Source organism: Carica papaya, chromosome 6 (assembly GCF_054855325.1).
Source record: "Carica papaya isolate Zhongbai chromosome 6, ASM5485532v1, whole genome shotgun sequence".
Taxonomy (NCBI): domain Eukaryota; kingdom Viridiplantae; phylum Streptophyta; class Magnoliopsida; order Brassicales; family Caricaceae; genus Carica; species Carica papaya.
The window spans coordinates 32,642,396-32,714,484 of record NC_142314.1 but is presented as its reverse complement, the minus strand read 5'-3'; the positions used below and the strand labels follow the sequence as shown (position 1 = coordinate 32,714,484).

Here is a 72,089-nt window from a genome sequence, read left to right as displayed (position 1 = left end):
AGCACAACCAAAAACAAAATTGTTTCTCCTCAGATCACAAGATTGAATCAACAGTAATGAACAACATAACCCAATTTCAAAATACTAGATATTCATCATGTTTTAATAAGATTAAACCATGGAAAGAATTTGCACGGATAATAATACTAGACTTATCAGCAATGACTATTTTCCTTACCAGTCATACCAAAAACAGATACCCTTGTCATTTTTAATCTTCAAGTGGATCATTTTTTTTTTTTTTGAGAGATATCACATATATCTAACATATCTTCTAAAAAGATAGATCATTCACTAGATTAAGGAGAGCACGCTATTTATTCAAAAATGATAATACTAATAAATTCTGCATGAAAAAAGTATGTTTAATTTAATATTTTTATTAATTAAATGCTTTTTAGTTCCTTTATAGTACATTGTCAATTCCAAAAGTATTGAATTCAAAAGAATGAAAAAGGAAATCATTAACGATGGACCAGTACAGACTCCATATCTAAGAAACCATTCTACAAACTAGATACATAAATGTGTTAGATCACATATCCAGGTTGCTTTTTCTTTTTTTTTTTTTTGGGTGGAACCCTAGGTTGCTTATAGAAGCAGAAGGTTGCAAATAGATTGTTGTTCTTGACAATGAAGAGCGGCACAAAAACAAAACAAATCAAAACACAGTGGAGCTAGCTCTTTGGAATATTCTTCCCAACAATCTTTGCAGGGGCTATGCGCAGCAGATTTCCCGGCTTACCAGGGACAGCACCCTTTATCATTACAACACGAAGATCATTGTCAATTTTCACAATCTTGAGTTTTCGTGTCTTTCTTTTTGTTCCTCCCATCCTACCCGGCATTTTCTTCCCCTTGTATACACGCCCTGGTGTTGTTCCAGCACCAATGGAACCCAAAGCTCTGTGACTCTTGGAACCATGGGTCATTGCTCCCCTCTTGAAATTATGCCGCTTAATTCCACCTGTCCAATTGGCAAGATAAAACTTGGATCAAGCTTAGCCAACTATGGATTTGACGGTATACTTCTCAAATACAAGGCTAAGATATTTAGAAATATTGAACTGGATATATTAGAGCGAAGTGAAGCATTTATTTAGTTATTATAGACAGGAACCCAAACAATACAAGTACTAGAACAATTCCAATGGACTAACAGATTGTCATGACCTTAGTCCATAAAAAGGCCACAAACCAAGAAACTTATATTATTTGAAAACAAGGAAAGCAGGAGAGGAGGCAATAAGGGTATGTAAAATTTGCATGCTTTCACAATGAAAGATATGATTCAGCATTCCCACACAATCTGCATGCTCAAGAGCTCTTGCAAAGAGAATGTACATATACCGATATTTCCACTCATCAGAAAGTAATTCCAGGCACCAATTACAAACTTCAGCATGAGCAATTATGACAAACACGCTATATGACTTCTCATTTTCAAATTGTACAAACAAAAGATAGCTATCAAACAACAGCACTGATATTCACAAAATTTCTCAAAGAGAACACGTAAGAATAGATATACACTTCTATTTTGGAGGGGGAAGAGTGAGGTGGGATGTAAAACTTGCAAGTTCAGCAAAAAGACTCTTGTAAAAATCAAACTTCTGCTGACCCAGAGTCAACCAAGCAGATGTAGAAGGCAACCCATACAGTGAGCAAGAAGGCTTTCCACAACTACAACTAAAAAATGTCAAATGGGTTTTAAAACTTCACTCATGCAGGAAAGCTTCGAATGCACCTCATTTTGTTGGCACTAATTGCCCCTCCGCCTACACCTTTGATGTTGGCATATGAGTGGAACCACTAGCACTTTCTGGCAGCTGGCAGTATTCCCTCCTGGGGCAATGTGGGTCATGCAAGGACCTAGATGCCTAAGTCTTAGTAGTCATAAAGGATGCTGCAGAATGAGGAATACAACTGCGGAGGACTGGTCTTGGATCTGTGTCTTAAAATTGCACACCTCTTTTTCTAAAATAAGACATAGAACACAAAGGATGCTGCAGAACATGAACTCTTTTGGCACAAACAATTGCAACAAGGGCTTTAACAGGACAACTGCTCTACCCACCATGTCCTAATGACCTCAATAACTAAACCTCTTTCACAATGAAAAGCTTTGCATCTCTTAGGATAACTACAATGTAATCCAAAGGAGAGTTGGTTCCAATTAGCAAATTAAAAATGGAAATAAAGTTATCAGAGGCCATTTACAACAAAAAGAATAATAATGCACATCTGACAAGATATTGCAGATCCAGTAACATGCCCTGATCTTACACAGTTGTAGACAAGCCTTGAACTAGAACCTCCGAAAGCTAAAGTATGAAACTTGAATATAACACGCCTAAAACCAGTAGAATTTCATCGAAACCGCAATCATTTATACAGAAATTAAGCATACGCGAGCAGGAAAGAAAATAGAATCTCAGCATAGTCCACAGTGAAAAACACAAGTAACGGGTCCATCATCCTTGGAATGTAAAGAGAATAAGTGATTATGGACTCTTGGTTACGGCATGTTGGGTACCTAACTAGGTGATGACTGGTTCGCTGCGAGAGGAAATTTGGGCATGGAAAGGGATTGGATATGGTTCGGTGAGAGAGGAAATTTGGGCGTGGAAAGGGATTGGAGATGAGAGCAGACATGTGAACCTTATTCTCCTTGCTACTTTTTCGGTGGTGTGAAAGAAAAGGAACAGGGGAGCTTTGAGGACATTGATATGTAAATACCTTTGTATATGGGTTTGCATTGGTGTGTGTGAATCAACACTTACAACCTACTTAGGTAAAAAAATAATAATAATAAGTAAAGGAGAGACATTTACGGACTCAGAAACACCGCCACAAACCTTGAAATCCCTTGCCAATTGTAGTCCCAGACACATCAACAAGATCCCCCTCCTTGAAAATCTCCTCAAACAGCAACCTCTGGTTAGGTTCAAACCCTTCAACGCTCTGCAACCTGAACTCTTGCAAGTGACGCAAAGGAATAACCCCAGCCTTCTCCAAATGACCCATTTCAGGCTTAGTCAATTTCTTATCCCTAACCCTCCTGTACCCAACCTGAACAGCATCATACCCATCAGTAGCAACAGTCTTGACCTGGGTCACAATATTTCCTTCTCGAAATCCCACGACCGTTACAGGCACCACAGTACCATCAGCCTCGAAGTAACTCATCATACCCAGTTTGGTACCCATCACACCAATTCCGGCCTCCATGCTCATTGCCACTATGTGGGTTTTACATCTTTTACTGGTTTTGGAAAAAAGAAGAGGAGTTTTGGCGGTGTTGCAGAGAAGGGGGTTGTTCTTGGTAGAGAAAAAAGTAGTGCATTTTAGTGAGGATAGAGGGGGAGTATGCCCTAACGAAGAGAGGGCAGCAATGGACATGGCTTCTGGGTTCTGGTATCTGGTTAGAGAGGGCTGTGTTTGAAATGGATAAGTTTTCTTCTTATCTAAGCAGAAGGGAAGCTCTCTTAAACTGGGTAAATTTATATTTTTACGAGTACCATTTTTCTTTTCTCAAATTGATTTCAATAAGCAAAAATTATAAATAAAAAAAAAAAACTATTACAAATTTATATTTTTTATTAAATAATATTACACTATATCTTTGGCAAAATACACAAAATACAGAATTTTGTAATTAAGAAATTATTAATAAAAGTTAAATAATTTAAAGTACATTATTAAAAATTTAAATCAGATTGATTATAAGTTCCTAATTTCTAATTGTATTTTTAATTTAAAATCTGTTAAAGCAAAATTATGTTAACAGAACAACAATATACAAATCAATGTAATTAAAAATCATATATAAAAAAGAAAAAAAAAATTGAAGAACTTGGTGGATTAATTATTGATTTTTCGAAAAAGATGAAAGTGAATTGGAACCAAAAGTAGAATAGAGAGAAATGATATGATAATAATTTCATCTTTTGTTCATTTAAGTTGTAAAAGCAATGAAACCAAACTCAATTAGAATTTCTAATCAAAGACTTCATATTCGAATGTAGAGATTTGATGATTGTATCAAATCAAAAAATATATATATTTTTTATAAATTTATATTTCATTACTTGGTACCACATAGCATTCTGAGTAATTCACAGAAAATATTTGAAGCCAAAAATTTTGAAGTCTGACAGCTGAAAAACTATAACATAAACCTTCCTGGAATAGAATTCTGCTTGTTGGATTAATTACATTTTTTATTTAACTTGTAGTGACTACTTTGCGATACGACGACGAACATAAATTTCGGCATCACAAATAAATTATCGGATAATAACTTCAGTAGAACCATCTTCAGAAGATGCTCTGAATCTTCATGGCTCTTAAGGAAGAAAATATGTAATACAAAATTACATTGCAACAATGAATCATGAAATTACATGTAAATATCTTCAAAGATGGATTGAATTCCTACAAGTCAAGAACAAGTGGTAGTAATTCAAACATAAACAAAATAAATTGTGTTTTAATCATATATATTAAAACTAAAAAATGAGAATTTGAATTATATATTGAATAAAAAATGAACAAAATAAAAGTAGAGATCACCCACCTCAATAATATATATACAAAGTTCAAAGCTGAACATGCTTGCAGTGTCAGAATATTTTAACATATTAACTTTTCTTTTTACTGAAACAGCTAGGAGTTAATATCTTACTTACCACCTTCTTCTGTCAATGAACATGAACTGTTGCATACATGAATCAGTCAAATAAACAAATTTTAGCTGAATAGTCATACAAAAGCTGGGTTTTTAATTAGGCATAAAATGAAGCAGGGTAGTGGTATTCTAAACTCAAGCTCACAACATTAATTGTGAGAACTGGCTTTGGAATCATAATCTTAAAGATTGTTCCCACAGGTATTAATATATAATGGTCATAAAATCATCATCAATATTTTAAAAATTAAGGAGGCACAAGATTCAAAATCAAGACAATACCACTGTGAAAATCCCATCCCCTTATATAGTTGTAAGTGGTTTTCTCTAAAAAAAAAAACAAGTTGTATTGAAGGAACTATTCCTAAAGCCAGTAAGTCAATAGAGATTCAGTTAATGCATTTTTCTAATCAAGCAATGAACACAACTTCTTCCTAGAGCATCAACCAGAGTGAAAATACTAAAATGGTTGATTCTTTAAATAGACAATAAAATGGTTGATTCTTTAAATAGACAGGTAAATTTCAGGATTCTAATGACTAGAATTGCAGGTTCAGACTTAACAATTTCACAAAAACACAGAACTTTTGGCTTTTAACTTCTGAACTTGGTCAACCACTTAACAACAGGGGGCTAAGGTTCCCACGCATCCCATCTTCTTAAGTAGCTTTATATCTCTGTCTCTCTTTCTCTCTCTCTCTCTCTCTAACCCCTCCTCCCTACCTCTCTCTCCATCTTGCTACATAAATCCCTCTCTCTCTCTCCCCCCTATGCCTTCCGTCCTCTTAAGTGCCTCCTCTATATATACAGTTAACTTGATACACATTTGTGATAATTGAAATCTATTGTGCATAAAGTAAATCCATATGTATAAAGAAAAATCATTACATATATCTGATGTGCCTATCTCTCTCTCTCTCTCTGTCTTCCCCTCTCACTGTTGTCATTTTGTATGACTTGTTATGATGCAGATAAATAAAGGGTCGAGGGAAAAATCTCCAGGAGAAAATCTTTGAGCACTTTGCATCATTCCAAAAAGTGTTACAAATAGATTAATTTGAAGTGAGGAGAGCAGGCAATATCAATCAGATGTATCCCTCTCTTGCAACCATTCAATTCTGTCGTATAGGAAAAGTTGATCTGATTGACAGATAGTGGTAGAGCTAAAGCACAAAACTGCTGAAAGATGTCAAAAAGCATAACTGAATATTATAACTACATAAATTAATCTGTGTTTTAGTCTCACATAAAGGAAAAAACATCCACAAATACAACAAAATTTTGATGTTCTAACTTAGAATTAACACAACCACCATAATGAACCTATAGTTGATTATTCATTGCAGAAGCAAAAAGAATGTCATGTTTTTGCAATTGAGAAGACTCGCACGCTTCGAAAGATATGTAGTTGAGGACAAGAATCTTCAACTTCTTCAAGGTAAAATGACCAAGATGACATTGAATTAGTAATGATAAAAGTTAGGCCTAACAAGCAGTCTGAATAAGGCAATGGGATCAAAATAGTAGAGACCATTAAACTCACATCCTTTCCCCATATCTTCAATTTCATTGATGGTACAACAAAGGGGCAAAGTTACTGAAAAATTAAGTGTTTTAGTTAATTTATTAACAGACGTGAAGTTCAAAGAAAAAAGAAAAAATTTTGAACAGAAATGACCAGAGAAAAAGGATCTACCTTTCCCTGTTCTTCTACTATTAAGAACTACTACAGCTATTCATCAGTATCGTTTGGATAAAATCTCCAAAGTGTATAATGTCTAATTACCCATGAGATGATTTTTAACAAATGTGGGAAAATAGGGTCGAATGGGAGAAAAAGAGGGAAAGATTAGAGTGCAGGAAATTACTTATTTTTCCTCTATTCCAATTAATATTATTACTATTTTGTTGTGATTATCAAAATCCTCAATCTCTTCAGTTCCTTTTCTCTCTTCTTCCGCCCAACCAAACAAGGTTAGCTGCTATCTAATAGACATGTACTCTTAACAAAGAAAAACCACAAAATTGGTGAGAAAACAGTTTATTTATGCCCAAAACTTCATACCCATTTCCCAATCTAAGAACAAATACAAAGAACATACATTCTGCCATGGAAACCCCTGCCGCACAGCTAATAGTTTGCAAAAAGAACTTCCTGCAACTCGACACCAAAAAAATAAAAGTTCCCCTAATTCGGAAGGATTCAGCATTACCCGTCTTATTGCTCCTTTCCCTCAATCATCTTCTCCTCGAGTTCCTCCCCTCCGACAATCCCCAAACGTTTCTGCTCCAGCAAAAAACTCTTCGTTATCATGTTACAAAACAGATACACAAACTGGACAGAGTCATTAGCCGGAACAGGGTAAGTAATCCTCTTATACAACTCCCACGGCATACTCGAATCAACGAGTGCAACAACAGGAATCTGCATGTGATCAGCCTCAAACACTACCGAAGACTTCCTCTCAGTGTCCAACACGACAACGCAGTCAGGTAACGAAGTCGGTCCGAAGCAGATCTTCTTGTTCCGAGATCGAAACTTCTTAGGGCTAAAACTATTTGTGAGAAAACCGCCCATGCGCCAGAGCTTGGCGTGGTCGGGTTTGTAGATGCCGATCTTGCGGGACATCTGCTCGATGATCTCGTCGAAGAGTGGATTAGTGTTGACGAAGAGGAGATTGGCTTTCTGGCGAGCGAGGAGGGAGATGAAGTGGCAGGCGTTTCTCAGGCATATGAGTGTCTTGTCAGAGTCAATGATGGTCTGGCCGTTGCGGAGGCCATAAGTGAAGACCTTGAAATGGTGCTCGGCCACGCGCCGACCCAGGTGGGCGTTCGTGCTGAGGAGCTTCTGGATCACGGCCGAGTGGATTGTCATGGCTGTGTTTGTGGGGTTTGTTTTCGGGTTGTTCTTCAGGGTTTAAGGAAGAATCGAAGGGGACAAATTGTGGGTCGGGTCGGATATCCGAATGAATATTTATAAATCAACATTCCAACTTCTATAATAATTTATAGTTATAAAAGTATTGATTAAATAATTTCATAAAATTATACTATATTGATATATTCAAAATTTAAAAATTTTTATTATAAACAATATATATTCTGACAAGTAACATCACATAAGCATAAGAGACATTTATTTAATTTTTAAAAAAATAAAAAAGTAAATTGCATATTAACCAGTAAAACGAGAATAATACTCATGTATAAAAAATTTATTTAATAGAGCGTTATAAACTCATACTCTCTAGCCTTTATACTTTTTTTGTTCAAACAAATATATTGAATTTTTAATCTGTTGTGATTATTTTAATTAATAGAATTTAACCGATATTTTATTTGGACTGAAACATAATAAATATATTAAAATTTAGTTCAATTTAATCACTGCAGTTCTACCAATACATTAATAAGTTAAATTTTTGATATTACTAAATCGAATACAATAATCAGCTATGATCAATTTATAATACTCTATCATCTGTATTTATTAAAATAAGTACTATAAACCAGCTACTGTTAGTATATAATAGTCTGGTATTTATATTTGTTAAAACTAAAGAAAATAATATTTATAATTACTCAATAAATATATTCTTTAATTTTAGTTTGAAGATTAAATTTGTCTTTATTACTAGGAAAGCAAAGATATTTAAATATTTGATATTAAAAATACAAACATCACAAGAAGGCTAACTTCAAGTCATTGTTTTTTCCTTAGTTTTAACTTGGTTTCTTAAGAGTTTTAAGAAGCAAACCACAATCTTCAAATCTAGTATTAGGCTAAGTACTGTGTGGTGATTTGAAGTAATTTCTGATATTTGCTTACTCTGAAATACATTACATGAAGTATATTATCATTAAGATGGATTCTTATATCTTATAGTATGATAATTTAGCACTATTTATATGGTCTTTAATCCAGTTTAACATGCTGACTTTATGCATAAATCAAGCTTGACATTCATTTTGTTTGAGGAATAGTTAAATTGGTGTTTTAGTGGTTTGGTATGTTATTTCTACTTCCTGCTAAGATCAGGTGGGCAATATTTCCATTGAAGGGTAAAAGAGATAAACATTCGAAGCTATTTAATTAGGGTAAAAGAGATAAACATACAAAGCTATTTAATTAGGGTAAAAAACTGTTTGTTAGTCTTAGTATTTTGCTTTCTAAAAGACAAACTCCAAATCTTTTATGTTCTTTCAATGAAGATAAAGTTGTAGATATCACCTATCAAGATGGCCTCAAAATCTTTCGGACTGAACCACAATTTCCACCATTGCACCATATCTTTGTGACTTTCAAGAATTGGTAGTTCATAAAAGAACATATACAACGATTGACATCATCAACAAAAATCACCCTGTATGAGGTCAGACTGATATTGCATGGCTTAGTCACAATCATTCTCGAGATACAAATAGTGGGTAGATACTCAATCGAATACTATTGCACGGTTCAGAGCCAGTAAATATATTTTGCATCAATATATAACCCGTGTGAATCTCAAACATATCCATGAGAAATATGTAGCTAATACAAATAGCTAACACTTCACTATCTTGAACAAAAAAGTTACCACTCATTTAGGGCCATCAGAAACATGATCAGGCTGAATCTCCTCAGGAGCAGATGCTTTTCGATTTATTCTTCCCAATTGGATTCCAACAGTTGAGCTACTGTGGGAACTTGCAGGGGTGGCATCCTCGCTGGCTGCTTTTAACCCTTTCTTTCTCTTCACTTTCTGAACCCAATCAACAAGTCCTGCCTGCACATGCTCATCGAATATGGCCTTCTTAAAGAAAGTTCCCATCTGCATCCATTTCAGATAAATGCATAAGAATTACACAATTTACAGAAAGAGAAGTAGAGTTCACATTTACCAGGTACTCTACCCTACCTGTGTGACAATAGCATAAAGTGGCAGCGTGCTGTAACTGCAAAGTATCTGAATGAAGGCCCTAATTGAAAAATAAGATGAAAAAGAGTTGGCCATGTAAAGAAAGTAATTTTAAAGAAAAAAAAATCTGGATATCCCAGCAAGAATCTTGTATACAAGATCTGACAACGTGTATAGTTGTCTCATACCCGATGATAAGCCTTGGAACAATATAACGAACTTGTCCCATTATGCACGAGTCAAACCCATATTGGACCTATAGATGTTTAGAAATGTTACCTCCATTGTGATAATCACATCTTAATTTACTCTCTTATCCATGCAATATGAATGCTTGAAAAATCAGCTTACCCATATCCAGAAGAAAAATGCAATTTCAAACGCATTTTGGAAGAGGATAAAATGGATCAAGAAGAGGACAATACGGGGCCGGTTGAACCAAAAATGATCATCTGAAGGCTGAACAATCAACTCCCCTTCTATGGCCACATGTTTCTCAGCAACTTCATGAGCCAACTGGATAATTACATGCTCAAGCTTGGTCCCCACAGCAAGAAGCAGCTGAGCAAAACTACATATGTTAGATAAAGTAACATATTATTCAGAAAAGAAAAGACTAACATCATTCTTTTAAGGTACTTGGAATTGTTGTATTTTATTGGTAGTTTAACCTGAGAACACATCATGCTTCAAAAAATTACTACTTCCTGATTGGGGGATTTCATTTACCAGACATGTCAAATAAGAAGTCGAGTCAATAACACAAGGGATGTAGAAACTAGCTATATGGATAACAAATTGAAATCATGTTACAAGCACCATTTTTTTTTTGTTGAAAACAATGCGAATGTGCAGTTTAGCAAACTAGAAGAGGCAAAGGCATATTGAAAGTACCCACAATGAAAGGAATGAATGCGATCCAAAAGTATGTGTGCCAACCTGCATATGACAATGAAAGGCATCAACATTAGGAGGCCAATGGCAGTGTTCCTACTGCTAAACCAAAATGAAGATTTAAGAGATTACATCAAGGTAATACAATGACTATTAGCTTTCAACAGGTCCTTTTACTCTTGATACCAAGTACAGGTCTGCTTTCACCCTCTGCCATTAACTACTTAGAAAAACTGTAATTTAAGCATGAGCTACTTGTGTGATTATCATAATGTAACAAAACCAGAGAAGATAAATACTTAATTCGCCATGTACTATCTAATTTTGTTCAAATTAATTATATAGTATTTCTGTATTCAAATTGAAAACAAACTTTGAAAACCGCTCATATAAGTCCTTTTCCCTCACTGCCTTTGAAAACCAGTTATATCCATGTCATGTGGCTGCTAATATGGTCATATGGCTTAACATTTTGTTTTAAAAAAGCGCACTGCTCTTGCTAGGGGGCCATCATGCAAGCTCCATTGCAGAAACTATTCTTACTAACAATATAATTAATATATTAATTAGTAAAATAATTTTTATATTAAAAAATATTTAAAAATGTTTAACAATATCATTTTTTAGACTAATTATTCTTATCTTCTCTCCTTTGTCATACGCTATTGAAGGAGCTTCATAACTCCTACATTTTCTCCTTGCCTTGGACATGATAGCTTTGAAGCAAAAAAGTATACATATCCCATTTCTCCATACGGCACACCAGCTTCACCTTAATTACCTTTGAGATTGCTGTCTCCCTCAACTTGTTTCTATCAAAGACTCCCCAACTCAGAACCAACTGAAAGCTTCCTCCCTTAAATCATTGTTCATCTTTGAGAGAAGTCATCCTTTTTCAGCTGTCGACATCTTGTCATTGCTGTGTACAACCAAGCAACATAGTCTTTTCGTGGTAAAGAAGCAACTCCACCTCTATCTCCACCCTCCTTCCAGCACACAGATATAACTTGCAACAATTTTGCCTCCCTAAGGCAGCAAAATAGGTAATTTTAACTTTTTTTTTTGGAAATCAGGTCTCGGTTTGCTAGTTTGTACTCTGGCCACTTGAGCTCCACATCTTTGAGCTTCATCATGCCACTTTCTTAGCTTTTCATTGCATGCACAGTAAGCTGTCTCTTCAGCAACAGCCTCTCTCCAGCCACACAGTCTGTGTGTTTTCTTCTCCTTTGAGGTTTCTCATGTACTCTGCAGTGTCAGGCTCTTGACCTGCTACAGTCCTTGTCTTTTCTTCTTTCTTATCTTGATCTTTGGGACCTAATAGAGTCTCTTGTGTTCCTAATGTAGAATACTCTCTCTCGGATAAAGATCGAGAATGACATCCGCTGTAAATACCTAAAGAACTTGACCTGCTTTAGATAGTCAGTGCGTTATGATTGATTTGATCTTCTTCAATAACCCTCCTTCTCCGATTTAATGTTTTCCTTTGTTGAAATTTCCGCTGCTAGAATCTGATATGGGTTTGGGAGATAAAATTTCAAGATGACTAAGCTGAAGAAAGAAGGTTGTGGCAAAAAGAAACAGAAAGGTCATTGCTACTGTGTGTGCTCTTAGTGTTTGGTAAGGAGCAGAGTAAGAGAAAATGAGAGAAAAGTTTGGGAGAATAAAGAAATTAGAGTTTTATTTTTATTTAATGATTTAAATATTATTTTATAACAAATAAAAGAAGAAATTGCATATTTCATGTCATAGCAGCCATGCAAGCGTATTTAAAACAAAAAATTGAATCACGTGACCAATCAACGTCCATGTGGCATTAACATAAACGACATTTAATGGTAGTAGTAGGAGGTTTATTTAAACGGTTTTTTGAGTGTGTGGATTCAATTTAAACACAAAAGTACTACTAGGGACCAATTTGAACAAAACTAGATAGTAAAGGAGAGAATCAGATATTTATACCAAAAACTAAAGATGCTACAAATATTTGCCATAAAGTATGTGATAGAATCTTCTTTTGAGAAATTAGCATCAGCACTGATTTTTTTTATCATAAACAATAATGGAAAACCAAACCACTAAACCAAGACCTTTTCTCCGGCTATAATGTAGATAATGATCTTAGATATTCTATTATATTTAAAGCAATTTTTTCAGCAACGACAGATTCATTTGCCAGAAGTTGTACATACCCCGAAAGCAGTAACAAGATCCATAGTTTAGAACGAGGGCAAGAGCAATTATCAAGCAGGCATAAGCACAATAGAATTGGATATCAAGAAAAGAATTTTTTTGGAATAAGGATAAGAAGAAAATAATATATATAAGAACAGAAAATGTAAGCCTTAATCTAAATTGTAATTTGTTTCGCCACTAAAACTATTATGATTTTCTTTAATTGCATCTTAAGACTAGAAATAAGAATTATTTTGGCCTCAAACTAACTAAAATCTTTTTGAGCAAAGAACCATTTGAGACTCCAACCAAAAACTTCAGTGGGATATCATGCAAAACCATGACAAGAAAATACTTTGTGTCAACATGTTGTCCTCTATTATTTTAACCAAGCCACAACATACCGTTCACATTTAGTAACAAGAAGATGACCACGAAAACCCAGAGATACCAACTGCAAGGAAAAATTTATATTGCTGAGTATGGGATAATCAGCACTTGGAAAGAAATAGAGTCATGGGTGCAAGCATAATGCTTTACGCATCAACAAAGGTATAAATTACGACTTGCCTTATACCAACAACTTGCTTAAAATCATCCTCTAGGGCACGTATCATGTATTTGTGAAAATTAAACTTCGGATTTGCCTTGCAGTGGGTCTACAGTCAAATAATAAATATTTAGACAAATTCCTGTCTATATTTAGGCAATAAAATGTACCAGAAATAGTGGCAATCTCGCATTGGACATCTTACCATAATAAAACCAAGACGTAATGTCAAGTAATCTGATTCTGTCACTGATGCATAGAATTGCTTAAAAAATGAATGCTGCAGGAATAAGAAAGGAGAAAAAGATTTAGAACAAAAATAGTGGTTGATTTGCAGTTGCACTCTGCAAAAGTCCATTTCTGACCTCCTTTCTGGGTCAGCAAAAAGTGTAGTCATACTTATACAAATTAAGTACCCTAGTAGTTTATCTGAATTTCCAGGAACGGAAGTAAACAGCAGAAGGCCCATAAACCTAACAGCACATAGAGGCTTTAATTTGTACTTTCTTTTTGATGGAAAACTTGTCCCTCCTGAAACACCAATTTATTTAACTGCACCATTGATCCTCTCTCGCCTTACAATATGTAGGTATACTTTCACTTCCCATCCGGCAGTTCCTCTGGTTTGTCTTGTTATGTATGAGAAACATTAAGTTGTAGATGAATTCCCTGTTTTGTTTAATAAATATTTTCAACTGCTCGTATGATGAGAAGTTACCAACTATTCCTCAAAAGAAACAACTAGACTGATGGAAAAAAGTTCTCAGTCCACCAAATTAAAAACCTTGGCCTGCCAACTCAGGTGTGCTTGGGCGCCAGGACAAGACAAAACACCCAACAGAGATAAAGACTGATATTCAAGGTTTGGTGGCTTGTTGATTTGAGGTCTCGAAAACAGAAATATTTTCATGTAATGCTCAAATGCAACAGTTAAAAGGTAAAAGATAGTTAATACATGATTTAAGCTCAAATGTAACTGTAATATTTTCATGTTGTTGAAGATTCTTGAGTCACAACATCTGAAATCGGGCAGTGATCAAGCTGTCTAGAGATGGGAGAAGAGAGGGGAATTTTCTGTATCCCCTTATTACAGATTTCTAGGCACTTGGGATTGAGACAACAGCTCCAATTTCCCGGCTATGCAAATTGGTAAACCAATACTCCTCCGCATATTGCTTTTTTTGCTTGGGAGGCATGTTTGGAGAAGATTTTAACTATTGAAAAACTCAGAGTTAGAGGACAGTTTTAGTAAATGGATGCTGCGGTTGTCTTCAGGTAGAGGAGACGTGTAATCATTTACTGTCATGGTGTCCTATGGTTTACAATCTTTGGTGTATGGTGTATGGTGTATGGTCTCATGAGGATTGAGTGGGTGATGGCATGGACGGTTTTGTATGGAAATTTGGGCTTCAGATGGTTTATATGTAAAGGGCAAAATATTGCTAGTCTAATTCCACTTACTGTTTTTTGGATTATTTGGAAAGAAAGAAACTCCAAGGCTTTTGAGGATGTTGAAAGTAGTGTGTACAAAATAAGGATAGTTGAATTCACTATTTTGATTCTATTTTGTTAGGTGATGATATTATTAGTGATGAGCATGTCATAGATACACTAATACTGTTGTAAAGTCTATGTACATGGATTGTACTCCCTTTCTGGTACCATGTTAGTATGTCCTTCATACTTTTTATCTAAAAAAAAAAAGTTTATCAGTCTAAACCTTCCGTCAAAATGCAGTTGATACAATTTAATATGAAAGAAATCATAACATACCAACCATCCCAAGATAGCTGAATCTTTACCAACACCCAGAAAATGCTCTTTGATAAAAGCATGTTGACGAACATGGGTCACCTTTTTCTTCAAAACTGCATCAGCATAACTCATAAAAATTAGAAGAACAAATGAAGTGATTAGATTAGCTACTTTCTGAAACTTTGAATAGGAAAGGATTGACTTTGTAAGAACTAAAATCACCATTTCCCAGCAAGTAAGGAAGCATGGGAATAGGGTCTATCATAATCAACTCAGCTATTCTAGGTACTATTCTATTAGTCATAAACACTTTTACAAATGAAAACATATACATTCCAGACAACAAGTCAAGAAGCATGGGAATAGGATCCCTCATTCACCCATTTTATCAAATTGTCATGTCTCTCATTCAAAGGCCTCTTAAGAAAGAAGAATTGAGAGATGTCACATAACTGTCTTATTGCATTTTTTTTATCAGTTCTGAAAAAGTTTGGATAAAAATAAGCATAGAACATTTCTCTAGTTAATGAAAAAGATAAAGCAAAAACATCAAATGTCCAAGTATCTGACATTACCATGCTCTAGATCATAATTATCCTTTTGAATGGAATCTTCCCAGCGTTTCCATTGATGTATCTGCATAATATCAAGTAAACCATTGAGAAATGATGACCTAGGTAATTATTATAGAACAAAAAATAGCAAGCAAACAAGAATTTTAGATGCTCACCCTTGCTCCACCAAAAAGAACAGTTAAAACACAGAAAGTCACATGAACGATCGCCAGGACAAAGATAAAGATATGCAGGTGATGCATTGCTTCAACTGATAACAATGGTACCTTATGCTGAAGAAAGATGGCAAAAAACAAAAAGAAGAGGAATTAGTTCATATTTATATACCCACTGGATAGAAGTTACTAAAAGAATGGAAACATCATTGCCACAATAGACTCCTGTGTTATATATTTCAAGCATTCCAATAGAAAACAATATTAAGATGAATGGCAAGTTGACGTGGTGCCATGCAAGTTATCTGAGAAGGCGCATTCTCTTACGATAGGAATGCATTCCTAGAATATTACTAGAACAAGAGTCTTACTAACATAGGTGACGCAGAACAAAGAGAACTTGAGAACAAAACTTGGAGAAAATACTAAAGATCTCAGATCTCAATAATTTTTTTTTTTTGGAACAATCTCGGATCTCAATAATCAAGTCAATAACTCAACACGAAATTTTTTCTTTGATAAAGAAATAAGTATTATTAAGAGAAAGAAAGAGAAATACAATTATGGAGAATAAGACATCCTCCTCAAACAGTAACATTAGAATAGACAATAAAGATAAAGGAAAAGGGTCAAATAAGAACCTTAGGCAACTGCTTTGCTGTAGGAATACTCGAAGACAAAGGAGGCCCAAAAGTGCCTCAAGAACTATTAAACCTTCCACATTAACATCCATATGAGTAAGCAACTCAATCAAATATGGATTAGACCTAAGAGGTCAAATAATGAGAAAAGGACCAAGGCTCTGTCATATCATTTCTTTATAGAATTTTTAGCATATCGTTCACGGTGAATATGAATCATAACAAAGCCACATGTATGGAATTTTGTAGTTTTACAATACAAATTTGATGCAAAACTAAAATCCATATACATCAAAGCAATCTTTCGTCTAATCTCAACATGTAAGTTATGAACGGTTTGGCAAAGGATTCAACATGCTCAGAAATTTTACTATTACAGGGTAATAGCAGAAGGTCAATAAGATTATGAGAGGAATAACCAATTTCAAAAGCACTCTTACTAGTTGACCTGTTAATTAAGGAAGTTAAGTAATTGATAAAGCTGAGTCCCAAGTTTCCTTATTTCTCCCCTAGCAAACACCAAAGTGGATCAACCTAGCTTTTTTGCCTGGTCATTTTTGTTTGACCATCAGTCTGAGAGTGGAAAGCTAATATGGATTTTAAACTAATCCAATGTAAGTTCTAAAGAGTGAACTTATAAATTTAATATCGACACATAATATGGAGGAAGGCAGATCATGCAATTCGACAACTTCATAGAAGAACAATTTGGCAATATGTGAAGAATCAGTTAACAGAGAATAAAACATGTCATTTTTGAAAGTCTAAGAACAATTTACTGGGGCAGTGATTTGACACTTAGGTCATCATATAAGTGAGTTGACTATCAATGAGAGTGATAAGATTTCAATATCTTACCCGGTGGATCTATTGAATGCTTATAGTAGAGGGGGCTATTCCCAAATGGCTGTCTTGTCAATCCCCCCGTTGACCAACTTGCAGGTTTTTGGTACAATAGAAAACAAGTTATAGGAGATTTATCACATGATACTCTTTAACTACGTTGAAGGGTTTCAAAGCCTTTCTCTATGCTTTACAGCTTCATCTATCTGATGTGCAACTTGCATCTACTAGCTAGTATAGCTTTCGATCGTCACATCACGTGCGTCAAGTCTTGTTAGCTGGCAAAGTTCTTGTGATCTTGAGTTATCCAGAGTGTTCCGTTATGGCAAAGCATTTTCCTTCTCCTTCCTTAAAGGATCTCCATAATCAACCTACTTGGCAGGCCTAAAGACCTAAGTTTTGCTTGGAATGCAAAGAAGGGAGGGCAGAATAATTTATAACTAAGTACAAGAATAATTTGAGAATGTATTGTCTAGAAACATTTGAGGAAGCAACAGCTTCCTCAGGAAATACTATCAAAGAAAAAACTTCTAACTCCTACTTTGTAGCAGTAAGACAACTAAACGATTGAACTACCACAAGATATGACTCATATGAACAGAGCCAAAACAAAATCTTTCATAGCCAACCAAACTGGCAAGGTCTCCAGGAAAAATTGGAGCAAAACATTGCAAAATTTTCAACCCTGCTTTCATCATGTGCATGATGTGGAACCAGTGATGAACCATGTTCATAATTGCAGATATGTAGAAGAAATTACCTTATGGGAACAGTAACTCTCTTGTGCAGCCGAATGTTCAGACATAAAGCGCCTAACAGGCCCAGGAAAGGAAGAAGCAAAAAAGGTCTGGAAGTGTGAGGTTGTAGTAGCACCAGAGCTGTCTTTTTTTTCTTGGTTAAGTTTGCAAGGAAGCATATTAGTAACCAATGACTTTGGCACACAAAATTTTGAAATTGCACGCTGGAATACCGTCATCAATAGCGATATAAAACCCAACAGCATAAGTTCTGTTCAACAAACCACCAACTTCACATCAATCATCACAATTTGAGTCCTCTTAGTTGGCAATAAATAGAAAACAAAGGGGAAGAAGTGACATCAAACCTTCAAAGTTTGGTGCACAAGCAAAAGTACATATATTTCACTTAATATTAGAAAAATCAGTGTGCTTATCAAGGCTTGAATAAAGAAGGTAACTCTTTCTATGGAACACTTTTCAAATTGTACATCATTGATCACCTGGTCACTAAAAGCCCATTATAACAAATATAGGCCTAAGCACACTTCTGTTTACAATATCCATCTGGGAAAAACATACATGTATACCCATGTATGTATATTCTTCAAAGTACTCTCTCTTTCTTAAGTGTGCATTCTCTCTGAAAGAAAAGCGGAAAACCCTCTGTCTAAATCTCCGTAATTTTACAGAGGCGCAAAGTTCCCTTCTTTGACATCCCAAAAAACTAAAGGAAAAGGAGAGACTTTTAAAAAGACAATGGAGAAATTGAGAAGGAGACCTTGTTCAACATTATACATAAACATAAAGACAGTTGATGCATGGTGAGATTGAAGAGTTTGTTGAGAGAAAATGCATGATATAAAAAAGGAAAATCATAACGAGCATCTAACATTCAATTTCCTCAAGTAGTTTCATTTCCTCTCAAATCCATATATACATGAACTTTACCCATGAGAATTATCATTACATCCACTTAATGGTGAGAAGAAACTGAATAATAACTCACAAATGTCTCCTTTTCCACTTCTCCGGGAATCTAGATAAAAGATTAAGTTCCTTGTATATGTGCACCCACATATGCATACAAGGAAATATATATATATATATATATGAAGAAAACTATTTATGGAAAAAAGAGACGAAGGAAATGATCTGACCTTCTTTAACCTTTTGAAGGGCTTCAAAAAGGGGTTTCTGGTGCTTCTTCTTCAAAACATGTCCAAGACAATGAAGGAGACGCTCGACGGCCAAGGAAATAGCCACAATCACACTACACACCACAGCCACCACCCACGTTGGCGTGTACTCTAGTGTCGCCTCTTCTTCTCCCCCCATCTCTCTCTACCTGCTTCTTCTTCTGCTTCCTCTTCAGTTTATTTTGCCATGGGAGAAAGAGAAGAAGAGAATTAAAAGGTGAGTTGGCAATGGCGGATTTGATATGTTGATGGTGATGCATGTGAGAATTTGAAAAGACAACAAAATGTTTTGTCTTTTTTTCTTTACATTTTTATTCGCAAGGAATTACATAAACATTAATCTTATGTTATAATTAGATTATAAATCTTTTTATTATACTTTTATTTAGTTTTCATATTTATAAAATTATTTTAGTTTATATTATTTTTATATTTAAAATTAACAAAAATAAAAAAATTATGTTTATATATTATTTTTTTATTTAAACAATACAGAATATTATAGAACAATAAAAAAACTTATATTCTAAATAATTTTATAAGTTGTCATATATTAAATTATAAAAATCGAGATTAAGATAAAGTTCCAAACACATAATAATAGTTTGCTAAATCAACTTTAATCGACTCCAATTTTAATTAGAGAAGTTATATAAAGATTTTTGTGTTTATATTTTTTAACTTTTAAAAGGCTATCCAAATATATACATACATATAATTTACATCCTCCTAGTTTATATTTTAACATTTTATTGCATTGAGAAAAACATTTCTTCAAATATTTTAAAAATAAATTATTTTTTAATCTTTATAAAGTTGCACAATTATGACTTAGTCTATAAATTTTCAAATGATATCATTTGATCTCAACATCTTAGTTTTCTCCAAAAAAAAATTTATTCCCATTGTGTTTTTATTTTAGATTTTATTCTTTAACTATTCATATATATAGTATAATTTATGTATTTTTATTGAATTAATTGATTATGTATATGTCACATAATAACTAATTAAATTGTTATCTAACTTGTTTAAAATTTTGACTTTATATATTTATTAGAGTGAATTAACACATGTATTTATAAAAATAGAGAAATAGATTTATATATTCTAAAATTTCATCAACCTAATTTTGTGTATGTTCAAATGTATATATAATTAATTTACATTGCAAAAAAATATATATATATATATATAATTTTTTCTTTTGCTCCATTCCTTAATTAAGTACACAACCTAATCTTATGAAATCTTTGTTTTGAAGTTAAATGGTACATTAATTTAATTAATTTTTTAATACAATATAATATATGTTAATTTTGTATTAAGTAAGAACAAAAACTTGAATCATTATCTTAAATAAATATTTTTCTTTTCTTGTAAGTAAAGTGAAAATATATATATATATATATATATATTAGAAAAGTACAATTTTTTTTTCCTCCATTTTTTGAGAAGTGGACAAGCTCATGAGAGGTGAGTCTATATGTGTGTGTGTATATATATATGTGTGTATTAACTTTCATTATTAAACTATTGGTACTTTAATAAGATTTAGAGTGTATAGTGACAATGCCAAGTTGACTTAATGCCTTTTAATACACTTGAAAGTAACAGATAAACCAAACACTTGTCATTTTGTTTTTCCCAAATGAGTAATAATAGTCTAATACATTAGGTAATATAGAGTTCAAGAAAAAGATAATCACTAATACATAATTCAATTGAAGGAGATGTATACTTAATTTTTAGTTTATATGTATTTTTGTTTTAACAAATAGAAAATCAGATCGAGTATTTAATCTGTTGTGATTACTTTAATTAAAAATAAATAATATTAACAAAATAATCAGTTCAATCTTTAGTATTATAAATTAATTAATAGCAGTCTATTATACACTATAATTTTATATTAAATTATTAATTTTATTCATAAAAATTATAATTTTAACATCATTAAATATAAAAATTATAGTTCACTGACTTAGTAGTTTTCTAGAAATATTAAAAAAAAAAAAGTTTGTGTTTTTCTCTAAATAATTTACGAAAACTATTTAAAAAAATTAAACTTAAAGTATAGTTATAAAATTAGTTTTTGGATTTAAAAAAAAAAAAAGTACTTTTGAATAATATGATTTATTTATCTACAATAATGTTATTGGTTCTAAAGCAATTACCATTATTGATTTGTAGTAATTGGAAGATTACAGGGTTTTTATATCAAGGATTAAATAATATAAAAAAAAAAAGAAAGAAAACAATTAGATTATGTGGTTGACCAAATGGGTGGTGGTGGGGGGGTGTTCATTCATTCATTTATTTTATATATATAAAAAAGGGACATTATGTATGTATGTATGTATATATCCCAAGGCAGATGGGTTAAATTAAGATCCCATGGCTGAAGAATGTCGTATATAAAAAACAAGAAGTAGGTCACATCCCATCTCTGTCTCCTGCAAAATATGATCCACCATTATAAGAAATCATGGCACCGGGTGTTTTGTGGTCTGCTTGGCAGAATAGTGCCTCCAAATTATGGACCAAACCGACAATCTTTTCTCTCAAGTCCTTTTTTTATTTTTTATTTTTAAAATTCTTCTATTATTTTCTGAGTTAGTTTTTTTTTTTTTTTTTAAATAATTCTTTGATACATATATATATATTGAGTATATATTTTTAAAAAAATATAATTTATAAAAAGGTTATGACAAATAAATTTTCTTAAGAGGTAACAAAACTTTCGTTTGACTTTGGAATGAATTTAAGGAGAGGGTGAGGGTGATTTTTGTTTGTCTCTGTAGGAAATATGGTGGAGGTCTAGAAACTTATAGATTTACCAATGGCAATGGGTAGGGTTATATGTGAACTCATGAGAACGTCCAAAGCACGCAACATGACAAATATTATAGATTGTGGAGGAAAATCGAATTCAAAGCTTGACTATGATACCTATGCGACAATGATATATGTTGGTCTTGAAGGTTATCCGTAGAAATTGAATTTAAAATAAGTCGGGATGAATTCTCTAGCACATGTTGAATTAGTGGATATTATTATTGCTTTCTTGTATGTTGTTTAGAGTGTTAATAAATAATACGAGAGGTAAGAATATTTTCGACCAGAATTGAATCAAAACCTAATAAATTTTAAATCAGATTTTTTTTTTTTTTTTAATTCTCAAACTATAAATTAGAGAACGGAGTAAAAATAACTAAAGTCTGATCCGATCTAAATCGAACAAATTGTTCCCAATTCAAATTTTCAGTTTGAACCAAAATTTGTATGCTACTAAAAGAAGAGATGTGAGCTGAGCAAACTATCACGTGGTTCCAGCAGTTTAATAATAATAATAACAATAATAAAAGAAAAAAAAAAAACATAACCACATGCTTCATTCATTATCATAGTCGTAGATAAACTTAAGAGATTGGTATTTCTCCTCAGCTGCTACGGTCCAATCCTAATCACACATTGGCATAACGATAGTGATTTGATTCATGCCTGACAAAACTGCAAATTTTAATTAAAATAATTACTTTTTTCTCAATTCCCAATTCTTAAAAAAAAAAATATATATATATATATATATTTTTTCAAGCTACTTTTTTACAATGTTTTAAGTAATATAGAAAAAATATTTACAATTTCGGTAAAAAGATTTAACAAAATTCACATGAAATAATTTTGTAATTTTAAGATTAAACCTATGATTCAGGAACTAAATCACCACTTTTCTTTAGTTTGTTACTATACTTGGGAAAAAAAAACATTTCCTTGGGTTGGCTTCTAACACACAGAACAGAGGCGGTAATGGCTTAAGAGGGTCATGTTGGATTTGCAGGGATACTTTCTGCTATTACATTACCTAAAAGAAAAGGAACTGAATAAAAAGAAATCGAAGGAGATTCGGTGGACAAGGAATTTTAGAAGATGATTTCTCTATAATTGAAAAGAAAATAAATGAGTTTAGTTTGTATATACAAAATCCGGACTCTATAAAATATCTTCCCTTCCCCTCAGCATTCTCAGATCGACATTTTCAAACCCTCCATTACAAAGCCAAAGGCTTCCATGCCAACCACTCAAAACTTCATCCTTTCCCCAGTCTCCACAAATAACGAGTACAGGAGAAGAAAAAATTGGGGAGAAAGGAGAAGAACCGGGATTTATATATATATATATATATATATATATATAATAAAAAGAAAAGAAAAGAAAAAATGAGCCTATGTTTTAACTGTCAAAATTTTGGTCCTACATCAGATATATACATTTTGTACACGTGGCATTGAAGGATCATCCATTCAGTTTTGCTAAGAACTGACCCAAATTGTACTCTTCAGTGTACTGTGATTGGTCCCAAAGCTCCTCAAGTCCTCCCAGGATAGCCTTCAAACCTTTGCCTGTTCCCAATAATTTGGGGTCTACTCCATCCGGGTTCTTCGAAGTCGTAGCTCCCTGAATTTGAGATGTGAAAAAGAGAGATGAGACATTGTACCCATCTAGCAGAAAGCATTCTATAGGAGAAATTGTTGCATTAGAAAAACTTTGAATTTAATTCGATGACAGAAAGTACCCAATGATGTGGTTTAGAATTTAATTTGAACACCCAATAATGTGGTAGAAAAGTAAATGGACACTACTAGAATTACCTTTCTTGGTGCTTCAGCTGATGCAAATAAATCAAGCAACTGGTCGGTGTTCATTGTTTTCAGACTTGAATTTTCTGCATTGATGACTGCATTTGCAACTGAAAGTTTGAACCTTTGAAGGCTCATTACCTTTTCTTCCAGGGTACCACGCATAATCAGTCGATGGACATTCACAACTTTCCGTTGGCCCAGTCGATGTGCTCTGTCCATTGCCTGCAGCATTGCACATTAAATTTGTCACTAAAAACCCCCAGCATAAGAGCTCAGCATCCCCTAGAAAGGAATAACTGAAAAGCACATGGGAAAGAGAGGACATAGTATCCACAGCTTTAGCTATTGAGCATGAAAGCAGACCCAATGTCTGTAGAAAGAACCTTGATGCGCATGTTACATAGTCTTCAAAGATAAAATAAAATTTATGCCAATAATGCCGTTATTTTTCACTTGATAACCTTATGTGCAAGTCATTTCACAACAGGAGAATAGCTCATTATGCCGCATAAACAATTATTGATTAAAAAAAAGTTGATTCATTTAACTGAAAGAAATGCTCAATTTGTGATCCCTTCCTTCACTGGCGGGTGATCTGCAAACCTAATCTATTAAACTGCAAATGGACGTCCAGAACTTTGCTAGAAGATCATCCCAGAATGTCCTCCAGGCTCAGTGTAAGGGGCTATGGGTAGTAAATAACTTACTCTTTAGCCTGAAGGGAAATAAATTCTTAAGACAGCTAAGATGTTGGTCAATATTAATAGTATAAGGAAAATAAGTTTTGGCAATCAAAAGTACAGCAAAAAGACACAGTGAGATCTTTTGTAAAAATACAGCACAGAAGACTTAATTACCTGATGATCCCGCATTGGGTTCCAATCATGCTCCATGAATACGAGTGTGTCAGCAGATGTTAGGTTCAAACCAAGCCCACCAACTGCAAAAGAAAATATTAAGCAAAGCTGGCAACAGAATCTCAGTAGCATACATAAAAAAAGACCTTACCATGTGTTGTAAGCAGCAGGGCGTCAATGGTTGGGTCAGAATTAAAAGTCTTCACAATGTCAAAACGTTTCTCTGGTTCAACCGATCCATCCAACCGCAAGTATGTGACACTGAAGAAAAATGTGAACACATCAGCAAACAATACATGCAGCTGATACCAAACATGCAGTTCTTTGCTGGTAACACATACTCAAGAGAGCATAGTTATGTCAAATGTATAGAAATCAAGAGAAAATACATTCTGAAACATGTGTGAAAAAAATGTCATTCTCTCTTGAGTCTCAAATACCACCAGAGCAGATTTAATTCACGAGCTAGGACTCACAAAATATAAAAGATGGAACTTACCTATTTCTAAAATGATAATGGAAGAACCAAAGAAACTCTATTAGTTCTTTCATACATCTGCATACATACATCTCATAAAATATGCAAATGTTCGTTTATTGAAAGTTTCACATTTAGACCCCAAATAGAAGAACCAGTGGAAATATTGCAAGAATAAACACAAAAACTAAACTACATGGCTTTACAAGGAGGAATAGAAGTTGTAAATTCCTTTGCCAATATAGCTGGGGTTTTGACCAATAGTATGGGCTCAAAAATAGAGAACCCAAAGATCTCCTTAAGTTAAAGCACCTAAGAAACCTGTGCATATCCCTCTTAGATTTCTATAACGCGTTTATGCAAGAATTATTTCAATAAAAATAACTGCTTGTAAGAATAATAAAATTCTCTTGATTGGAAGTAACTACCTCCACCATCTTAGAAACTACCTTCAAACTTACCCTAATAACTAATTATGTCATTAAATAAAGCTAGATAACGAAATAAAATAATAACTCTATTCCAGCAGACACGTGACCTCCCAACGGCTGTGTCAGACATTCTAGCAGCCATGTGTCAATCAATTCCAGCAGCCATGTAGCTCATGACAGGCCTTGACATTAGATTCTCAATAAACTCATAAGTTATATAGAGGGTTAAACATAAAATTTAAAAACCAATAATTCTTTAAGTATTCCCATGATAGCATTTAAAGGATGGAAGTTCAAATAATACTCTGAAGCAACACTGCAACAATAAACACAAAACACAAGGTAAATAGAATTACAATTGCTACACCAGAAAAACATTTCAAGCACATTCCAAAATTAATTACATGCAGATGTAAAGATATTACAAGTTCTAAACCTCATTCTCAACCAGTGACAGTATGATCATGTAAAGGTTGCAATAAGTTTCATGAGAAAAATAGAACCAAAATCAGATAGTGAATGACAAAGACCAGCCTACAATCTGATAATTACAGTAACGAATATTAAGATCAGATTGAGGAGTTACATTAAGTAAACTAAAACAATGAAAGACAATGGAAAAAGTAATTCATGAAATAATGGATAGGACTTACCTCTTCATGTGGGTTTGAAACAAGTCCTTCTCAATGATGTCCAGCAGAGCCTACATAACATGACACTATCAATTTTTGTACAAAATAAAAAAGAGAATCCAAGATTAGCTTGATATGGAGTAGTCATTACTTTATGCTGTGCAAATATCAACACCCTGTGTTGTCCCACACTAACAGCTCCTTCAGAAGTAGAAACATCCACACCTATTCCACATTCTTCTAGTATCTCCTGAAGAGCAACTAGTTTAGGAGAATAATGGGGTTTATGAAGTTCAGAGATTATGTCAGAACTTGCAGGAAAGAGCTCCAACAAGTGGGCAGACAATGACTCAGGGATCTTTTCACCAAGGACAAGCAATGGATGACTACACAATTTTAGCAGGTATTGCAGAGCCTGAAATCCAAGGATTAGAACATAGATCAGCGATGCCATGTATAGCAGCAATGACAAACCATGTTATTGAACTCATGCAAACGAAAAAAAAATTCATCTGGAAAACTTTTTTGTTCAAAATGTATGTTACCTGGAAAACATGAGTAGATGCTTTAGCCGAAGTACCATTTCCATCACCTGAATCCATTGACCCATCAACTTTTACCATACTCGTGATTTCTTGTTTTACATGCGAACCAGAAAACTGCTCGTAAAGCTTTAATTGAACAGGACTAAGGTCACAATATCTATCCTGAATAATTTTCTCTGGCAAGTCAGATAACACTTCATCTTTTGTTCGTCGAAGCAGAAACGGCATTACCTATGAATAAATATAACAGGTCTAAGGCTAGAAGCAGAAAGCTTTACATAGTGCAAGAAAGAGGAGAAGAAAAAAGCGGTATATAAACATTTCACAATCAGGTTTACCTGCTTGTGCAATGCTTCCATAGCAAGTGCCCCAGCTTCAGCATCTTTAGCAGAGCATTTAGGATCTCTGGCTGCTAGCAGTGGTTTCCCATAAGTAGCTTGGAACTGGAGAAAATGACATTAAATGAACAAGTGCACTTGCAACTAAGTCTCCAGAATAACATTTCAAGCAGATAAATTGGATCTAACATATAAAAAAGATTTGTACAGAGAGCATCTGAAACTCAGAGCAAATTCAGTGAGTCATGGTGGAAGATGGCCAGTTCCTCTCTGTACATTTGCGTATCATCATCAGAGATATACGAATATCAGAAATATGCTCCAAAAGCTTCAGTCCATTATTTATGGAAGCAACTTAAATCCACTTTCAACTGAATTACTTCTACAAGCCAAATATTTTACATAAGCAACTAAAAACAAGTTTCACGCAAAGGAAGCCTTCAAGCAACAAATTCTTCAGTCTAAAAACAGAAGAAAAATATAAAAAAAGTCAACTATTTCTAAAGTCTAAAGTCTCAGGCATTCTTGAAACAGGGTAGATACTGTCACTGCCAGGGGTAAAAACAAAACAGCAAGTACATTTATATTTGTGTTTCTCTACAGCCTGAAAGCAGTTTAACAAAGTAGTACACGGGGAAAAAGTTCTTCAGAAGAGTAACTAAATTGATAAGGCGTTTGAAGTTTATACATAAACCATATATGTATACATATATCATATTTGATAGAGAAAGGAAAAAAAGTACCTAATAACAGTCTGAATGAATCAAGCTGCATAACAAATACTTAAGCTAAAAGTAAATGCCAATCAAGTAGGACAAAATATTTTTTTAAAATAAAGGACATCTTTGGAGACAACATAAAACTGTTGGGTTCCCTGTACACAAGAAGTGGCTATAAGAGCCTTTATGAAAGTAAATATCCTGATATACCAAAATACCAAATTGATAAGCACACTTTATTCATCTTCTTTTGAAATGGGAAAGAAAGAAAGAAACCTTATATTTGATTTTTTCCTGCATCAGCATTGGTAATGGATCAGGGAAAAAGAAGTTGTTATCCTAATTTGTTACCCATTACAGTCCATCAAAGGCAAACTGTCATATCCTACCTTAGATACATAACCTTGCACTTCTTCACACCCTATTGCCCAACTTGATGAGCACTCCTAACAATTAATGATCTTTTTTTTTTGAGATAACTCCTAAAAATCAATGATCATAACTTTATAAATGAAGAGAATTATTCCATTACATAAGATACATTCTTAATTAATTATCACCGTTAAGAAGTGCAAATTAGAGCTTCATTAAGGCAAAGGGTATTTTTGTAATACATCTTGTATCTTTGTAATATTTGTAACTAATACTGTTTCCTTTTATTGTTGCTATTCATTTATATAAGGTCATAATATTCAATAAAATATATAACAATTCATTCATCTACGTAGTATCAGAGTCCTACGTTAAAAAAATTCTGAACTTTTTTATAAACTCTAGTCAGCTTTCGTTGCCAAAATAAGAAACAAAAACCCAAGGGGCCAGCCTTCATTGCTAAGCCACCATCATCCAGTCGCCTGCCACCATAGACTGGCCACCAACACCAAGATCAGCCTTCATCACTGGCGCCAGAATCCTCCAGCTGCACTCATTTCCGTCCAGCTGCGCATCCAGCAGCTGTGCGCAGGTTGTCCAGCCATCTCTGCAGCTGCACCACCCACCAACATTTGTCCGTGCATAGGTCTCTTTATCTGTCGCACTAGCTGCTGCCATCCAGCTGTGCTTGCCTGTGCAGCCTCCTTTGCTCCTCCATTGCCAGCCACAAGCTGCAGCCTCTTTTTCACCAGCTACAACCGCAGCTGCAGTAGTAAGCAACGGCTCCCTCTGCCACAAGTCCAGTGGCTTCCAATTGTCCAACCGGTGCTCCTTCCCAGCACAGCCAACCACCAGACCAACTATTTCCCTGCTAATGCCCAATAACCCATAAATCATAATCCATGACTTATATGCGAAAAGGCACCAAAATAGGATATGATTACAAGATTCAGATTTCATCTTACAAATGTAGCAGCCATTCACTGTAATCTTTCCTCTTCTCATCAACTTGTCAATAGTCAAGATGCACTGTTCCCCGCCTCCCAAGCAAAGAAAGCAATTTTGGGCGGGTTGTTCCTCTTCATTTTGCATAAACGGAAACCTGTGTTCTGCGACTTTTACTGACCAGTGGTTGTAGTAAGACTTAACCATGAAGGATCCATTATTATTGAGGTTACATAGTGGTTGATCATTGTTCCCAGTCAGATTGATGAGGGAAAATATACTTAGGAGAGACTCATATTCATTAACCTTCCAAATTTTGAGGTTCCTCATCAAATTTACAGTGCGCTCCCTATTCCCTCTATTTTCTCTGCATGACTCCTCTATTGTGATATTCTTCTACCATGCTATAGCATAAATTTGAAAAAACGGGTTTTTGAGTACTCCCCCTCCAGTCCATGGATCCGGCTAAAAAGTAATTCTTTCCCCCCTACTAGCACTCCATCTGATGCATTCCTGAAATCTTGGCATATGCATGTTAATTTTCCTTCACATCCCCACCCCACATAGTCTTGCATATGCATGTTAATTTTCCTTCACATCCCTACCCCACACAGTCTTGCCGCTACTCTTGAGAACCAACCCCTATCCACAGTTACAAACTTTGTCTCAATCACTGTCCACCATAGAGTATTAGTCTCCTCCATGAACCTCCATAACCATTTTTCCTATAGAGCAATATTCATCACCATGTTCCTCGACTATGCACGTAACTTATATTAGTAACTAAATTATTCCAGGACCTTAAATTGTAAAGTGACTTCTCCTTCTGACTGTGAATTTCGGGATCAGATCTCAGGGAGGATGATTGGACGCGCTAAGACTCGGAACATGTTATATTTCCTGGATACACTCAAGATACCATGTACCGCCCTCTCCACCAATATACTAGACAAACTATAATCATACCACAAAGACCAGGACACCTTCCTTTATCTATTTTCAAAGCTATGCTTCCTTCTTTATTTTTTTTTTTAAATTTTGATAATGAAAAATTACATGATGATGTATGTGAACTAGCAAAATACTAACGAATAATTTTTTCCTAGTAATAAAAGAAGTAATTTTCCTTTTACTTTGATTCATAGTGATATTTAGAATCCCCTAAACATTCCTAATATTATTGGAACTCAATGGTTTATTGATGATTGTACTCGAATAACTTAACTTTTCCCATTGAAGTCTAAAGATGAAATCACTCATGTCCTTCCCTACTTTTACACTATGATCTATTCACAACTTGAAGTAAAAATTTAAATGTTTTACAATCAATAATTCCCAAAATTACTTTAACCAGAAATTGTCCTCCTTTAAAAAAAAAAGAATTGTTCATGAGTCTTCCTATGTCTGTGTTTCATAACAAAATAGAATAGAAGAACAGAAAAATAACCATTTAGTTACCGTTATTGAAACCTTTTTGTTCTAAAACCATGTTCCTAAACAATACTAAGGGGGAAGCTATGTTAACTACCACCAACTTGATCAACTAGTTACCATCTTGGGTAACTTAGCAACCTATTGCATTTAAAAAGGGGACGAGAGAATGCACTAAGCATTCTCTCTATCCTATCTCGAATCTGTATCCGTTAAAAATTACTCTCCATCTCATAAAGGTCTCTTGTGAACCTAAATACAATATCTATTCTTAAAATATTATATGAGACTTTAACCAATGAGGAATGCAAAAATGCTATAAACGTTGAAATGCATGCATTTGAAAAGAATCAGATATGGGAAGTAGTGGACTTACCCAAAGAGAAACGACTAGAGGGTTGCAAATGGTTATTATTGTTAAACACATGCCGATTGAACAACAGAAAGATACAAGGTAAGATTGGTAGAAAAATGATATTATCTAAACCTACAGGATTTTCTACCAAAGGACACTTGTACTAGTTGCAAAGATTACTACAGTATGTGTCCTACTGCCTTTAACTGCTAACTTCAATTGACAACTACAACCGTTTGATATGAAGAATATCTTCTCGCATAGGGAATGGGAAGAAGAAATTTATAAGGAGATTCTCCCCAGTTTTACTAAGGGAGTAGCAAAGAATAAAGTGTGCAAATTGAAAAAAGTAATATACGGGGTTAAACAGTCTCCTCAGACATGATTTGATAGATTTGCAAAGTTACTTTATTCATGTGGTATAGGCAAATCCAAGGAGACCACAACCTCTTTTAAATACTCAAAGTTAGTGGGAGTAACTGCTATATGTAGATGACATAATCATTATAGAAAACGATGAAGATGAAAGAGTATATCTCAAGTAATGCCTAATGTGTCCTACTTAAAGAATTGGGGAAGTTAAAAATATTTCCTAGGAACAGAAGTGTCCTACTTAGAGTCATAAATATTCATCTTCCAACAAAAATATGTTATAGATCTATTAAATGAAACTGGCAAACTAGCATGCAAGGTGACTACCACACCCATTAATACCAATCATAAACTAGGACTGCCATAAGAAGACCCAAATGTGAACAGGGAAATATATTCGAAACTAGTAGAAAATTAGCATACTTGTTATATACTAGGCCAAACATCACATATGCAATTAATGTACTGAGCCAATTCATACGCAAACCTAAATAAGTGTACCTACAAGCGCCTACATAATATTTCATTACTTGAAGGGTACTTCAAGGAAGGAAATTATGTTCAAAAAAAATTATTGGCTACTTCTCGAAATATACAACGATGCAGGCTATGTTAGACTGAAGATCCACTTCTAGGTATTGTACCTTTCTCTAAAGCAATCTATTGACTTGGAGAAATAAGAAGCAAAACATGGCAGCTAGGTCTAGTGTAGAATCAAAGTTCAGGACTATAACTAAGGAGGTGTATGAGCTTATATGATTAAAGATGATTTTAGAAGACTTGAAGATTCAACAGACGGACCTATGAGACTATATTGTGATAATAAATTAGCGATTAATATTGCTCGCAATCCAATACAATATGATAGAACTAAACACATTACAGCATACAGGCACTTCATCAAAGAAAAACTAGATAGTGTGTTGATTTATACTCCATACATGCCAACCATTTAATAATTTATTAATATTTTGATTAAAGGATTAAGTAATCTTAAATTTTAAACGATTATTTCCAAGCTGCAAATGAATAATATTTATTCACCAACTTGATGGGGGGTGTATAAAGTACAAGTAAGGGCTCCATTAGGTTAAAATATATATTAGTAAGATACCTCAGATCTTTATAACCTTTGTAAGGATACTGTTTTCTTTTGTTGTTACTATTTATTTGTATATGAAAGGCCATAATATTCAATGAAATGTACAATAATTTATTCTTCCACAACATATAACCAATTAAGTAAATACTCGAGTATTTAGATGCACTAGAATCCTAGGACCAAATAGTATTCCTTGAATATTATTAGACCCAACCCAACAGCGTATTTAGAGAAATCAGTAAGATGACACCAAGATGGAAATAAAGGTTATAGATGTTATTTAAAATACTTTATACATATATATTAGAGATTTTTCCCACATTTAACTTAGTTTTAAATCCGAGACAGCCCCCACCCTATATACAATTCCTCAAGAATTTTCTAGTAGCATCAAGATGCCAAAAATTTGCCTACAGAAAATAAATTTTTACAAATTCTACCAGGAATTTATCTGGCAGACAAACATGAGTTATGTGCTACCAGACAACCCTTAACCATGTCAGTGTACGATATAAATTGGGCATTTCATGCTTGTGATGCTGCATCAACGCGTATAACTGTCAGGGTAACCATTAACTTACTTGTCATCACTCCGACCTTTATAATTCTTATAGTTTCTAAAAAGATTTCCTAGGCAAAACAAGATAAACATCCAGCAAGTAACAACATCTAAGAAGACTGTAATACTAATGAAATGCACATGATAACTTGAAAAAGATGAAAAAATCCATACTTGTCTCTCTGTCCCCAGAAATCCTGGCATCAAAAAGTCAAAAAGGGACCATAAATCCATGATATTGTTCTGCAAAAAGAGTAAAACCATTGTCAGGGAAAATTACGAACTACAAACTTCCAAAGAATTGCTTGTTTCACACTCAACCTGAATTGGAGTCCCACTTAGTATTAAGCGGTTCTGGGCTTTCAGTTGCTTTACTGCCATTGTAATTTTTGACTTTGAGTTCTTAATAATATGTCCCTCATCCAAAATACAGTAGTTCCAAAGAAACTGTCTAAGATAGTCAACATCCTTGCGCACTACATCATATGATGTTATGATTACATTATGCTTATCAAAATGTTCTCGAAGAGAAGTGCGATCTTGAGCAGAACCAACATATTGCAGAGTTCTTATCAGAGAAGGATCAATGTACTTTTCTATCTCAAAGGCCCAATGTCCAACGAGTGTTGATGGGCAAATAATTAAAGATGAATGGAGATCTGTACTTTCATTAGATGCACGTCGTTCTGCTATATCAGATGCAACAATTGCGGATGCCTGGAGAGTCTTACCAAGCCCCATATCATCACATAAGATTCCATGAAGCTTGAAACGCTTCAAGAAAGCCAACCAGTTGATACCTTCCTGTTGATATCTGAAAGCATGAAGCAAATATGGTCAACGCAAATTAAAGTAAACATTAACACAAGAAGGCCTTTAAAGCAACAGCTGACTATCCGAACAATAAATTATCAGTAAGCAGAAAGCTTTCAGCTCCATATTTGAGGATTGTGTTCAGCTGTTCTTTAAAATCACAAAATATGCAGCAGGAAAAAGAAGTGCAAAGATGCATAACAAATGGTCATAGATTACATGGGCGGCACCCATGATGATTTTGATTTTATTGTAGATATGCTATTAGATTTGTAAATTTTTGTACATGGGCAGCATCCCTTTGGTGCCTACACTCAATATATTCCCTACTCTTTTATCTCGAAAAAAAAAAATGGTCACAGATTACATGGATTATCAAGATGAAGCAAGAACAAGCAACTAAGATTCTTTTGTTATATATATATATATTTGGATCTTCGGTACTCAGAATCAGGTTTTAAAAATAGGTCCTAATTTTCTCAACAAACAGCCATATATTCAACTATCAAGACTGCAAAAGCAATTTACCCTCTTTCTTGTCTTTATGTAAGTGGACAAGCAATTTGGCCCAACGGCTGCCCACAAACACCAAGACGACAGTAAGTGAGATAATAGACTTTAAGAAATAAATGTTAGTGAGCCATCTTTTAAAAAAGAAAGTTCTGGCACCTCCACCATAATAATCCTGCTGAGCATGTTGAGACAGGAAGAGATAGTTACCCTTCCTTTGTTGCTAATAAGATACTTATCCTGAGGAGATAAAATCTAAGAAAGCTCCTTGGATAAATAAATTAGAGATGAAATGAACTCTTAGCAATTCAACTAGTTTGACATCCAAGACGTTCTGGTGTTTCCTAATACATAGTTTGCAGCTACACGTTACTACCAATCCAACAACAGTGTGCTGTTTTCGCAATTTACTGGATGTCAATGCCCAGGTGTCAGTAAGATGCCCAAGAAGCAGGTAAACAAAAACAGAAGGTAGCATCCACATGGGAACATGAACTCTGATATTGAAGAAGATAAACTGACTTTCTAGAATATCAAAACTTATGTACTCTGATAAACTGGGCAAGCAACACCTACCTCCTCAGCGTCACTTTCAGCTCGGTGCATAGCTTATAATCATCAATGTGGGAGTTGTCAAGTAGCTGCTCTAAAAATTTTGCATCTTCTGCATTTCTAGACAAACCTTCACTCAATCCAACAGGTGGAGGAAGGCCTCGTGCTAGTGGAAGAAGAGGTACAAGGGCAGCAAAACTGCGTGTCACACTCTGTCTGACAGAGTGATCAACATCACTCATGCACCTAAGAAGAGGAACAACTAGCAAAGTAGCATAGGGGACCAAGTCCACACCCAAGCCCTGCACAAGCAAACTAATAAGCATGCCGGCACCTTGTCTAGCATGCACAGATGTCATGTCACCTAACATAGGAATTGCAGTTTCAATTACAGCTCCCATAACATCTGTTGTCATTGACTTGGCCATAGATGTGATACATCTGGAAGCAGCTAATCTCACTGCTACATGGGAATGGCGAACACATTTGAAAATGCATGGTAGAAGTGTGAGCAATTTAGGTTTCAGAGTTTCACTCAGTAGTGGAGCAATAGACCGTACCACCTGCAAATCAAGAACCACAAAATAATGAACAGACAAAACGAGATGAAGAATCAACAATGGTTTCACTAAGCATCCAATGGATGACCCAAACCAAAAGTAACAAGGAAGCAAGAAATTGCTAGCAGTAGTCATTATATGCAGATTCTCCACATGAAGCAAGAATAAGCCTTCTGTCCATAAAATAAAATAAAAACTAAAAACTAAAGGAGCAGGGAAAGTGATGCTACTTATTGAAGTCAAACATGCCATAGGCAGGGTAGTGTCTGACAATTATACAGAAGACATAGAGTGACATCTGAAAATTTACAATTTTTTTTGGATAAGAGAAGAAAAAGATCAAGAACATAACAACCTGAATGTTATTTATCAAGATTTGAGGATCCTTAACGGACTCAATGGCTAGTTCAATCCGATGTTCATCTGCAGGACTACCAGGCACAAGAACCTCAGTAAGGCAATCCCACAGTTTGGGAAGCTTGTCAAATAAAAAAGCACCAAACTTCTCACACAAATGCTTTAATGCAAGCTCAGACCCTCTTCTACTTATAAAGCCCTCAATCCTTGACCGGTCTTCACCACCAGCTAGCATGGGAACCTTTGACTTTTGTTTCCCTGCAGTGCTCCCAAAGGTGAGGAAATCCTGATCATCAATAACCTCCAGAGAACTGATGACTCTGGCTTGAGGTGTCTCAGAAGGATCCATGCAAGTCAAGCTACAAATATTCTTAATTAACTTATCATTTGGGCCGGGCTTGCGAGTAATACAATGAGAAATAAGCTCCGCAAGTGCATCAGCAGTCTTCTGTTGTAGTATTTCTTCCTATAAGAGAGCACAAATGTTCATTAGAGTTATGTGAACGTGTTTGTAGTAGCAGAAAGTCTCTAAACTATACTACCTGCTCTCTCTTAATTGAAGCCATCAAAGGCAAAATAATTGGATTAAGTCGTGCAGGAAGCTCTGACATCCAGACCACAGCAGCGGCAACTAATGAGGACACTGTAACATGCAAATTATTCTGCAGATTGTTCCCATAAATAAATGAACACAATCATGTCCGAGGAATCTTATCAAATTAATTTTTCCAAGGAAAAAATAAAACAAACAGAAAACATATGGATAATGATATCAAGGATGTGAGATAATAACATAATGCATACCTGAACACATTTTAAATAGCCTGAAGTTGTTAAAACCCGTTGTTTGCACGATTCAATATCTTCAACGACATGCCTTCTCGTTGATTCATTCTCAACAGCATCATTACTCAGCGGTGACAGTTTAGATGCAAAACTGATAGCATCATCTGCACTCAGGTTTTCCAAGTCAATTTTAGTTGTTGCCGACGCATTTGCAAAACCAGATGACTCAACAGCACGTAACAACTGACTAGCCTCATTGTGCATTTTAGTATACGTTCTTGAAAGCTCAGCATAAGGAAGAAGCATATCTTTTGTAGGGAATGCTGGATCAGAACATGCTAATAAATCCAGCAACCATTTTTTGAGATGATCAGGGACAATGGGTATAAATCCTTGGTTGTCAGTTAGGCCTCTGTTTTTAATCTCCTTGAACCAAGAGATGAGAACCATAGATGCCACCTGAAAAGTGACCAGTTAACCAATACAGACACAAAGGCGGGGGTTGGATAGGAGAGGGCTTGCATGTATTACTATATTTAACCACTAAAATAATTACCTGACGCTGGACCCCCGATAAAGATGCAAGGGCTGTCCACAATGGATCTACTATAAATTGCACAGAACCTTCACGCAACCTAGAGGCAAAGATTCCCAAAGCCAATGCCGTAACAACTCGAGTATTAGTTACCGACATTTCCACATCGGAACCAACAATTATCTTAACTGAATTGGTGGAAGCATCACCATTTCTTTCCTCTGGGACAGTAGCTTTCACAGCATCAAAAACCACATTTCCACAGGACTCATTTTCGAGCTTCACAGCTTTCATTTTAGCCGCTGCTCTAAAATGACTTTTTCGAGGAGGAGCTACAGGCCAAAACATTTTTGTAGCATCTAATGCTGAGCCATAAGGAGTAGTTGCAAGTTCTATCCATGAAGACATAAATGACCTTGCAGCTTCTTCCAAGTCCTCAACCGGGCACTAGAAAGAGAAAGAAAGCAACAAACAATCAAGGATATAATAAAAGGCAAAACTAATGGTTTCAGGGGTAGTTCAGCATAATTATCACATGCATGGATTTGCACTACTGTCAATGCAACATGAAGAAAAATATATCCATGAAAAAGACCAATTTCTTTCGGCTACTTTTCTTTGTTTCCAGGCCAGATATCGGACATGATAGTTCTTTATCCCAAGGAACTTCTCTCCAGCCCACTGAACACACTTTCATTTCAAGTAAACTATGAGACCAATGTTTAACAAGTGATATAGACCGCTTAAAAGGAATATTGCACTAAATTACTTTCATAAACCCCAATTACTTAAAAGCAACAGAAAATATAAATCAAAATTCCAGCTACATCCAGGTCTCATGAACTTTTCAGTTCCAAAGGGGGCGCCAGCTACTCTTGCCATTGCATTAAAGTCTGTACCAACAAGAAGATAACACCATTTTCCAAGGTTTATAAAAGTAGGAAGAGAAATTAAATTATGTATTTACATATAATAATAATGCATCAAGGTATTTTTCTGTGTAGTACTTCTGCACTATATGTCTAGGGTATGCGAATGATTTAGTGGAGTGAAGATACAAGAGGATAAGAAGAGGTAGTTACTTAAATCTGGAAATTAGGACAAATACCAGAATAACTCCCATAATTACTCCCTACATTGAAATAAATTCCACAAATATGGCCTGCCATAGCCCAATATCAAGGTTGAGTCTGGGAGAGTGCCCAATTTCCCAGTTCATCAGATTTAGAAAACGAAGGCACCTCCAGGAATTGCTTTCTTTGCATGGGAGGCAAGTCGGGAATGCATTTTGACAATTGACAAGTTAATGACAAGAGGCAAAATTATGGTCAATTGGTGCTACTTGTGCAAGAAAGCTGCAGAATCCTGCAATCATATCCTCCTATTGTGTCCTTTGGCCTATGAATTATGGACAATAGTCTATGCGCTTACGGAAATAAATTGGGTTATGGTGGGTACTATTAAAGACGAGACTTGGGTGTGGGAAGGGATATGTAATAAAAGAGAGTTTGTAAAGTTGATTCTATTAACTATTTTGTTGGTGATATAAGAAGGAAATGAACAGTAGGACTTTTGAAGAAAACAAGGTTGAGACACAGAGAATTAGATATAGATAGTTTCATTATTTTAATTCTATTTTGTTGAGTCATGACATCAATGAGGATGAGGATCTTGGGACTATTGTTGATACACTAACATAATTGTAAATCTTTTATATATAAGTAGTATCCCTTAATATCTTATTAATATATACTTCATGCATTTTCTATAAAAAAAAAAGTTGCTACATGAACTACCTTTGAACTTTGTTGCTTACATTTGCTTCCAGAAAAGTCAGCAATCTTATATAAGTTTTAGCTTACTTCTCTATCTATTTTTACTAAGTTTATGCACCAGCTGACAAACACAATTTCTACATTCAATATTAAATAATTATTAGAAACAGAAATAATTTTTATAATTTTCATATTCTGATAATAAATCTTTTGTAATACCAATAATTTTATATATAAACTTTTAGTTTGATAATCATAATTATGCTACAGTTAAAAGCATCAACTTCAGCAGTAAAAAGTAAAATAAAAACTGTATAAATTCAGTTCAAGCAAACAGTACCATCAACCTTACAGCAAACTTAAAGGACTTCCAAATCTTTTGCAAAGCTGCAGCATGAATCACAATGGATTACGAGTTCAAATAATTCTTCATATGAAACAAAAGAAGGGTGTTTATCAAACTAAGATCTTGATAAAATATGTAATTCTGTCTTCTTCAGGAGATGATTCTCTAGAAAAGGGATTTTTCGACTTTTCTTCTTAACGGGCTTGATTTGATTAATGTATCTCCTCCAATTAAACTCATTAAATTCTTATTAACATTTTGTCTATTAACTAAATAATCCAGAAAGTGAAAATCAGAGTTTTGACAAACACATGCATTATTATCAAATATGTACCTGAACCAGCAGCCTCCATACCCTCTCAGAACACCTCAAAATTTCTTCATTTGATTCAAGTAGCAGGTTCTGAAAGACAATTCTAAGGGTATCACCCAAAATAAATGATGGCCAAAAGGAACCATCAGAGGGCTCAGAAGTATTCTTTTTGTATCCAGCTTCGAGAAGTCGTTCCTGCAAGTAGTCTTGAGCAAGTGAGCAGTGCATATGAGTCTTTTGCAAAATATTCAGCACAAGCACCAAATTTCCAAAGCAAACTTTTAGGAAGGTCCTTATCCTTTCACTAAAAATACAATACAAGAGTCAACTATAACTAAAAGAACTACAGAAATATCAAATATGCATAAATATATAATCCCTGAAGCAATATAAGCAAATCCTAAATGAAATGATCAAGCAAAACTCAGAACAAACAACTATCCATTGGCAAACAGACAGCCAGGCTCGTCTTTTATTTATTTATTGGGAAGGGGAGGAGAAGGGGAGGATAGGAAAAAAAATATATATTTTTTTAAAAATAAAAAGTATAAAAAGTAAATTAAAAGGCATCAAAGGGGTGCAACCTATGTACAAATAATTTACATCACAGTCGTCAAGAGACAAATTTTCAAAAAAGTTCTCTATGACCACCGTAGGGTGACCCAACATCCAAAACTTTCGGGTCCTAACCCATTTATTTTTTAGGATGTCAAAACCCTTAACACAATCCACTCCCTCAAAAGCCCTTCTATTCCTTTCCTTCCAAACTGACCACCACACAGAGAGTGGAATAACATCCGCAAAAGAACATGTCTCTCAAAAACACCCAAGCCCATAATTCATCTCTGACCGTCCCAGCCATAACCCAATCAATACCCAACGTTCTGTACACCACCCTCCACAGCTCAAAGGTAACAGGGCATGATAAAAGAAGATGATTGCAACTCTCCTCGTCCTTCAAACACAAAACACAGCCATTAACTATTACCAGACCCCTCCTCTTCAGTTTGTCAACAGTGAGTATACATTCTTGAGATGCTTCCCATGTAAAAAAAGAGACTCTCGGGGGAATCTTAAGTTTCCAAATCTGTTTGTGGAGGAATGAAACAGCTTCACCTAGAGCCCTAACTAGCCATCGGTAGCAGGATCTGACAGAAAATATCCCACTTTTTGTGAGAGTCCATCTCTGTTTGTCTTCCTCATCCTTCAGTAAAATCTGTGAAAGCATACCCATCAGTTTTCCATACTAATTTCCCAATCATTTAAATTTCTAGAAACCACCAACTGCCACTCACCAAATTCCCATTTACCCCATCAATGCAATCATAAATTCTGCATTCTTTATTCTGGACAATTGAAAATTTTTTGGAAATTGCCTCCTTAAACTGCCACCTTCCAACCAGTTATCTGTCCAAAAATTCAATCTGTTTCCCTGCCCAACCTGCCATCTAATACATCTCAGAAAATTCTCCTTCCCTGCACCAATTTTTTTCCATAAACTGTGCCCATCACCACGCATCAACCCACCCGAGAACCATCCCCTATCCTCAACCCCAACTTTTGCAGCAATAATACGCCTCCATAAAGTCCCTTCTTCATTCATAAATCTCCATAACCATTTCCCCTGCAAAGCTCGATTCATTTCAATCAGTAATCTCACCCCTAACCTGCCCAGTTTCATAGGTTTCTTAATCTCATTCCAGGCCACCAAATGGAATTTTCTGTGCTCCACATAATGGCCACAAAAAAACTTGCACTGTATACTTTTCAGTTTTTTAACTATACTCACCTGAATGGTAATAAGGGAAAGATAGTATATCGGCAGATTGCTTAAAGTGCTCTTTACGAGGGTTAATCTTCCCCCCTTTCGATAGTAAGTTACTCTTCCATCCCGCAAGCCTTTGTTCAAATCTGTTTACAATTGGTCCCCATGTTTGTTTGCATTTGTAATTCACACCCAAAGATAATCCCAAATATTTTATAGATAACTCAACTGCCTTACAACCCATGATCTTAGCCAGATTATCTCTTTCAACCCGATCATCCAGCCACACAAACTCAGATTTTGCAAAATTAATAATTAAACCCGAAACAAAGAGACAAGATAAACAAGAAAAAGAGAATAAAAAGCAACAAGACGTCCTCTAACAAAGAGCAAAGATAAACAAGAAAACAAAAGATGTATAGATGGTAAATTTTAACATTGACGGCCTTCCAATTTCTTTGCATAAGAAATAAATATGAAGAGAGGACCGTCTTTTCCAATAGAAAGAAAATCTAAAACACCATTGAGATTGAGATTGAGATTTATCAGCAAACAATTTTTGTCATTTTGAGCCTTCATTCAAAAGGCACAAAGAGGGTGCCACCTGTATACGAAACTTATATTAGAAAGAGATTGAAACCAAAAACCCTAGCAACATTAGAAAGGGATTGAAACCAAAAATCTCCAGTTTTATTAAAAGAACAGCAAATAATGTCGAAAGGTTTTTAAGGGAAAACAAAACAAAGGGTTCTATAAACAGAGAACTAACGGACTGCCATCTGCATAGAAAAGAATGCATTACAAGTTTGTCAAGATGTAAATCAAGTCCCCTAAATCCTTTTTGGAAGAGAGAGATAACCCAGTAAACAAAAAAGCATTGGGTTTGAAACTAATGATCTCTAATTTTAATAAAAGGGGAACAGCAACATGCATACACTCTCAAATGCCCTTGAAAGTTCTTTTATTGCTCTTCTATTTTTCATGACTTGACATGAATATATGATAAAGAATCCAGTAAGTTTACCACATAAATGCAAGAGGTATATACCATACAAAATAAAAAATAACAAAGCAAGAAAGAAAAGTTTTACCAAGGTGCGAATAGCTGAATGTCTGACTGATGTTATACTATGCCTCATAAAAGGCCATAATCGTGGTGCCAACATAGATAACATATAAGGACTTTCCTGCAGATCTTTTCCTTCTCCACTATCATCAACATGAACCACTTCATTTAGATCAAAATTCTGTTTCTCTGTTGATTTAGGAATCATCTCTTCCTGTGAATAGATTTCTGCCAACAGATTCATAACACTGCAAGCATATGGTAAAGAATTCCTTCAGAACAAGAACAATCACGAACCGATCGAGCCACTAACCCATCTAAGAAGTAGTGTTCAAAATTGTATGCCATTACAAAATAAAGCATAAAAAAGCCAAATAATAAAGGCAAACAGGGATAGACTATAAAAAAATCCACTTCTGCACGTGTATATACATTTTCTTGAAAGAAAAAATAAAATATATAGCAACAAGCATCAAGAAGGTGCAACTCATATATAAAATTTACATATAAAACAAAATATTTATGAGGTCCCCAAGACCTTCAAGAAGAAAGAGGATGACCCTTAACCAAAAAGCTTAATGTTTGAAACTGTTAAAGAGAGTGCACTATATATAATTAGGTTAAATAGCTTTAGGATAAATTTATTCAAAAAAAAAAGAGCGCTTAAGGATAAATTATACTTTATTTAATTAATTACCTATTTAATTTTCTATTCTACAAAACTATATATATAAGATTGTGTTATTCAACAAAATCCACTTTTAACCATCCTTAACATGGGTATTTGAGCTTTAGGAAAAAACCTTAAGCCTCCTTCACAAATCCTAATCAGCATTCATTTCCAAAATAAGACACAAAAAATCTAAGGTGCCAGCCTCTATTGCCGGCCACCACAAACCAACCTCCAGCACCAAAAGCCGGCCAGCATTGGCGGCATCAGACCCTGCAAGTGGCCAGACCTGCATCAGCACAGCCAGCCACGGCACCTCCTGCAATGCACCCGCCTGTCCAGCTACCAGAACCCATGAGCCACCTTTTGCCACCAGCTGCACGCTGCCCTCCTGCTCAACCGCTCCAAGCAATCCAAGGCACACAGTTGCGCACTCAATCATCTCCTCCACTGCACCAGCCAGCCTCCATCAGCAGCACTGCCTCCAGTACAGCCGGTAAAATCCTTCCGTGACTTTTTCGTTCGACCTTAATTACTCTAAAGTTCTTAAAATATATATTCAATGTTATACCCCAAATTACTGGAACAAATTCCCACAAAAAATTTCACTTTAAACTAAAGCAAATTTCAGCCAATCCAAGTTGCTTATTGTTTCACTGAAAATGACAACTTGAGTTGCTCACAATTAATTCGAAGTACTCTTAAGAAAAAAAAAGAAAGCTCAACCACCTCCTCAGTACTGGACAAAGATCAGGAGATCCACCTTTTGATACTTGAAATGAGGAAGACTCAAAGATTATGACTTGACTATGGAATTCTATATAACCAGAAAAAAGTAAATGAGTTATGTTCCTGCCTACAGTGAAAGAAGTGTGAGATGCAATCAGGGAAGCTTATTCTAAATTCAAATATGCCACCCAAATTTATGACCTAACATCAAACATGGTCCAAAAAGTAGGAAAATAGGTTAGTCACTGAATAGTTTAACATGTAAAAAGGTTAGTGGTAGGAATTGTATTGCATCCTTACTATAGATTGCAGTATTGCAGCCCGCCTCAAGTAGTTTGTGGATAAAGATTGTGCCTATCTGTTTCTAGTAAGACTCAACCAGGAGTCTGATCAAGTAAGGTTCCAAATATTTGACAACAACAAAATGACACCATTAAGTTAGGTAATTGCTATTGTAATTGCAAAAGAAAGCAGGAGACTGTCATATTGAAATCTTGCCCCACTAATAGCTCAGTACTGATCTCCAAAAGCTCTAAACCACCAACAAGGAAACTAAGCCAGGTAAGAAAACTCAGGCCTTGTGCCGACAACAGGGATAATCTTGCGTATACCTTTTACAAGAAATTCAAATACACCAAAAACAAATATTGGAAACTCTATGACAACCAGAAGGAAGAGGATAAACCCACTGGTCTTAATAAATTCAAAGTCGATTGAACAACTACAATGCATACTAGAGGATCTTGAGAAACCCATAGGTATAGGTTGGATGAAGCACTCAGGTACACTTTCTTTCTCACATGGTTTAAGTGTCTCAAATAGACTATTTGAAAATTCATGGATAGTAGACTTAGAGAGCATGATCATATGACAATACTTCCAAATACTTTCACACGTATGTTCAATGTCTTAATAGTAGGAAAATTGTCTTTGCAGATGGTTCTCTAAACATCATTGCAGGCAAGAACAACATCAAACTTAATTCTAACTTAGTTCTAAAAAATGTTTTTAAATGTTTCCAAACTCTATATAGACCTTACATCAGTAACTAGATTATCACAAGATTTGAACTCCAAAGTAACATTTTTTTCTTCTCATTATAACCTTTAAGGCTAGAAATCATATAAGATGATTGAATGTGCTAAGACCATAAACATATTGTACTACCTGCATGCACCTCGTGGATCTCTCTCTGCTATCTCTACCAATCTTAACCACAAGTTTTGGCTCTATCACAACAGACTTTGACATCCATCCTTTTCGTTTTGAATGTTGTATTTCCTCTATTATTTACATATGATATGCATGTAAAATTTCCTATCAACAATAAAAAATGTATGATTCCATTTTCTTAAACTCATAGCGATACTTGGGGATCATTTCACATTCTAAATATTTCTGGTGTTTGATCGTTTGTGTCATTTATTGATGATTACATTAGAATTACATGATTTTTTCTTACTCAAATCTAACTCAAATGTCAACCATATAGTGTCCTAGTTTTGCAATATGATCAAAATCCAATTTAGAACTACATAAAACGGTTACGCACTAGAAACACCAAAGACTTTTTAATCACACACTCTTCTCCTTTTTCCACCAATGGAGTGGTACAATGTAAGAATAATCAACTTCTTGCGACTTTATTTTTAGATAAACTTCTTGCGATCACTAGAGTTACTTTATTCCAAAACTACATCTTAATACGTATTGTGGTGAAGCAATGCTTACATATGCACATACCTTTAATTGCTTATCCTCAAATGTTCCAGATTTCAAAAACCCTCTAGAACCCCTTTCCACATTCCACTAAGGAGTAAGTATCACAAACCATCTGCTGTAACAGATATTCGGATGTGTAATCTTTATTCATATTCATTCACATCAATGGAAAAAACTTGATCTTGGAGTCCTAAAGTATGTATTTCTCAAAAGATATACAAACGTTACTATCCATCTAAAAAAAAATTTGGTTTGCAAATGCTGTCTTTCTTGAACATGACTCATATTTTTCTCATCTTTATCTTCAGGAGGAGCTTATATTGAAAGATAAAGATACTGATTTCTTAACTAACCTTACCTTACCACTCTTACCACATATTCAAACACTACCATCACTACCACAAGAAAATCCTCACAGACCAATAGAGAATCCATCCATTCAAGAAATTACACTTGATCCTAGGTCCACTCAGGTGTACACAAAGGAGGAACAATTTGTTCTAAGCTAAAGCAAGTTCAAGCATCAGACACAAGTTCTGAACCTGAAGTAAGTCCTGGAAACTACACAACCAGATAATGATATACCTATTGTGATTCGCAAAGGAACCAAAGAATGCACTAAATATCATCTTTATCATATCTCTCAATTTGTGTCATTTGATAAATGTTTACAATCTCACAAAAATTTTCTTACAAATTTGAACACCGAACCTATTCCTAACATATTTTTTGAGACATGATCCTGTGAAAAATGAGAAAATATCATGAATGTCAAAACACAAGGATTAGAGAAAAGCCAGACCTAAAAAGTTGTGGACTTGCTCAAGGGGAGAAACTTGTGGGTTACAAGTGGTGTTCACAACACAAGGCAAATGAGATAATCGAGAGGTATAAAGCAAAATTGGTGGCAAAAAGCTGTAACAAACCTATAGGATAAGTTTATTGAGAAACATTTGCACCAATACCCAAAATGAACATAGTGTGAATCTTGTTATCCTTAATTGTTTAACGTGATGGTAACTACAACACCTCGATCTGAACAATGTGTTCTTACATGGTGATTGATGATCTATAAGAAGAAATGAATATGAAAATTCCATCAGGATTTGCCCAAAGCATAGGACCAAATAAAGTATATAAATTGAAAAAGGTACTCTACATACTCAGGCAACAGCCTAGAGCTTGGTTTGGGAATTTGCAAAGGTGATGATAGGCTTAGGATATAGTAAGCCCAGGACGACCACACTATGCTTATTAACCATTTATGAGAAATTATAATTCTCCTAGCATATATTGATAACATCTTGGTAATAAAAGATGATGAAAAATAAAATTTGATGCTCAAATAATGTCTGACAAAAGAGTTCAAAATCAAGGAATTAGGTAAGTTGAAGTGCTTCATTAGAATTGAAGTCACCCATTCAATGTCCGAAATCTCCATCTCCCAACAGAAATACATTCCTGACCTGTTAGGAAGCACTGATAGAATGCTTGGGGAGGTCATTGAGGAAAATCAAAATATTTTTGCAGAGAGCAGACAAATCTTAGACGCTGTGATGATTGCTAATGAGATTGTTGATGAGTTAGTTGGTAAAAGAGAAGAGGGTGTTATTTGTAAAATTGATATGGAAAAGGCCTACGACTATGTTAATTGGGGATTTGTGAATTACGTGTTGGGTAGATTGGGGTTTGGGAGCAAATGGAGAAAATGGGTTATGAGTTGCATTTCTACGACATCTTTTGTTGTTTTGGTTAACGGTGGGCCCTCAAAATTCTTTAATGCGTCAAGAGGGCTTCGACAAGGGGACCCTTTATCGCCTTTACTTTTTATTACAGTTATGGAAGCTTTTAGTAAAATGATGGTAAGGGCGGGGGAGTTGAGAGTATTGAATGGTGTTGAGGTGGGGTGTGGGGTTTCAAGGGTGAAGGTGTCGCATTTATTCTTCGGGGATGATGCACTAATTTTCTGTGAACCGTGTATTCAGGCTTTGCTTCATTTGAGGTGTATTCTCCTTTGTTTCCATATGGTATCCGGACTTAAGATTAATATGGGGAAGACTGAATTAATTATAATTGGTGGTGGGGGAGATGCGAGGAGGCTGGCTACTGTTTTGGGGTTGTAAAGTTTCGTCTCTACCGATTAGATACTTGGGTTTACCACTTGGTGCCGAGTATAAAAACGTCATGACTATTTGTCAAAAGGTGGTAGACTCACTTTACTCAAAAGTAACTTTGCTAATCTACCAATATATTACCTCTCCATATTAACCATTCCGGCAAGTATTGCTATAAAACTTGAAAAGATCCAGTGAGGGTTTCTATGGGATGATGAGGAGGGGAGATAGAAAATATTATCTTGCTAGATAGGAAGAGGTTAAGAAAAGTGTGGGCAAGGAGGGTTTGGGATTAAGATCCATTATAGATATGAACAATGCTCTTCATGGGAAGTGGTTATAAGGATGGATTGTGGAGAAGGTGATCGAGGCGAGATGGGGGTATTGGGAGAAGGAGAGGGGTAGGAGGGAGAGGTTCAAACCACATGGTAAGAGTCTTTGGAGAAGGATGAGGGACGGTAGAAAAAAAATTTACGAGCTGTGTGAGGTGCAAGGTTGGGAAGGAGGAGGAGGTTAGCTTTTGGCATGATGAGTGGGTGGGTGATTTCAAATTAAAAGATAGATTTCCTAGAATTTTTGTGATTGCAAGTGACAAGGAGGCTAAGGTGGAGAAGTTTTTTAGTGGAGGGGATGGTGATAAAACATGGTGTGTTAATGTTAAGAGAAATCTGCATGATTGGAAGATTGAGGAATACAGCAACCTTCTACTCTGTTTAGACAAAATTAAACTGACTGGAAAAAATGATGAGGGAATTTGGAAGCTGGATATTAATGGGGGTTTTTCGGTTAAGTCATTCTTCTACAGTTTGTGCAAAAGAGTTGGTGATCAGAACATGACTGCACCTTTCAAGCTAATTTGGAAAGCAAGCTAATTTGGAAAGCTAAGGCACCCCTTAGAGTGGCGTTTTTTATTTGGGAAGCATCAACAGATAACATTTTGACTATTGACATGTTAAAAAGGAAATTAAACATTATGGTAAATAGATGCTATTTTTGTAAAGCTGATGAAGAATCTTGTTACCATTTATTGTTGGGCTATCCAATAATTAACAGCATTTGGGCAATGGTTTTTGGGCTGCTGGGTTTGTTTTGGGTTAGAGCTGGTAATGTAAGTGGGGAACTTTGGGCTTGGGCGAGATATTGTAAAAAGAATAGGCATAAATTTCTTATACCACTTACCATTTTTTGGGTTGTGTAGAATGAAAGAAATGCGATGGCTTTTGAAGGTATTGAAACTAATATCGTAAACATTATAAATAAATGGTTTCGTACTTTTGGGTCTATCTTATTATGTCATGATGTGCATGATTGAGAAGACACTAGATTAGTTATAGCCCACTTGATCGATATGTAACTATTTTGTATATGAATGATACTCCCTTAATACTTTTGTGAATAGTATTTCTCTCTTTTATTTTTATTTTTTTAAAAAGAAGCACTGACAAACTAACATACAAACTAGCTTGTACTCCTATTGATGCTTATCATAAAAAAAGACTGGCCAAAAATACTATACCAATAGAAAAAGAGATGTATCAGAAATTGACAGAGAGATTAACAAACTCGTCACACATATGATCAAACTTTTTCTATGCAGTGAATGTTATAAACCAGTTCATATACAACTCTAAAAAAGTGTACTTACAAGCAGCTTACAGAACACCACATTACCTAAAAAGGAAACCTGTAAACTAGATCATGTTCAGAAAGAATAACAAGTTCCTCCTAGAAGCTTATACAGATACAGGCTATGCAGAGCTAATGGTGGACAAAAGATCTATTATAAGTTATTGTATCTTCCTTAGAGTAACTTGGTCACTTGGAGGAATAAGAAACTGAATGCACTTGTCAGGTCAAATGCAGAATCAGAGTTTCCAGCAATGGTTCAAGGAGTATGTTAACTCTAAAGAGAATTTTAAAAGATCTAAAAATCAAGTGGAACAGCCCTGTGAATTTGTCAAAATTCAATTCAATACCTTAAAAACTTTACTATTTCTTTCCTTTCAGATAACGTAAAACATAGCCAAGGGAATACGACATGTTTATATACATATATAGATAGAGAGAGAGCACGAAAGAGCAAGAGAGTGTGTTTGTGTGCAAGTTAAAAGTTTTATTAACAAGACGCCAAAGGGCTAACGCTATCACCCAATACAAGGAGTATGAGAATTATAAATCAAACAAGATATAAATGAGTCCCCAAAATCTCAACAGAGGGAAAAAGATGATCCTTGCCAAAAACCAAAGAGTCCCTCTAACTCTATCAAAAGAGAAACAAAAACCATATAAGCTCCTCTGCTCCTTTCTAGATGATATTGAGAGGATAAGATTAATGACCTTTTTCATTCCCTTATCACCCCAGATGCTGCCAAGCCAAAGCTCAGCCACAGGAGAGAGAGAAAAAAGGGCTGAACCAGCCATCACCCACTTCAACATGTGGGTGACATATACCACTCCTAACAAGGCATTGAGAGGGTGTAATCCTTTTCTGCCACTTCTAACTCCACTTGTAATCTTTTTAAAACCAAAAAAGTATCCTGAAAAGGCAGCAAAAGGGTGTTGCTCCTATGTTTATCACTCGTATATTTAGTTGCTATACCTATTGACTAATATTTCACCATCAATGTCTTTATACATATATATCTTCAACGTAATTTATGTGTTTTTATTTTAAAAATCCATATATATCTTCAACTTGTCATTGTCTTTCATATATACAAAATTAAAATGAATGAGCAATTTAATCAAATGATAGGAAACAACCACATTTAAAAAACACAGGAACAAGTCCTTTCCTAGAAGGGAAACAATGAACTCAGCATGTAAAATGCCTGCCTGAATTCTACAATATGTTTATATGATATATCATCGTTACCTGCTAGTGGATGGACTTAGATCATCCAAATCAAGTAAAATATCCCAGAGCAGCATGATGATGGAATGTAATGTTTGACCCTTTAAAGCGACAATGGAGGCTGCAGCAGGTATCAAGGCATCCGCAGCAACTGCCCGTACATCATCATCAGGGTCCTCCAACCCAGCTTTACATGCAGGGAGAATGCAGCTTAGCAAATCATGCAGCATCTCCTGATGCAGGAAAAAGTCATCTCTTGACGTAAAGAAATGTAGACATAATTAGCAAACCTGCAGCTTGGACACTATGTAACTTCTGTTGGAATTAGATGTATCACTAAAACCAACAAGATAAGTTAAAACGTAAGGATCGAACATCCTAAAGCTGTCAACACTAACATAACAACTAATGGACCACATGATAAACTGATCCAATAACCCTATCCTCAATGTACATGGGCATAACAATATAAAACACCAACATAAAATCTTATGTTTGGCCTAAGATATAACTATCTTACTTTTTAAAATAAACATAAGTAAACGTACTTTTTTTCTAAGCACTGAAAAATGCCAGTGACAACAAAGTTTTACCTGTCTAACTGCAACTAGATACTTAATACCCAAAAGACTTCCATGGCGAATTTCCCACTCTGGTCTACGCTGAATGAAGGAAAAAAGAAATAGAATGATCAAAAGTAGTAACATAAAATAGAAAACCAGGATCTCCAATATGAAGCATGAATTTACAAGGTACTTACCTGCATTTGAAGCAAGATATTTAATGTTTCATGAACTAGCGAAGGACCCATGTATTTAAGAGCAGCACCAAGTGCTTGAGCACAAGTTTCCCTTACTGGAGCAACAACTTGATCAGAAACGTAATCCCCGAAACTGTAACGCAAACAAACAAAAACAAATTAAGGACCTCAAATATAAATGGTTTCCAAATCCAAACTACTCAGCTCAGTGAGGAGGAATTTCTTTAATGAAAAAATAATAATAATACGAACCAGCTCCGATTAACATTTATCATCTGTACAAGAAACAAACCCAAACAAATCTAGGGATTCTTTTCTTTTTTTAAAAAGAAGTATTACCATACCGGTCTAGAGATAACACACACAAGAACCGAATTGCACAGTGTTGAAGAAATTCACAGTTCCTAAGCCAAGAATGCCTAGCCACTTTAATCAAGTTCATCAGCTCACAATTTTCAGGAAGATTTCTTAGTAAATCAGGAATAGAGGGGCCCTTATCTTCATGACAACTCTTGGGTTCTGTAAAGTGAATAGCTTCTTCAGGCGGACGCAATACACCATCAATACAAGACTCAGGTTCTCCCTTGACAGAATTAATGTCAAGTTGACCATTGAGCTGCCCTGCAGGTAAATCATGCCCACAATGTTCCCTCTTTATGCTGACATCAGAGTCATCTTGCTTGACATCAAAAGCCATGTTATCTTTCAATGAACAAGACACTGGTTCTAACTTCAGCCTCTTGAGATTTGGCTCTGATTCATCTGCCCCAACTTGCATATTCAAATCAATTTCTCTTTCTCTCTTTATTGAACTTGAATGATCTTCGTGTTTCAATTCGACATATAGTGCACCATCTGAACTCAAGTCAGGCATAAACACCCCAGCAGATGCACCATGATGGGTTAGAATTTCCCTCAAAGCCATGACACTACCATGTCGAATCTCCCACACTGAAACATGTGATTGAAGGAAGTGTTATTTGATTATAAAATCTGCAAAATCAGATCAAAATAAAACCTTACCAGGGTCAAACATATCAAGGATGAGTTGCTCAACAAAGCTATGGAAAGGCCATCGGCCATCTCCATCATGTTCAAAGCTCTCGTCATCCATAACATCAACCTACACAGTCAAACAGTACCTAGTTACAGAAAACAATTTGGCAGCATAGGCCCAAAGAAAGAGAAGATAAAAACAAATACATCTTTGGAGACATATATATAAGATATATTTGGAAAAATTTCCAGAATTTGTGTAAATTTGCTTGCAAATTCAACTTTTTGTGTGCATGAATTGGAATACATTGTCTCAATTCCACAAGAAACTTCATATATGTTCAACTTTTTTGTCATCCTAATATAATTGACACTTTCTCCTACTTAAACTAACTGCATATTTCCAAATGAATTCCAAATTATTTTTATCCTTTTTCTAAACATAGCAATAAAGAATAATCAAAGTAGATTCTTCTTTTCTTTTTGAGAGAGAGAAAAGTAGATTCTAGGAAATGTGATCGTTACTCTTCTGTCACTCAAGATGAGTCCATGTACTACTAGATTCGAGATGATCACCAACAAAACTATTAAAATATTCATATCTATGTTTTAAGTTTGATTGTGTTTGGAATTTTTCCCAAGAGTTTCCAATAGTTGTGGGTGGTCTCTTGATCTTGAAAGACAGTTATTTGTTCTTTTCTCAAATGATTTTACAAAATTATTTATTAGCAGAAGGGAGGGTCCAACAAGCTAGGCATCTCTCACGGATCTGAAACGAGACTTGGGATTTAATAATAGGAACATAATATGATCACATGAGATATGATTAACAGTAAGGACACTATCTTCACGATAACAAAATCTCAAGGACCCATACCTGAAATTATTTACATCAATGGTAAACAAATCTTCACATATTATATATATGTATATAGTCAAACATACAAACACATACACATGCACACACATATAACACATATACAGAGATAAAAATGCTAGAAGAATCTCAAGTCCAAACCTAAAGAAAAGTTGTTGAGAAACAACCAAGTCTGGTGATTGATTATCTTAAATCCTTAAATTGATATGAAACAATTTGATTCTATTATTTATCTCTAACATGCTCGTTTACATACAAACTCACTAGAATGAAAGTGTAAATCATGTATTATTTCACTATATTTTTCTTGAAATTAATTTTTAATGAGAAACAACCTCTAATTTTGACACCCAGAAAAATAAAAATAATGAGGACTTGACAATTGATTACCCCAAAAGTTTAAAAGAAAAATTACCTAATTTTATTATATATTCTCAAAGAAAACGGCACTCAGGCACTAAAAAGGAGCAAGAGCCAAGTAACCTTATCAACAAACATAAGCAAACTCATGCATCATGAGCACATATAAGTATAAAATATGTTCATACAGAGTCAAATTATGCTGCTGCTAATTGCTTGATAAAAGATTATACTACACCCTTAAGTACTTCTCATAAAATGCTCATGCCTTACTGAATATTAGGTTGATGCATTATCAATTCAAACCATCTATATGCTAGAAATTACCATTCATCAGTTACCTTATACACAACTTTTCATGCAGAGGAAAAGCTGGAAATTCAATCCACAAAGCATTCAGGTAAATAGATATGGATGTCAATTTAATGCATAATCTTGCATAACATAATGGAAATAGATAAATGTTAGATCAATGGTTGCTATAGCAAGGAATGCATCATTCAAAAACAAAAGGAACTATGTAGGATAGCCAACTGTTAAACCTGGTGCCAGTTGATGATTCCACTCCATAAATTCGAACACTCTGATAACAAGATATTCTAATACCTTATTGAAATTTAAAGAATCTGAGCTATGGCCCTTTGGAGTTGTACTCTGTGCAGATGACATCTCCGTATCTCCATCCTCAGTCCAACCTTTAGTTAGATCTTTTGAATTTATTTTTGCTTTTCGCTTGAGGAGATTCAATTCTCTTGCACTTGGCCTTTTAGACACAACACTAGGCACCATGCTTGAAACATATTGTTGAATGTTACGTGCAGACGAGGTTGCATAAAATCTATGGTCTAACCCATTTCCATGGGGATGCACTTTATGCACAATAAGATCTTCATCTCTAATCATATCATTGACATCCATAAACTGCTCACACATGTCCAAACCTGTGGGGAAAAAAAATTGCATTAACATAAATCCATGCAAATAAAATGCAGAAATACTAAATATTAATTCAATCCATCAAATATGCCTGCACGAAACTGCAAAATAGAAAAAACTATAGAAAAAAAGTTATTGTTAAAAGAAACGAAGGATACGAGAACCAAAAAAACACGGTAAACATCAAATATGTCTCGTATCTTTTAGACAGAGTGGGGTTTGAGGCCAAATGGAGGGGGTGGATATCTGGATCTATCACTTTGGGCATGTTAATTATCAGTGCTTCATCTAGTTTTTTCAATGCTTTAAGGGGTCTCAACCAAGGAGAAACCCCTCTCCCCTTTTCACTTCATCCTTTTCATGGAAGCTTTCAATAATGTCATCAATAAAAGTAGAGAAGTGAATTCAAGGGACTCGTAGTGGGTGTTGAAAATCACCAAGTAGATCTCACTCATATTACGTATTATATTCATTTATTACACTGCCCTCTTCCTTCAACTAGGTAAGGAAGCTTATGAACAGTAGATGCATTCTCTTACGGTTTCAAGCTGTGTCTGATTTTAACATGAATTGGGACAAATCTTAAAATTGTTTCAATGGGGTGAGAATCAAGAAGAGACGGTTCAAGTGGTCGAGTGTAAAATGTCCTCCTTCCCCGTTAAATATTTGGCCTGCGTCTTGGTGCTAAGGTTAAGAAGACAGGCCCTTTGGGAGTCAATTTTGAGTAAAATGGAGAAAAGGCTTGCAGGTTCGAAAAGCATATTCAAGGTAGCATGTTGATTGCAGGTTGGAGAAGCATATTCAAGGTAGCATCTTGACCGTTATTAAGAAGGCTTCGTCTAATCTACCCATATATTTCATTTCCCTCGTCCTCATTCCTCTATGGTGGCCTAGATTGGAGAATTTGCAAAACAAGAATCTTATGCGGTAACAATGAAGATCAAAGGAGATATCATCCGGTGGCCCAGAAGTCTGTCAAGAGACCTTCTCAAATGGAGGCCTAGGAATCCAAACTTTGACTAGTTTTAATCAAAAGCTCTCCCAGCTATGTAGGAATTAGAGGGCCAGGCTTGCTGTAGGAACTCCTACCCCATTAATTTTCCCATATGCCTGGAGTCCAAACATATCAGGTGGGGACCTGGCTCCTTTAGATTTGAAAATAAATGGCTAAAGAATCTAGGTTTTTGGAATAAAGATAATGATTGCTCAAAACCTAGCTTATGTCAAAGCCAAAAGGAGACTGCTCAAAGGCAAAGATCAGAGGCCAACTAAATGAAGGGGACAGAAATGCCAAATTTTTTCATAGTATGACCAGTGATCTTAGAAGATGCAACTATGTAGAGGAGTTGGAAATTAGTGGTCAAGTTGTTAAGAGAAATGGGGAGCTAAGGGAGAAGTTCAAAGGTTCTCTTGACTCTCCAGGAGCTATACACTGATGACAATTTCTTTCGGTAGCCTACTCTGGATGATCTAAGCTTCAGTACTTTGAGTGATTTCTTTTGGAGATAAGTTCAAAGTTGTTTTTACACGGGACCCTCATAGAAACTAGATGCAATATGTTTTAAAGAATCTAAGAGACTTTTTCGGACCAGATGGCTCACATTATTTGGAAAGTGAGGGAAGTTAGTAGAGATATATTTTGGCTACCAGGGCAACAGGAGGTATTATCATTTTGTGGAATGAGTTTGTGGTGGAGGTAGGAAAATGGCATAAGGATGAGTTCTTAGTCTCATGTGGTTGAAATACATGGCATGTGGCTGCTATCGTGTCTTTACATGTGTTTATTGAGAAAGGAAGGGAGGGAAAAGGTAATTTTGCAGAAAGACACAGAAGAATGTAGAAGGAGATGCCTTGGGTGATTGGATGTGACTTTAAGAAGGTACTTCGTGCCTATGAGCATTCTGGGGATAATTATCTTGGGCTTGTGTGGAAGAATTTAAGGGCATTTTCAATAGGTTCAATTTGCTGGACCTACCTTCGTCCGAGCTTCTATAAGAATAGACTCCTAAATTGCCTCTACATCTTCATGAAGAGAAGCAATCTTTAATAATTTCCCATTTATCATATTCATTCAGCTCTCTGACATTCCATAATATGTTTACTTAACATAGTAGAACAATAATTGCTGCCACCCTTGATTCTTGATGCCAATCTGGCACTCCATAATCAATTGATGAATATACTCTCCCTAACTCTCACTTTCTACCCTCTCCATATTCATTTTAGAAATTTCAAAATCTTGCTATTGTTTTCCTACCTTCTATGGCATGGAACAACTCAGAAGCTTGATACTCAAACCCCTTAAAACTCATGCTTAGCAGCCTACTAATTTGTTTGATATTATGTAAGACCTATTTCGACGCCACAACATGTCCAGCTTCCTCAACATATTTCACACTCATTCCACAAAATGACAACATCTTTGTTGCCTCATTAGCCAAAATCTCTCCAACCAACTTTCCTCAGTTTCCAAAGAATTTGAGCCATCTGGTCAGAAAAAGTCTCTTAGATTCTTGGACACATATTGCATCTAGTTTCTACAAAGAGAAGCAATCTTCAACAATGCCTGTTTATAAATTCATCCAATCCTCTCACATCTAGAATAAGTTTAGTCAACATTTTTTTTTTTTTATAAAAGAAGAAGATATTATTAAGATGAGAAGGAAAAGTACAGCCATGGAGGAACAGAAATCCTTGCTAGGGAAACAGAAATATAAAACCCCCGTTAGAAAAACAAATGTGAAAGATGGCAAAACAGACAATTGAAAGGCTACAGCCGTGTATAAATATATTCCAGTGTCGATGAAGATCGATGATGCAAATATATGAAAAGAACCCACCACTTCGGCCCATAGGAGCGCCAAAAAGGTCACCCTCTCCCACAGTTTGAAATATGAAGAGATCCTGTTGTTAAAAATCTTCCAGTTGTGCACCAATAGGATGCACCAGAGACCAACAAATAATGCTGCCACAACAGTTTGGCAGCCTTCCAATTCCTTTCCCCTTTAATAAATGTGCACAGGAAGTTATTCACTGATGAGGGAGGATTTTGGTAATTTAATAGATATTGTGATTGATTTGTTAAATGGGTTTTTGTACATAGGTTTGCACACTTGGTGCTTATAGTTAATTGTATTTTATATTTTTTATTTTTTAAAAAAAGTTCTTCACTGAGAAGGTAAAGCCCAAAAATATCCAAACATCTTAAGCACATCAGTCCACAACCTTGAAGCCACCTCACAATGAAGGCACAAATGCACAAGCATTTCACCCTCTTGGAAGCACAAAACGCAAACAACAGAAGGAAGAACACAATTAGGACAACGTAATTGGAGCAAATCGTTTGTGTTAATCTCTTGATGAGTCATCGTCCATGCAGAAAGCCTCACTTCAGTAGGAACAGGAACTTTCTAGACTCCCTTAGCAACAAGCATAACTAGGTTAGTGGAGTCATTTGTAAGGTATTCAAATAAAGATTTGCACGTAAAACTGTCAAATGTGTTCAAGGTCCATAATCATCAATCAGGCTGGAGAGAAATGGTAATGGGTGCCAAGGTTTCCATCATAGTAAAACGATAAACGTCCCACCCTTGATTCTTGACCCCAATCTAGCAATACTTCATAACTAATGGATGAATGTAGTCTCCTATAACTCTCTCTCTATCCACTCTGTATTTGTTCTTTCTTAACAAATTCATAACCTTATTATTGTTCTCCTACCTTCTATAGCACGGAACAACTCAGGAGCTTGGTACTCAAACCCTTAAAACTCATGCCCAACAGTAATTCAAGACCTATTTCGACGCCACAACATGTCCAGCTTTTTTTTAATAAAAAAGAAAATATTCTTTAGAAAGGAAAAAAGCACTACAAAAGAACAGCGGATAAGATATCCAACTGAAAGAAAAGAAAATCGAAACAAAAAGGACAAGAAAAAAGGAGGACTGAACAAATCATGTGACTATAACATCCCAGCTCCTATGAAGGCCAGTGAGGGAGATTATCAGAGTATTTGCCATGAGCCTTGGCCCAAAAGGGAAGCCAGAAATGCCATCTTCTCTCATATGAGGTTATCCTGCCAAGAACGCTCCTTGAAAATCTGCCAATTTCTTTCTATCCAAATTGTCCAAAGACCAGCAAACAACACACCCTGCCACAATGGTTCAGCCTTCACCTTAACTCCAAAACCACCAAAATTTGTGTTAATGAAACACTCCATGTAGGAGGAGTAACCCATGCCAAGTTAAAAGTGTCAAAAAGACTGACCCATAATTTCTGTCCCACTTCACAATGTATGAAGGAGATGTTAATGAGTTTCCCCGTCCTTATGGCATATAATACACATGCCAGGAGATAGAGCTCAGTTACGTCAATAAATTTGTAGAAACTCATTGGTGTTCAGCCGATTCAATATTCTAATCTATACGAAAACCTTCACCTTCAAAGGAGACTTGACTTGCTAGCATGTCTTGGTAAAGGAACCTTAATAACAATTGGTGTTTTTTATTATACAATGAAAAATGATTTATAGGTGCATGTCTTGGTAAAGGAGCCTTAATAACAATTGGTGTTCTTTATTATTCAATGAAAAGTGATTTATAGGTATTCATATAAAATGGGTCAAGGGTCCACATCCTGCAATCAGGCTGCTGGGAAGGTCGAAATGGTTGTAGCAAGCTTAACATGGTAAGAAGTTCAAAGATTTCTCTATCACCAAACTACTGAGAATGAAAATTCCAAGTTAGAGAATCGTTAGAAAGGTAAAAGAACTGATCAATCGGGTCAATTGGCAGGCACAACATGTCCAGCCTTCTCAACATATTTTGTCTCGCATCCAAGAGCCAGTTCTCCCTCCTCTTTCAACAATTCATCTCTTAAGACTAGCTTTCGTTCCACTTCTATCTTCCACTAAGGCCAAGAGTAACATACCTTGGGCATCAACAGCCAGAACGTGTGAAAGAGAGAACCCTAAACCAAATCTAGGACTCCATTGTTTCGTTGTTAGAAATAATCGAGAACAGCTTTGTAGTTTCTGCCACTCAACTGAATAGCCTGCCTTGGGTGTCCATATTCTTCCTCAACATCAGATGCACCCCCCAAAAGATGAAGATGAAACCTGATGTTTTTCTATAATCACCAAACAGCCAGTGGTGTTCCCAACATGATGTCTGGGCCTCCTCTCCAACCACTTGAGCCTGGGTTACAACAGCCTAACCCAATTTCGTTTCTCAAAAGCAGAAGCCTTTTGTTTAAAAGCATTGGGGTTATCCAGAAAGGCCTGGCCTGTAAACACAGTCAAAAACTGGGCTTATGTTGGAGAGACTTTTAAATTTTGAACTCAACTTAACCCAACTTCTTTGGAACCTCCTTCTTGATCCTCCAGGACGATCTCCAGGGAGATATTTCCCATAGTCTGGCATCCTGGGCATGATGGTCTGCAGCTGGTAGGTCGACTTATTGGAGAGCTACCTTGCTCCCCAATAGCAAGAAAAACAGCCATCTCTGTTTTTTGCTGAAAGATTTGAAAACCTTACCCACAACCCCACAGATAATTATTACTATCCACCACAATCCACTCACTTCCAACCTCTCGAGTATGTAAATCATCCATCACATCACCATTCCTCTCCATGATGGCTAAGAATATGCCACCCTTGTTGACATCTAAAGCCACCCACAGCATATGGTTATTTTCAACTACAATCTCTACCAACAGTCATGTGCCTTTTTCCCAAAAGAAATACCAAAAACCCCTAATTAGTCAATCCCCATCCCCTCCCATAAAGCCTACAGCCAAATGGAATCCACATCCAATCTCACAAATCTTTATGCTACCGATCTACCAACATAACATCAAAGGATTCCCACCCAATGATTAGGAAACTCCAAGAAGAAGAAATCAACATGAGGAAAAACCTACACACCATCCAACTAGAGTTGGTCCAGAACCAAGACTAGAACCACAAATACCACAAAAGTTTGGGAATATGAGGGCTATGTGAGAAACTAATCCTTTCTTCATAGAAACAATTAGATGAGTTGACAATAATCATAAGAGCACCTCCCTCAACCCTCCTTAATATCAAGCTCCAAACAAGAACTTCACAATCCCTCCCCTAGAAACAAGTCGACAGTAGATGATTAATTAACTAACCTAGCTAGGGTACCCAATAAACAACCGCCACCAACTCCAAGGGCATATACAAGTAAATGAATAACAAATATGTCTAAGAAAGTAAATGAAAATATTCAGATATTTCTCGGTCACATAGGGTAAGGAATATAACCTATGGAAAATAGTAATCAGAACCAGTAAGGATCATACACTGATTATAACATCAAGAATTGCTGCCCTTCTAAAAACTTCCCTTAAAACATGCCTCTTTACAGCTAAAAGAGGCACCTAGTATCAAATATGCAATATAGACCAGCACATAACACTAATTCAAAAGAAATACAGATAAGGGAAAGCAATACAAACCTAAACGCCTTCGAAGGTTCTGTTTTTGTCTAGCCAGTCGCTCCTTCGGGTTCTTGGAATTATCATTCACAATGTCATACTCCTGCATTGAAACAAATTTGAGAATTTGATATTTATATCACATCCGGAAGAAACCAATCATGCTGTTAAAAATCATTAAAAGCACTTTGTTTAAGAATACATCATTTAAAGCTATTATCAATCACTTATCATATATCAAAGTGAACCATAGTTCGAAAAGGATTATAGAAAGAATCATATTAGTCATAGACACCAATAGGTAACACCCTCATTCATCTAAGTACTTTTGCATTTCCAAAGCTCATATGATTATCTATATATGTAGCTCTTTGAATTTCTTCTCGAAAAGAAACCTGTCCTTGGAGTATTATAGATTCATAAGGCCCCTCAATGTGCCCTATGTTGGAGAAACAAATTATTCGGTTTCTAGAACATTCATTTCTCAAGGTTTCTCTTTGTAGTTTTATCAGTAGGGCATGTCAAGTTCCATATAAGAAAAGTCACCAAACAAACCATTTAGGATGCTTTTCATTAATGTTGTAAGGAAAAGATATGGTTTTTTTTTGGTAGATTTTTCATTCTCAATTGAAAATCTCCCCTTTGCTAGCCGCTTCCCACACCTTTATAATCTTTCCCTGCAACACAATGCTCCCATTCCTAATTTCGTCATTCAATTTGAAGCCAGCTCAGCAACATCAAGCAACTAGGAAATTGATGAAAAAATTTCCTTGTTTGACATCCTCGAGCCTTTTGCTATTTTCTCAAATCTTGATTACAGAGTCTGAAACTGGATTTCTTTAGGCATTTACATCTATAAATACTTCTTTACTTATCCCATGCACAGCCAACAAGCCAGAGAGAGGCCTTCACTAGTTTTTCTTTGAACTATTTCTTTTAATGGCCCAATACATCTCTTTCAAGCTTGCAAACCTACTCATGCTCTCCCCAAATGTGTCTTACATATTTTGGGAAGGTGAAGCCCCATTTCCTGCAAGTCTTCTTGCATAGAGGGTGGCGTAGTGTCTTTGGACCAGATTATTTGATGCCTTTGGCTGCTGTGGTTTGAAGGATATTTTACATCTTCCGATTCCTGGGGGGAAAATGATCTTTAGGCTAAGACCCATGGGTATCTAAGAGATGTCTCTTTGACTATTTTACAAAAGAAGTTAGCTGCTGTTCTATATTGATTCTTCTTTCTTTTTCTTATAAGTATTTTCTTTCTTTTTAGTTACGAAGATCTTGTATTCTAGTCCGGCCTTACTTTTCTTCTCCTCCGAATAATATTTACTTTTCAAAAAATAAAATAAAGAACTAGGAGGGGAATACTAGACACTAACTAAAATGTTCATATGGTATCAGACAAACAGAAATCAAAATGTTGATATTATTACTCAGGCTGTTGTACTTTTTTTTCTACACAAAAGAAAGGCAGTTGCTAACTAGAAATTCCAATACCTTCCTTTCAATAAATACAGAACAAATTTCGTGACATGCAGAATTCCAGAAAACAGCAAAACAAGCATAAGATGCATAATTCAATGAATCGATTGATAAGCAAAGAGAACAACATACCTGTCCTCCAGATGCCAATAAAGCACCAAATTCCAACACTTTGTTCATATCAAAGCTGTCACGAGAATATTAAAAAAGAAGGAAAAAATCTCGTTAAAAAGTAGAAATATACTATTAGACATAGAGAAAGATTGATTAATAAGTAAAGGCTAAAAAGAAGCATATAAAGTGAGGTAAGAAAAACTATTAGCAACCTTCTAAATGAAACATTTGATACAATCTTAGAATGCAAATTAGGCCACGCCACCATGTCTTCAACAATACCAGATATCCCAGCCTCAGACATCCTTCTTTCAACAGAAGCAAATAGTTCAGGCAATGATGTATGCTTAACATTCTGAGCAATAGCCCCAATAGCATGAGCAGCAGCAACCCTCGTATCCCAATTTTTACTACGTAGATACTGGGCAACCTGATTTTAGACGAGAGTAAAATTTCGGATGAGGAGATAAAAGTCAGCTAATGCATAAATAAAATATGAACACTTCCAGAAACGATTAAGAAATTAGTACTTCAACACTGGAGTATAGAGAAACTACAGAATTAAGCCAAAAAAAAACAGTAGCATCCAAGTTCAATAAAATACCAGTCTTCTGAACAGATTACAAATTAAGGATGCAGCAAAATAAATTTCCAGGTGCCAAACCCCATACAAATAAATACAATCCAGAAGACCTGAAGTCATTCCAAATATAACTGACGTAGGACATGGTTTGATTTGTCCAATTAAGGATCCAAGAATAAAAGACCTAAACATCACACCTAAAGTTTCTTATACGTCATATAAGAAGTCTTAAGTATCACACTTAATAATTTGATTACATCACACATCCAGAAAACTGAAAAACTCTCAAAACATTCTTTTTGAAATATAAAGTTTAATTACAAGCACCAAAGGGGTGTCAACCCATATACAAAAGATATTTACATATCAATTAGTACATCAATAAAGTTACCAAAATCCTCCATAGAGTATAAATAATTAACCATAACCAAACAACCTAAAGTTTGCTACCATCTATCCCTAATCCTATCAAACTCCTCTTCCACCCCCTCAAAAATCCTTCCATTCCTTTCTGCCCACACCACTAAAAAGAATTGTAAGAGAAATAAGAACCAAATGTTTTTTCCTACCACTCACTCTCTTCCATGCCTATATCTCCTCCCTTACACTACCCGCTATTGCCCAACTGATTCCTTGTACTCCATATGCCATACTCCATAAGTAAAATATTATTTGAATAATTCAATGCTCCAACATGTAAAATTGTAAGATACTTATACGAATCTCTAAGCAATCTTTCCTAAATATGAAATATAAAAAATAATAAACTAGTAGAATTAAGAATATTAATCCTAATAAAAATAAGAAACTCATACTAATAATGTTAGAAACACTAATCCTAATGAAAATGAGAAAGTAATAGGGGAGTGGCAACGTACTTTTGTTGGTAGAAGACAAATTCTTGATGCGGGCTTTCGTAGCTAATGAAGTGGTTAATGAATTAATCTTCAGAAAGAGGAATGGTATTCTATGTAAACTAGATATGGAAAGTAATAGGGGAGTGGCAACATACTTTTGTTGGTAGAAGACAAATTCTTGATGCGGCCTTTAGTAGCTAATGAAGTGGTTAATGAATTGATCTTCAAAAAGAGGAATAGTGTTCTATGTAAACTAGATACGAAAAAGGGATATGATCACGTGAGTTGGGACTTTGTTGACTACATTTTCAAAGGCTTGAGTTTGGGGAGAGATGGAGGGGATGGATTGGCACTTGTATTACTCCTGCTTCCTTTGCAATGATTGTTAAAAGTGCTGCTTCATCATTTTCTAATGCATCTACAGGGTTGAGGCAGAGAGATCCACTTTCACTACTGCTATTCATTGTTGTTATGGAAGTTCTTAATAAAATGATATTAAAAGCCAAGAAATGTAAATTATTCAACGGGTTGAGCATCCGTAGGGGAAAGCAATTTGAGGAGATTTATCATCTTTTCTCTACAGATGATGTGTTGCTATTTTGGGAATATCAGAGAAGTGCTCTGCTTAATATTAGATGTGTACTATTAGGTTTTCAAGTTGTATCTGAATTGAGTTTTTAGCGAGTGTTTTGGTCTACAGAGCGGCGACTTTACTGATTAAGTACTTGGGTTTACATCTTGGGCTAGCTTCAAAGAGCCGAGAACTTGAGAGCCGATGGTGGAGCGTGGAGAAGAGATTGGCTGGGTGGAAGAGCATTACTTTCAAAAGGGGTAGACTCACTTCGAATAAAAACCCATTAAATAACCTCCCAATTTATTTTATATCATTACTGTCAGTACCGATTAAAGTCGTTAAAAAATTAGAGGTTATCCAGTGCAGATTTCTTTGGGGGAACTTGGAGGAGCGTAAAAAATTCCATCTGGTTGCCTAGGAAGAGGTCAAGCAACCACTCGATTTGGGTGTTTTAGGTATTCGATCCATAATAGAAATGAATAAGGCTCTACCAGAGAAATGGCTTTGGCGATTCCTGTTGGAGTAAGAGGCTTTATGGAGAAGAGTGGTAGCACTCAAGTACAGCATGGATGAAAATGGATGGTTTACAAGGCTAAACTCCAGGCCACATGAGAGAGGTTAATGGAAGAACATCAATAAAGGCATAACTCATTTTCAGAGGAACATTAGTTGGAAGGTAGGAATGGAAGACAGAATCTGATTTTGGGAGGATCCGTGGTTGGAGGGAGCTCCTATATGCATGCAATATCCGCAAATTTATGCAATCACTCAACAGAAGAAGATCAAGATATGTGAGGCCTTTGTGATGGGTGTTGGAGGAGTGAGAGAGTGGCAAATTGTAGTTCAAAGACTGTTGAATGACTGGGAAGTTGGGGAATATGAGAGACTACTAGCTATGCTTTCCCAATTTACTCTTCGTGATAGTAGTGACTTCCTTGTGTGGAGCCAAACAAAGAAGGGTGTGTTTGTTGTTAAATCCTTCTACAAGCAGCTTTCTAATCATGATGGCTCTAGTTGTAATATTCCATATAGGCAAATCTTGATAACAAAGGTTCCACCTCGCATTTTGTTTTTTTTTGCATGGGAAGCTAGTAGGGGTTGTATTCTTACTATTGACAAACTCCAAAGAAGAGGAAAAATTCTGATGAATGCTTGCTACCTATGCAAGCAAGCGGAGGAAAATTGTAATCATCTGCTTCTATGGTGTCTGGTGGTTTATAAACTTTGGACCATGGTCTACAGCATGCTTTGTATTAGTTGGGTCCTGTTGGCTCAGTGAGAGATGAAATTTGGGCTTGCAAGGACTAGAGGTGCAAGAGGAATCAAGCGGAAGTTATTTCACTTAACAGCTTTCTAATCATGATGGCTCTAGTTGTAATATTCCATATAGGCAAATCTTGATAACAAAGGTTCCAACTCGCATTTTGTTTTTTTTTTGCATGGAAAGCTAGTAGGGGTTGTATTCTTACTATTGACAAACTCCAAAGAAGAGGAAAAATTCTGATGAATGCTTGCTACCTATGCAAGCAAGCGGAGGAAAATTGTAATCATTTGCTTCTATGGTGTCTGGTGGTTTATAAACTTTGGACCATGGTCTACAGCATGTTTTGTATTAGTTGGGTCCTGTTGGCTCAGTGAGAGATGAAATTTGGGCTTGCAAGGGCTAGGGGTGCAAGAGGAATCAAGGGGAAGTTATTTCACTTAACAGCTTTCTAATCATGATGGCTCTAGTTGTAATATTCCATATAGGCAAATCTTGATAACAAAGGTTCCACCTCGCATTTTGTTTTTTTTTGCATGGGAAGCTAGTAGGGGTTGTATTCTTACTATTGACAAACTCCAAAGAAGAGGAAAAATTCTGATGACTGCTTGCTACCTATGCAAGCAGGCGGAGGAAAATTGTAATCATCTGCTTCTACGGTGTCTAGTGGTTTATAAACTTTGGACCATGGTCTACAGCATGCTTTTTATTAGTTGGGTCTTGTTGGCTCAGTGAGAGATGAAATTTGGGCTTGCAAGGGCTAGGGGTGCAAGAGGAATCAAGCGGAAGTTATTTCACTTAACAGCTTTCTAATCATGATGGCTCTAGTTGTAATATTCCATATAGGCAAATCTTGATAACAAAGGTTCCACCTCGCATTTTGTTTTTTTTGCATGGGAAGCTAGTAGGGGTTGTATTCTTACTATTGACAAACTCCAAAGAAGAGGAAAAATTCTGATGAATGCTTGCTACCTATGCAAGCAGGCGGAGGAAAATTGTAATCATCTGCTTCTATGGTGTCTGGTGGTTTATAAACTTTGGACCATGGCCTACAGCATGCTTTGTATTAGTTGGGTCTTGTTGGCTCAGTGAGAGATGAAATTTGGGCTTGCAAGGGCTAGGGGTGCAAGAGGAATCAAGCGGAAGTTATTTCACTTAATAGCTTTCTAATCATGATGGCTCTAGTTGTAATATTCCATATAGGCAAATCTTGATAACAAAGGTTCCACCTCGCATTTTGTTTTTTTTGCATGGGAAGCTAGTAGGGGTTGTATTCTTACTATTGACAAACTCCAAAGAAGAGGAAAAATTCTGATGAATGCTTGCTACCTATGCAAGCAGGCGGAGGAAAATTGTAATCATCTGCTTGTATGGTGTCTGGTGGTTTAAAAACTTTGGACCATGGTCTATAGCATGCTTTGTATTAGTTGGGTCCTGTTGGCTCAGTGAGAGATGAAATTTGGGCTTGCAAGGGCTAGGGGTGCAAGAGGAATCAAGCGGAAGTTATTTCACTTAACATTTTCTGGGTTAGGTGGAAGAAGAGGAACAAAAGGGTTTATTAGGGGGTAGATGATGTTGATTGCTATGATTTACTTATTAATAGATGGTTGCAAACCTTTGATTTTTTGTTAGCGGGTCACTCTATTAATTCATCTTTAGAGCCAGGGAACCTTTTAATAATCTAATTGATTTGTAAATAATTTTATACATAGGTGGCACCCCCTTGGTGCCATTAATACATTTACTTCCTTTTTATTTAAAAATAAAAAAACTAAATCATTAAAACTATCATAATACTTTTTTTAACTAAAAAGTACAGTATGATTCATAAATTCACAAGCACCAAGGGAGTGCCAACTCGTGTGCAAAAAAAAATGGTATGATTCACAAATTCAGAAGCACCAAGGGGTGCCAACCCATATATAAAAATATTTACTAAAATTATATTAATACTTCTCAATAATGTAAACTCTTAAATAGTATAGTAGTTTTACATTAAATATAATTATAATTTCTAAACTATTCACGAAATCTAATACTAGCTCATTCTGCATCATTCTCTCCTAATTGAAGAAAACTCGTTCACGAGTTTTAAAGTAGCAAATGATATGAAACCTTGACCTTCGAGCTTCCTCATGAAAACTTTGCAATTTTTGTGTTTGCTTGTTCTAGCCAATACCTAAAATAATACAAAAATAAAATTTTTTAGGAGTGTTAATTCTTTTTATTTAAAGAAAATAGTAGTTTAGAACTTGGCGGGAGGATGAGATTAACATGTTGATCAATTGGTATGTCAAATTCTTTGTGGCATGGAACTTTCACAAAGTTGACTCTTAAGAAAAGATTATGACTTTAGGAGTTCTGAAATTTGATGTTGACCCATTCTTCAACTCATCTTTTGATTCAAATGTATCTTTAGGAGTGGATTCCACGATGTTCCTTCGAATTGAATATTTTCAATGCTCTTCCACATCAAGGGCCACTTGCCAAGTTTGCGGTATAGTTGCAAGAGGTTATTGAATTAACTCACTTTTAAGATCAACTCTTAGTCATTTCTTGAATCGAGATGTTGTTTGACTATTATCTTTGACTAGTTGATTTTAAATCTTTAATTCTTCAAACTTCTATGTATACTCAGTTACTGACATGTTACCCTGGACTAAAGTGTAAACTCGATCGTCGAGTTCGTCAAAGTAGTTGGGAGGTAGATGCTTTAACGAAGATTAGTTTTCTTCTCATTCAATATTTCAATTGTTGTTTATCTCCTTCTTATTATATTTTCATCAATAGTGTAACACCATAATTTTGCAAGTCTAACCAACTTCATTGTGTCAAATCAAACCATTCGCGAATCTGACATGTCATACCAGCTGAAGTACTCTTCCAAGAAATTAAGCCAATTAAGATAGAAATTGGGATCTCTTATTCCATCAAAATTAGGAGCTTCAACCTTTACCCTCTTGGTAAAATCTCCAGCATTATCTTCAATTTGTCGTCTACTGGCTCTTATACCAAATTGATTTAGGATAAATAGAATGGATTTGTCCAATTAGTGATTCAAGGTAAAAGACATAAAAACATCATACTTAGAGTTTCTTATATATAATATCTAAGAAGTTTTAAGCATCACGCTTAAGGTTCTGATTGCATTTCACAACCAGAAAACTAAAAAACTCTCAAAAAATTATTGAATAATTAAATGCTCCGACGAGTGAAATTATAAGCTATTTATACTAACCTTAATGCAACATGTCCTAAATATAATTAAAATAAAAAATAGTAAAATAGTAGAATTAGGAATACCAATCCTAGTAAACTAAGAAACTAATATTAACAATATTAGGAATATTAATCCTAATACAAGTAGGAAAATACTAATAAGAATAAAAATCTAAGTTACTAAAACAATAATCATACTCCTCAATAATATAAATTCATGAATAGTCTAGTAGTTTTATACTTAAGATAATTACAATTTATAAAATACTTAAGAAAGCTTATACTAGCCCATTCTACATCAATAACCTAGTTGATCCATTTTGTATCTACAAACCAAGACTACTAAGAAAAGTTTTCCTTGAATTCATAATATAAGAGCATCCAAGAACTTTCAGTTCAAATGAAATAAGGATGACATAAACAAGCAACCGAACTATTTAATCAACTGCATTTCAATCCATCATCCAAAAACTATAATTTTGGATACCATGCACAAATTTTTTTAACCTCAATAATGAATATTATGTCAGTCCGCCCACATATATTCTTCCTGTTTGCACTTGTTAGTTATACTAACTTGAAAAGCTTATTTTGGAGAATTAGAACCCTAGGCATATATTTTGTAGCATCTATAGGAACTCTACATCTACTTCAAATAGCAACATCTGGAAACCAAGTTTACATTTGAAAGTTAGAAGTAGCACACAAAGCAAAACCTAATTATAAATGATACCAAGAAGGTATCACTTAGGATGTAGTACTTAAGAACAAGCAAGAACTAGGGTGGGAGGAAGATTTCTATCAAATTAGCTTTAGTACTGGGAAATAATGCTTACCTTCCTCAACAGAGAGTTCAGCTCCTGCGGATGCGACTTGGCAATATCCCCAATCTGCCGTGCGGCAGTAAACCGTGTCGTTTGTGTTGAACCAGCTTTGGGAAAATTCGTTAAGAAAATATATAAGAAAAACAAATAAACAACCATGCACCAAAATATGCACATTGTGAACATTAATGTTATTAGATATATCAAGAACTATGCAACCACGTATCCGATCCATAAACGAAAATTTAGAGGATACTGTCCAACAAAGTTAGTAGCCGATTGAGGCGCGACGATTGCTGTGCCATAATTGCAGCAAAGGCGGCGAAAATGAAACGAAAAAATGTCTTTCAAAACCAATTCTTCATCTCCTACCGTCCAATCACTTTGAGAAGTAACAATCGCAACTCTGCAACCGCAAAAGAAGCAAAGCATAACCAGAGACGAAAGACCAAAGCAACCGAAATAGCAATTAGTAAAGATAAATCTCTTGTTCGTTTTCTGAAACGTTCAGACGCAATGTGTTTGTCGAATCAGAGGTGGACGAAAACTGAGAACATTTCTTCTACTCTCCAGTTTTGGATTTTGAATTTCGTAGAATTCAAGAGGAAACAGTAACACAAAAGAAATGGTACGTTAGGGTTTTACCTGGCAAAGAGTATACAACGGCGGTGATGTCTTGGGGCATCGAATGGGGATTATATATATGTGTGTGTGTATATATATATATATGCTTGTGTCTTCTTCGTCTTCCTTGCTTCGATGATAAACGAAATTTTTGAAGGGTTTCTTTTCTCGTACCTGATAATAATTTTATAATCAAACAAATTAAAACATTTTTTTATTTAACACTGGAAAAAGTATAAGTTTGCGTTTATCTACTCAAATTTTCTGTAATTTTATTTGGACCCCAATTTTTATTCGGTATTTAATTATACTAAATTACATTTTTGTATATTACACAAACTTTTTATTTTTAAATCTAATATATATATATATATATATATTTAAAAAATTAAGCAATTTACCATTTATCATTTATTTCTTTTTCTAAAAATGAATTTCTAAATTTCATTTAAATTCTACATAAAATTTCATACCAAGTCAAATTTTTTTATTTTTTGATATAATTTATATTATTTATAGTTAAAATAACTATAAATTTATAAATAAATTTTACTAAATTTCTCTATTTATTTTAAACATAATCTTAGAGATAATTTTTTTAGCAATAAACACGTATAACACATATTTTTAATAATAATGATTGATTGTTTATTTTTATTTTATATATTTAAGAATTATGTAGCTTATTTTGAATAGGTGAATACCTACCTTAAAGGTAATATACCAAATCAATTACATATTAACAGACATTAAGGACTTATACTTGTAAATAGGTGAATATCCACAATTTATATAAGTGATTTTTTACCTCCCAAAAAGTTATTATTTCCACATAATTCATTTTTAATTTTTTATTATAACTTTTTTTAAAAAATTTTATTTACTTGAATTCTAGAATGATTTTCTAAATAAAATAAGTGACAATTGATCCTATGTGTAAGTTACTTAGAGCTTGAAGTAAAAGTTCTCTTTATCATCTAATAGAGTAACCTTTTTTATTATCTAATAATCATCATGTGTAAATCAACATTATCATTAGTACCTTTTACGAGAATGAGTGAACTAGCTTGTTATATGAAGAGACACATGGAACGCACCTAAAACATTAAAAAGAGTAAAACTTCATATTAGGAATTATGAAAAATCATTATCATCGGTTGATAGTACATTAAAGAGAGTATGATCAATTAGTTGATGTGTTTGAGTAAAGAAAATTAATCATAGTTTTTACAGAGTGTTAACTCTTTAAGTTTAGGAAACTAATGTAACCTTTTATGGACAAGTCAAAGTTTGATCTTGAGAAAAGATTAAACAACATTTATGTCAAAATCTAAGAATATGACCTAAAATATATTCTTAAAAGTAAGTAACTAATGAACTAAGAAGAACTCTCAATCAAAGAAGTTTATGATCAAAGGACCATTAGGAAATTTTTCCATGAGCATTAGAAAATAATAAGAAAGGCCAAAAGGAGTCTCAGTGATACTAAAGGGTTCATTAAGGATGATGTCATCACAAGATTAAGGACTCATCTAAAGAAACTAAAACAAGGCTCCTCAAGTAAGATCATTATGATTTTTAGTATCATGACGAGTCTTTTATCTTTATATATTTAGTAGAGGAACATGTATTATCCAAGTTCAAATTATTATAGTTGGATCATTATGATATGATATAAGACCTCATGGATCACCTAAAATGACTAGCAAAGGATTCCCCCTATCCTTAAAATTAATAATAGGGAATGATTGTAGGCCCTCAAGTCAATCATGATGTATAAGTTAAAGTAGCTAACCTAATG

The 72,089-nt window shown here is 35.1% G+C and overlaps 4 protein-coding genes across 10 annotated transcripts; all 4 read right to left on the bottom strand.

Annotated features, from left to right (window-relative positions):
• Nucleotides 1–360: 360 nt before the first annotated feature.
• Nucleotides 361–3,486, bottom strand: LOC110812869 (Ribosomal protein L3 family protein). The gene is made up of 2 exons (XM_022039747.2): nucleotides 2,859–3,486; nucleotides 361–967 (listed from the first exon to the last, which is right to left on the bottom strand). The coding sequence occupies exons 1-2, from the start codon at nucleotides 3,400–3,402 to the stop codon at nucleotides 678–680; spliced, it is 834 nt and encodes a 277-aa protein (XP_021895439.1). The 5' UTR covers nucleotides 3,403–3,486; the 3' UTR covers nucleotides 361–677.
• Nucleotides 3,487–5,515: 2,029 nt separating this feature from the next.
• RPS2 (ribosomal protein S2) lies at nucleotides 5,516–7,602 on the bottom strand. Of its 6 annotated transcripts, none has more exons than XR_002539397.2 (3): nucleotides 6,904–7,602; nucleotides 6,234–6,287; nucleotides 5,878–6,121 (listed from the first exon to the last, which is right to left on the bottom strand). XR_002539397.2 is itself a non-coding variant. In XM_022039766.2 (2 exons), the coding sequence occupies exon 1, from the start codon at nucleotides 7,563–7,565 to the stop codon at nucleotides 6,909–6,911; it is 657 nt and encodes a 218-aa protein (XP_021895458.1). In that variant the 5' UTR covers nucleotides 7,566–7,602; the 3' UTR covers nucleotides 5,516–5,869; nucleotides 6,904–6,908. The 6 variants fall into 6 exon arrangements, 4 of the variants coding, with proteins under 4 accessions (XP_021895458.1, XP_021895456.1, XP_021895454.1 ...); XR_002539398.2 differs by having other exon boundaries at nucleotides 5,878–6,118; XM_022039766.2 differs by lacking the exons at nucleotides 5,878–6,121; nucleotides 6,234–6,287 and adding an exon at nucleotides 5,516–5,869.
• Nucleotides 7,603–9,036: 1,434 nt separating this feature from the next.
• Nucleotides 9,037–19,360, bottom strand: MLO1 (Seven transmembrane MLO family protein). Of its 2 annotated transcripts, XM_088222156.1 has the most exons (13): nucleotides 19,074–19,359; nucleotides 17,937–18,184; nucleotides 15,693–15,809; nucleotides 15,538–15,598; nucleotides 14,981–15,075; nucleotides 13,413–13,487; nucleotides 13,228–13,316; nucleotides 13,062–13,111; nucleotides 10,490–10,530; nucleotides 9,943–10,152; nucleotides 9,780–9,847; nucleotides 9,592–9,652; nucleotides 9,037–9,504 (listed from the first exon to the last, which is right to left on the bottom strand). In XM_088222156.1, exons 1-13 carry the CDS (start codon nucleotides 19,249–19,251, stop codon nucleotides 9,274–9,276), a joined length of 1,524 nt encoding a protein of 507 aa, XP_088078282.1. In that variant the 5' UTR covers nucleotides 19,252–19,359; the 3' UTR covers nucleotides 9,037–9,273. The 2 variants fall into 2 exon arrangements, with proteins under 2 accessions (XP_088078282.1, XP_088078283.1); XM_088222157.1 differs by lacking the exons at nucleotides 13,062–13,111; nucleotides 13,228–13,316; nucleotides 13,413–13,487 and having other exon boundaries at nucleotides 10,486–10,530; nucleotides 19,074–19,360.
• A 3,676-nt stretch (nucleotides 19,361–23,036) lies between these two features.
• On the bottom strand, nucleotides 23,037–70,472 carry RGD3 (ROOT GROWTH DEFECTIVE 3). The gene is made up of 29 exons (XM_088206335.1): nucleotides 70,310–70,472; nucleotides 69,921–70,070; nucleotides 69,677–69,771; nucleotides 62,559–62,776; nucleotides 62,365–62,419; nucleotides 60,772–60,853; nucleotides 53,961–54,295; nucleotides 52,145–52,244; nucleotides 51,466–52,072; nucleotides 51,122–51,254; nucleotides 50,955–51,023; nucleotides 50,383–50,594; nucleotides 42,298–42,520; nucleotides 39,463–39,636; nucleotides 37,029–37,454; nucleotides 36,491–36,931; nucleotides 36,229–36,348; nucleotides 35,685–36,152; nucleotides 34,794–35,332; nucleotides 33,216–33,708; nucleotides 33,069–33,137; nucleotides 27,040–27,144; nucleotides 26,702–26,932; nucleotides 26,308–26,571; nucleotides 26,178–26,227; nucleotides 24,767–24,876; nucleotides 24,616–24,698; nucleotides 23,768–23,980; nucleotides 23,037–23,573 (listed from the first exon to the last, which is right to left on the bottom strand). The coding sequence occupies exons 2-29, from the start codon at nucleotides 69,967–69,969 to the stop codon at nucleotides 23,412–23,414; spliced, it is 6,126 nt and encodes a 2,041-aa protein (XP_088062461.1). The 5' UTR covers nucleotides 69,970–70,070; nucleotides 70,310–70,472; the 3' UTR covers nucleotides 23,037–23,411.
• Between the last annotated feature and the right edge of the window lie 1,617 nt (nucleotides 70,473–72,089).

Bases quoted from the DNA above. Each gene is read 5' to 3' on its own strand.
- LOC110812869 (XM_022039747.2), bottom strand. From the start codon at position 3,402: ATGTCCATTGCTGCCCTCTCTTCGTTAGGGCATACTCCCCCTCTATCC. The intron at 968-2,858 runs GTTTGTGGCGGT...CCAATTGGACAG, and splicing joins AATTGGCAAGGGATTTCAAG to GTGGAATTAAGCGGCATAAT.
- RPS2 (XM_022039766.2), bottom strand. From the start codon at position 7,565: ATGACAATCCACTCGGCCGTGATCCAGAAGCTCCTCAGCACGAACGCC.
- MLO1 (XM_088222156.1), bottom strand. From the start codon at position 19,251: ATGGGGGGAGAAGAAGAGGCGACACTAGAGTACACGCCAACGTGGGTG. The intron at 15,076-15,537 runs GTAATGTCAGAT...ATGCTGATGCAG, and splicing joins TAATTATGATCTAGAGCATG to TTTTGAAGAAAAAGGTGACC. The intron at 13,112-13,227 runs GCAAGTCGTAAT...TTTTCCTTGCAG, and splicing joins AAGCAAGTTGTTGGTATAAG to TTGGTATCTCTGGGTTTTCG.
- RGD3 (XM_088206335.1), bottom strand. From the start codon at position 69,969: ATGGCACAGCAATCGTCGCGCCTCAATCGGCTACTAACTTTGTTGGAC. The intron at 52,245-53,960 runs GTATTAGAATAT...TTGACTGTGTAG, and splicing joins ATTCTTTAAATTTCAATAAG to GTTGATGTTATGGATGACGA. The intron at 36,349-36,490 runs GTATGCATTATG...AACAATCTGCAG, and splicing joins GCTATTTAAAATGTGTTCAG to AATAATTTGCATGTTACAGT.